The following is a 72,089-nucleotide window of genomic DNA, read 5'->3' on the forward strand; positions in this document are numbered from 1 at the left end:
GTAGGAGAGTGACAGGTCCCAGGCACACCGGCACTACAAAGCAGGCTCAAGGCCAGTGTTGGCAACTTAGTAACACCCTGACTCAAAGTAAGATGTGAAAGGGGTTGTGGGAAGAAGCCCAGAACATAGCTCACTGGTAGAGTACTTTCTATTCAACTCGAAGCCTTAGGTTGTCTTTAGTCACACACACACACACACACACACACACACACACACACACACACACGTGCGCATGTGCACACACATATCCACCCACCACTATTCATCTGACTTGCTTTGAAACAGTAGCAAGCAAGTCTGACACGACAGCCATCTGAGCCATGCCTGACTATTACGTCTTGCCTTTTCCAACTGCTAGAGTCATCTCAGCCACTATATAAAAACTCTCTTATAGCTTCTTGGAGAACACAAGGGTGGAGAGACACACGTTCCACCATTACATCTCCTAGTCCTAGGCAAAGGCAAATATCCATCGGAGTGAGCCTAACCATCCACACAGAGTAGAAATGAATTATTACGAGTTGAGATCACCTATAACTCAAAAATTAAATAAATACCAGCAAGAAAATATTTTTTCACCACTGTGCCTTGGAATCTATTGATATACAACAAATAAGCCATCAACCCTGACAACAGCTAATACCTTAGATTATATGCTAGACAACCAGTAAATGCTGGCTGCTGACTCAACTCAGTAATATTCTGGTCATTAGAACAAAGATTCTCATAGAATGTCAGAAATGATAGATCTTACAGCAAAACTAATTTTAGTCCTTTCATTTTATTCAAAATGGAGATATAACCAATACCATGCTCTCAGTTCAGTGGACAAAAATTCATAAGGGGAGTCAGATAGAAGGGAAGTATGCCACTCTCGGGGACAGTAAAACTGACTTTGATGACCATGAGAACCGTGAACAACACCCATAAAGGTCTCACTTTGTAATACCTCTACAATGCAATTAAGTTTCAAAATGAATTTAGAAGGGGACATTTCACTGAGGCAGTCACTAAAACAAATCTGTTATGATTCCACTTTTATGAGAAACAGAGTAGTCAAAAGTCTTAGCAGCAGACAGTAAAATGGAACTGTCCTGGGCTTGTGGGGGAGGGGAGACCTGAGCACTTGTTGATGGTATTAGGTTGCTTTACATGATGAAGAACTTTGGAGATGAAAAGTGGTGATGACTGCAAAGAAGAAGAAGAAGAAGAAGAAGAAGAAGAAGAAGAAGAAGAAGAAGAAGAAGAAGAAGAAGAAGAAGAAGAAAAGGTATTTAACAGCAGGACCTGCATCCTTAAAATGGTAAAGATGCAAATTCATTTGCATTTTAACACAACTTAAAACATAAGCCAACACCCATTTTTCTGTTGCTTGTGTCTGCTAGATCTCATGCCATTGGCAATTTTTTTTTTAATGTAAGCTCATCTTCAAGGATGAGTATCTGTTGGGTGTTTTATTTTGTATGGCCTATAAAATTATCGAATGTGGCAATTGTAGCCCCACTTTAAACTTGGAAGGTAGAAGGTTGCAGTGGATTTCGACCAACCTTTAAAGCTCAAAAGCCTAGTGAAGTGTGAAGTTTCATTCAAACTGAGCCCCTTGGTAGTAATCTAACATAAGTAGTCCTATTATTCCCCTCTCCCTACCACACTGTAAATCCCTAATTTATGCTAAGCTCAAACCGGAATCAGTTTCCTCAATAACAAGTCTCCTTCCTGTTCTCCACTCAGCCCTCCCATTCTCCCCCATCTTAGACTTTCTCATCACTTAATATTTTTCATGATACTGTAATCTGGCCTTAATAGCAGCTTGACTTCATGGCTTGCTGTTCTGATTCTTGGGGCCCCTGATTCATAATGACATGCTGAAATTCCATTTTAGAATTTAAGGTAAAATTTAAGGTAAAAAAAATCTTATGATTTTTAAATGGGAATAGAGAATGCATGCAGAATTGAAAAGGGTTGTGGGTTCCATTGCAAGGTTGACAAGAATGTAGGGCTAATTTTTCTAAAGAATAGTATTAATAATAGCAGCCTTCAAGATAATATTAGGCCTAAACCTCTATCAAAAGGATTATGAAAGACAATGATGATCTCATAATATTTTGACTTCTACTGGTAATGACCATATAAGTTCTATAAAACTAAAGATAGTCACTGCTCAAAAGAGACTCTTGGGGAAAAATTGAATGATAATGGGGTGCACATTTTAAAAATATTAATTAAAATATAATTACATCATTTCACCCTTCCTTTTCCTTCTTCCAATCCCTCCCATCTACCCTCTTACTCTCTCTTAATTTCATAGCCATTTTTTCTTTATTATTGTTAAACACTCAACATACACACATGCACACATACACACAAATACTTACATCTATGCATTATTATAGAAATACAGCATGCTGAATCTTTTTTTAATGTTGTTTATATGTATATGACTTCAAGGGTGACCACTTGATATTAAATAACCAACTAGGGGCATCATTCCTGGAAAAGAACAGTTGCCCTTCTCAGCAGTCATTGGCTACCCATAGCTCTTTGTCTAAGGGTGAAGCCTGGTGACCACCCCGCCCCGTTCCATGTTAGCATGTCTATGGATATAGTCATCGTTCAAGTCTTGCTTCAGCAGCCATACTGCCCGTGTATCATGGGTGTAACCTCTGTTCTTCTGCAGTGTTCCCTGAGCCTTGGGTATAAGAGCTGTGTTGTAGGTGTCCCCATTGGCGCTGGGCAACCCATGATGAGCTGTTCTCTGCATTTTGACCCACTCATTTGTATCTTCTGTCACAGTTTCATGCATTGAGATCCTCTTCTTTCTACATGTTAAAACAGGGTCTTCCTGGACCCAGTTTTACATCATCAGTGTTAAAATACAAGGAGTCTTCCTAAGTGGCATATCAGAGTTGAGCATTTTGTCTAGTGTATAAGATCTTTTATCTCTTGGCCCTTAGCCAGCCCCTACCTTTGTACTGTCCCTCCTGCTGGCAGGGTGAGCAAAAGGCTGCTCTTGATTGTCTCTGAAGCCCAGCTAGCCCTCAGCTTATTAAACTATATGATTTTTATGTTGTCAAGTGCCATCTGTTCTTGTACTACACATTTGGTGGCTGCCTTCCCATAAGCTACTTTCAGTAAAATTGTGTAGTTACCAGAGTGGATCTTGAATGGGAATTTACTCCAGACTTGCTGTCTTGGCTTTCCCCTGGATGCTCACAGCCCAGCTCTGCCCTCTATAACTTGAGGGAGAATGAGTATCATTTCTCTCTTGATTAGCATACGGAATGTCTCTAAATCCAAGTGCAAATTGGTGGCCTCGGAAGCGACAACATGCAATTAGAACATGCAATTATATAGTTGCAGTTTTGCATATTCCAACCGAGCAATTTAAAATGTCAAATAGCGAGTAGTTTCTTTGTGCTCCATAAAAGACTCCTCCTGAGTCCCCCAGACAACTCATTTACAGAATTGCTAGTAAATCAACATAATTTGTTTTCCCCAAGACTTTGTTCTGCCAGGGAAACCACCTTCAAAAATGCTGAAGCTGTTCCAATTATATCAAATTATTGCATCTCACAATAAGAAACTTCCCTATAATTGGGCGTGCAAATGAGAGAAAGTAACACATATATAATTTAGACATAGAAGATTATCCTTGAGAGGCAGCCCTGACTGTTGCTCCCAAGTTATTTTAACTTCATCAGTGTTCCCCTTGCTTGGTAAAATCTGTGGATTTGACAATTCAGCAGATATTAGGCTTCCCAGGGGCACACATCTTGCTTGACTAAATTCAAATATTTAGTACATAGCGCATGTCAAATATTTGCAGACTTTGAGTGGGAAGACACGGCTCTTGTGGAGTCTGTGATTGCAAAATAGGAAATGCTTAGTCTTGGGTTTTCTGGAAGCAGTTTTCAGGCAGATGTGGATTCAAATCAATAACGCTTCATTTCACACACCTAGCACTACCAAGGAATGTTTTATCAGAGCCCAAGGCAGGGCCTATCGCAATGTGCTTTTCTGTAAAGAGCTACCACAAGGCTGCAGAAGTCTCATCTTTGTGCTTTTGGTGTACAAATTTGGATAAATGTTTGGACCAAGAATGCCTACAGCATCTGCCATTTCCCATGGTGAAGAAAAAGGAAAGTAAAGCAAGAAACCTGGGCAAGCACAAAGCTTTCTAATAACTCTTTGATCTCTTAATTCACTTCCCATATGCCCCACTCCCTCAAGCACAGTATGACAGGATGGAGCTCTGTGCAGTACGCATTCTCTGCAATACTTTGAATGCACTTATGGAGAATGCTTGTGTGTGGGTTGCTGGCAGGAATACAGCTGTAAGTAAGGTGAGAGCTCATGGGTAAATCCAGTTTTAAGGTGTGAGTCTGTATGACTCTTACCATCTATTATGTATAAATGGGTATAGAAGACACTTAAATATTTATCTCATGTGCAAGTTGTTATTAAAACTTAGCTTGCTGGGACGGGGTGGTGCACACCTTTGATCTCAGCACTAGGGGGCCAGAGGCAGATGGATCTCTGAGTTCGAGGCCAGCCTGGTCTACAGTATGAGTTCTAGAAAGCCAGGGCTACACAGAGAAACCCTGTCTCGAAAAACAAAAAACAAACCAAACAAACAAAAACTCCCTAAATTTAGCTCATTACACAGAATTCTTAAGGCAACTGTAGGAAGGTTGTGTGATAAGGCAAGATGGCTGCTACTCCTCTCCCTATGCTGCTTGCTTCTTTCAAAATGATAACCCAGGCACGCCATGATGTTGGCGACCCAATGGGTGCAGGTCTCATATGCTACATAGTGCAGAAGCCAAGAGAACAGCATGTAGATTCAGAGAGATCTGGGCTCAAATCTTGCCTCAATCCTTCAAATGTAATTTTTGGCAAGTGAATTGCTTTCTTTAAGATTCAATTTCCCCATCTGTAAAATGAAGATGATTGCATATCTCTGTAAGTAATTGATGGATGACAAAATGAGGCAGTCACAGTTTGCCTGGTCCTCAGCAAGTGCCTAACAAACTGTGGTGCTGATTAAAACTTAGTATCTCATCATATTAATGGGTGGAATGTAGATTTTTTTAAAGTTTAAAACCCTCTGTCTTTAGAACTTGAGCCATGCTTCCCCCCTACCCCCCGTTGCTACCTAAAATTCCATCACAGCCTGTCTCATCTCCTTATTCAAATGTCATCTTGTTTTTTGAGTTCTACACCTCCCTATCATTCGGCTTTATCCCCGGAGTGAACCCATCCCTCCAATCAGCTTGACTAGAACTCTGTCCTTGAATTTCTGTCTTCTTTGATTCATTCTCCCATCCACTGACTCCATCCAGCATCTTTGACTGAGGAAGCCCACTTGCCAGTCACATTTGGGAGCTAAGAATGCTATTACACATATGAACCACCACAACAACCAGCATGACACAATAACCCTATAGGTACAATCGTGGCACTCATATCTTGGTGGTAGCCAACAGCTCTCTAATTAGTCATAAGACTTACTTGACAGCAGGGAAACCATGACTGGTACCAGAAACCTAACCAACTAAACAGGGCACTGAAGTCATGGGTGTTGGAGGAAAACTACAACTGTCACTGTATTTAAACATCATAACCACCAACTACATTCTAAATATTTGTCCTTATATGGACAGACAAGTGTAATTCTTCAGCCTTCATCAAGGAAACTTCTTTGCTACAGAAGGTCATTAAAGAAAACCATAGCCAATCAAAATGTAAAATTAGGGGACCCAGTTCCAATGGAAACAACTACAAAACAGATGCAGTCCCCAAGGCTTGGGGAACTCTGCTGAAGAGGGAGTGGAGATATTTTAAGAACCAGAGGATAAGGAATATTTCTGTGTGAGACTGTGTATCCCATAAGGTCCAAAGCTACACCCATAAACTCTCATCACAGCATGACTGCCTATACATAAACTGAGCAAGGACAACAGCAATGCAAATACGAAAGTATATGGGGAAAACAACACCAAGCCCCAACCTTACGCAAAGAACTATAGGCAACTAAGGCATGTTGAAAGGTTGAAAGTGGGAGAAACAGTTTTTCCCCGGGGAAGAACACACCAATTGATTATCTAACAACAATCGGTCAGCCCTGAAAACATACATTAAGTAATATTATATAGACTGAGCAGATTAGATTAAGGGGAGTGTGTGTGTGTGTGTGTGTGTGTGTGTGTGTGTGTGTGTGTGTGTGTGTGTTATGTGCAATAATAATTAATAAAAAAAAAGAGGTCATGAAATTGAAAGGGAACAAGGAAGAGCATATGGAAGAGTTCAGGGAAATGACGTAATGATGTAATTATATTATATTGTCAAAAATAAAAAAGACTATCTCTTGCAGAAACTCTAACCCAGTTCTCACTGTGACCCTCCATGAAGATAAAAAGGCACCAGTCAGCAGTCTCTGGACACTTCTTTACTGTCACAAAAACAGGATCATTAAGCTCCCACGCTTATCTTCCCATCCAGGCTGTGCATAATTAATTTTGCCCCATGGGGCTATGCCTCCAGCTCATCTCTTTGATAATGTCTACTTGTCTCGTTTTTTACACAGTGTAATTTTAAGCAGAAATGCAATCTAGAAGCAATGAGTTTGGGACCAATTAGAAGCATATTAAGAACACACAATGGTTTGCAGATCATGATTCTGATCCTAATGTTTAAAACTTCTTAAAAAGCACTATGTGCCAATATTCAACATAGACTTCTATAGCTAATATATGTATGCTATGAACTAAGACAGTTAAAATTCCAACTCTATTAAACACTGTTCTGAAATACGGAAAACGTCCTGAAATATCTGCTGTCATTGTTGTTAACTGTATTTGCTAGAACTGCTTTTGGATTCCAATGGGACACACAGAAAGTGAACTCCACTGTTTGCCAATCTACCCTTACTCTGTTGGTGTCATTGAGGGCATTACCAACCTGACCTAAGGACATTTGACATTATCATCATATCCTCCATCTGCCTTTCCAACAGGGAGGGTTCCCTTTCCTTCCATCACATTACCTAGCCTCTTGGTACTTTCTCCCTAGTGTACAGTTCTTTTATTCTTACCCTTCTGTCCGTTCCTCCTTCACTTCTTGCAGACATTAACCATTATGTTTCTCAGAGTACCAGCAAGCCATCTTATCTCCTAGTTGAGACGCTCCCACTGGCTTCTATGGTTTTGATGACTAACTATAATTCAACTGGGAGATGGGTGCTCCCAGTTATACATGTAACAAATGACTCCAGTTCCGCATTTTTTTCAGACTAAGCATGCGATAGCTCCTTCCAGCTAACACTTGTTTGCTGTGCTTTTGCCTTCTTAGCTTACAACTGTCATGCCCTCCACATTCAACCACTCACACCCTTTAGTCTAGGGGAGCTCTTCTCCCCTAACATCTGACCTCAGCCCATCAAGTCTGGACTGTCAGTATCCTTTTCCTCTGTGACCTTACAAGGTCACTCTGAGGGAGAAGTGATCGACATGAGGGCACCAGAGTCCATGTCAGTAGTTCCTGCTCCCCATATTATGTGACCCACAAGGAGACTGTGCTACCTATCTACTAAATCTGAGCAGAGGGTCTAGGTCCACACGGTACATAGTCCTTGGTTGGTTGGTTCATCCATCTCTGTAGCAACCCCTTCCTCCACCTGGACTTGTTAACTCCGTTGATCTCCTTGTGGAGCTCCTGACCAATCTAGGTCACTGTATTCCCAAAATCTTCCATAAGACTCCTTGTGTGTCTCAGCATCTGTTTGAATCTCCAACTGGATGGAGTCTTTCAGAGGACCTCTATGGCTCCCTTCCTGTGCCCTCTCTTCAACTGCTTCTGGTGTATATTCTATTTGCCCTTCTGAATGAGAATTAAGCATCCTTCCAGGGGTCTTCATTGTTATTTAGTTTATTTAAGGCTGAGTATTGTAGTTTGGCTATTCTTTATTATTTGGCTAATATCCACTTATAAGTGAGTTTATACCATGCATGTCTTTTGGGATCTGGGTCACCTCACTCAGGATGATCTTCTCTAGTTCCATCCATTTGCCTGCAAATTTCATGTTTTCCTTGGTTTTAATATCTGGGTAGTATTTCATAGTGTAAAAGTACCACAGTTTTTTTATTCATTCTTCAGTTAATGGACATCTGGGTTCCTTCCAGATTCTGGCTATTACAAATAAAGCTGCTATGAGCATAGTTGAGCAAATGTCCTTGTTCTGTGGTTGAGACTCTTTTGGGTATGTCCTAAGGAGTGGTATGGCTGGGTCTTGAGATTCCCAACCATCTGAGAAAGCACTAAATTGATTTCCAAAATAGTTGTACAAGTTTGCACTCCTACCAGCAATGGAGGAGTGCTCTTCTTTCCCCACATCCTCACCACCATGTGCTGTCACTTGAAATTTTATCTTAGCCAATTAGATAGGTATAAGATGGAATCTCATAGTCACTTTGATTTTCATTTTCCCTGATTACTAGGGACATGAAACATTTCTTTAAGTGTTTCTCGGCCATTCAATATTCCTCTGTTAAGAATTCTGTTTAGATATGTACCCCCATTTGTGGGCTGTCATTTTGTTCTTTTGACAGTGCTCTTTGCCTTACAGAATCTTCTAAGCTTCATGATGTTCAATTTATTAATTGTTGATATCAGAACATGAGATATTGGTGTTCTGTTTAGGAAGTTGTCCCCTGTGCCAATGAGCTTAAGGCTCTTCCCTACTTTTTCTTCTAACAGATTTAGTATGTCTGTTTTATGTTGAGATCTTTAATCCACTTGGACTTTAGTTCTGTGCAGGGTGCTAAATAAGTGTCTATTTGTGTTTTCCTAGAAGGAGACACCCAGTTATACCAGAATCATTTGTTGAAGATGCTATCTTTTTCTATTGTACGGTTTTGGTTTCTTTGTCAAAAGTCAAGTCCATAGTTGCATGGGTTTATTTCTGGGTTTTCCACTCAATTCCATTGATCAACTTGTCTGTTTATATGACAGTACCTTGCTGGTTTTTTTTTTATTATAGTTGCTCTATAGTACAGCTTGAGATCAGGAATGGAGATACCTCCAAAAGATCTTTTATTATAGGATTGTCTTAGCTATTGGAGTTGTTTGCTTTCCAAGATAAGTTTAGAATTGTTCTTTCAAGGTCTGTAAAACTTGTGTTTGCATTTTGATGGGAATTGCATTGAATCTGTAGAGTGCTTTTTGGTAAAATGGACATTTTTGCTGTTAATTCTACCAATCAATGAACATGGGAGATCTTTCCATGTTCTCACATCTTCTTCAATTTCTTTCTTCAGAGACTTGAAGTTTTTTTTTCATACATGTCTTTCCCTTGCTTGGTTATAGTTACACCAAGATACTTTATGTTTTTTTCTTATGTTTTTGTGGCTATTGTGAAAGGTGTTTTTTTCCTGAATTTCTTTCTCAGCCTGTTTGCCTATTGTCTGAAGGAGGGCTACTGACTTTTTTGAGTTGATTTTGTATGCACCCACTTTGCTGAAAGTGTTCATCAGCTATGAGAGTTCCTTAGTAGAATCATGGGGTCACTTATGTATACTATCATATCATCTGCAAATAGTGATACTTGGACATCTTCCTTTCCAATTTGTCTCCCTTTGATCTCCTTCAGTTGTTTTATTGCTCTAGCTAGGACTTCAAGTACTATATTGAAGAGATATGGAGAAAGTGGACAGACAGCCTTGTTGTATCCTTGTTTTCAGTGGAATTGATTTAAGTTTCTCTCCATTTAGTTTGATGCTGGCTATTGGCTTGCTGTATATTGCTTTACTATGTTTAGCTACATGCCTTGCACCCTCCATCTCTCTGAGACTTTTTAAAATGAGCAGGTGTTGGGTTTTTTCAAATATTTTTTCAGCATCTAAGGAGATGATCATGTAGGGTTTTTTGGCATGTTTATATGATGGATTACATTGATGGATTTGCATATATTGAACCACCACTGCATGCTGGGTGAATGATATTTTTCATGTATTCTTTGATATAGTTTACAAGTACTTTATTGAGTACTTTTGCATCAATGTTCATAAGGAAAATTGGTCTGAAATTCTCTATCTTTGTTCGGTCTTTGTGTAGTTTACATACTCAGGTGACTGTGGTCTCATAGAATGAGTTTGATAATATTCCTTCTTTTTCTGTTGTATGGAATAGTTTGAAGAAAATTGGTATTAGCTCTTCTTTGAAGGTCTTGTAGAGTTCTGTGTGGAATCCATCCGGCTCTGGGCTTTCTTTGATTGGGAGACTTTTGATGACTGTTTCTATTTCCACAGGAGATATATGATTATTTAATCTGTAGAACTGGATTTGTGGCTTGGAACTGATTGAACTTGGTTTTGTCGTGGAATATCTTGTTTTCTCCATCTATGGTGATTGAAAGTTTTGCTGGGTATAGTAGTCTGGGTTTGGTATCTATGATCTCCTAGTGTCTGCATGATATCAATCCAGACCCTTCTGGCTTTCATACTTTCTGTTGAGAAGTCAGGTGTAATTCTGATAGGTTTGCCTTTATATGTTACTTAGCCTTTTTTCTTGCAGCTTTTAATATTCTTTTTTCATTCAGTACATTTTATGTTTTGATTATTATGTGGCAGGAGGATTTTCTTTTCTGATCCAATCTACTTGGAGTTCTGTAGGCTTCTTGTATGTTTATGGTCATTTCTTTCTTTAGGTTGGGAAAATTTTCTTCTATGATTCTACTGAAAACGTTTTCTGGGCCATGGAGCTTGGGGCCTTCTCTTTATTCTACTCCTATTTTTCTTTTTTCACTTTTATTGAATGTCTATGATTTACACATCATGCACCAAAATCCCTCTCCTCCCTCCAGTAAAATAAAATAAGCAGACAAACAAAAAACCTTGTCACAGAAGTTGTAGTGTATCATGCAGTATAGCCTTTTGTCCACATATGTTTACTTTCAAATGTTCATTGCTATGAGTCATGGGTCTGGTTGGAGGCCTACCCTATCATTATCATATCCTCACTGGGACTGCTGTCAGATATTCCATTGTTGCTGTGTGTCAAGGAGATTCTTAATCTTTGAATCTGCATGTTCGGGTCCTTTATATGTTCCAGCAGGTCAAAGATACAGTTGGGGTGAGGTTCACTCTGAGCCCTGGATCAGGGCCCACTCTCTTGTCCTCAGGGCAGGGCCCATTCTCTTGTTCCATATTATCACGGCAGGGCCAGTTGTTATCATGGCAGGGCCAGCTCTCCTGCTCCCATGTCCTCAGGGCAGGGCCAGCTCACCTACTCCTGTGTCTTCAAGGCAGGGCCTGCTCTCCTGCTCCCGTGTCATCAGGGCAGGGCTAGATCACCAGCGCCTGTGTCCTCAGGACAGAGCCTCTAATCCTATTATTATTAGGTTTGGTCTTTTTATAGTGTCCCAAATTTTTTGCATGTTTTGTGTCAGGAACTTCTTGTTTTAATGTTTTCTTTACTGATGTATCGATAACTTCAACCATATCTTCTACACGTGAGATTCTCTCTTCCATCTTATATTTTGTTGAATTTGCTTGTGCCTGCAATTCCTGTTCTCGTCCCTAGGTTTTTCAGCTCCAAGATTACCTCAGATTGTGTTGCCTTTGTTGCTTCTAATTCCCTCTTTAGGTCTTGAATAGCTTTATTCATTTCTTTCTCCTATTTGATTGATTTTTCCTATAATTCTTTATAAGATCTATTCATTTCTTTCATTTGCTTGAATGTATTTTCCTGAATTTATTTCAAGGTTTCATTTTCCTCCTTTAAGGCTTCTATTATTTTCATCACCTCATGTTTAAAATCTTCTTGCGCTTCATGGGTGTTCATAGCTCCAGAGCTTGCTGTGGTAGGTTTCCAGTAGTCATATGGCTCCGAGTTTTGTTGCTTATCTTCTTGCACTGGCCTCTAGACATCTGGTTGACTCTGGGGTTAAAAGGCCTGGAGATTCTTTTAGTGGGGACACTGTCTCTGTGTATTCCACATTGGCCAGGCAGTTTGAGAGCTGGCAGAGAGCTCCAAACTGAAGGCTATTTGCTAGAGCTCCCCTGATGCCTTCTTAGGATGGTGGACAATGGGTGTTAGAACCTGCACTCAGCTCTGCTCTACTGGATTCCTTGTCTGTGTCGCAGTGGTTCAGGCAAGAGAGGAGCAAGCTGAGATAGCATCAAGCTGAAAGCTGCTCAGGTGCCCTCAGGCCTCCTTGGTATGTGTCTTATAGCCAAAGCCAAACTCACCTTTGTTGGTTCACTTTCTTGGACCCAGATGAGCCAGATGGGTAAGCAGTGGGCAGGCGTAGAGAGGTCCAAGCCCAAAACTGTTCAGGTGACCTACAGGCCTTCTAGGGTTGGCAGCTAATTTGGTTTGTGGCCCACACCTGACTTACCTTTGCTTGTTAGTTCTCTGTGCCCCCAATGGGCCAGGCCTGTAAGTAGCCAGAGGATATAGAGAGAACCAAGCCTAAAGCTGCTTAGGTGTCCCACAGGCCTCTTCAGCATAGCATCTAATGTGGGTTGTGGCCCATGCCCAACTCCACTCTTCCAATTTGGTTTTCTTGAGACGATCCTCTATTCTCCAGGGGGCCCACTGTCCACTTGAGTATTCAGAGGAGGGGAAGGTACTCGAAGCTTGTAACTCCCAAACTGGGGACATCTGGCAGAGATTGGGGGAGAGCTGGTTCTGATCTTCCACAACTTCTTCCATTTAATGGGTTTCATAGCCTCAGTTCCTCTGCTCCCTAGACATAGTACACACTGGGTGCCACCATGTTGGAATCCCCCAATAATTTTTTTTCACATAACATTCACAATGACAACTTGAAACAAGTTCTCACAAAAAAGGAGCAATCTCCATTATATATCTATTTATGTGCCCGGAAGCAAAAGTCCCCAGGTCTCTACCTTGCTTAAAATCATGATGTATTTCAATTAAATCATGTGCCAAAGATCCAAAATCCTTAACATTGCCTGCATAATCTGATGCCACACACTGCCTTCTGCCCACTTTCCAGTGTGAGTTCTCTCTCACTTCCTCTCTACAACTCATACACATGGGTCATTCTTCAGCCACTCACGTGTACCATGCTCATTCCTACCTCACTATCTTCACATATGCAGCCTCTTCTACTGATAATGCATTTCACACAGTCCTCCTTACTGCTCTCATTCTGACCATCTTAGCTTAAACATATCTTTAGAAATGTACTTGAACTTGGTAGCAGGTGTGCCCACCGTGTCCTAAGTCTCCCCAAGTTCCCAACCTGTCTTGTTGTGGGATGGGGCTTTTTGGCAAGCATTGCTCCACTGGCTACTAGTGATGACATCATTCTCATCTGAAATTTAACTGAGAGGGATCACTACAGTTTCTTTCTCTCTCTTTTAAATGTATCTATAAGCATAATAGTTCATGAAGGTATAGCTATAAGACTATAATAAATAAACCCGTGAGCATTATCTACTAAAACCTTATGTTATCTCAGCCAACAGGATGTGAGATGTTCCCTATTGTCTGATCTGATATTGAAATGTGCTTAGGAATTTTAAGTATTAAAATGACATTAGAATATTTGTACTATAACTTTCCCAGCATCTAGCTTGACATATAATAAGCACTCCAAAATGTTTTAAAACAAGAATATAAATGAATAAATTCAAGAGTGTAAAGATTGTCGATGGTATAATTTGCAAGAGATATAGAACGTAGAAAACAAAACAGTAAAATTCTTCACTAAACTTCACCTTCCTGACACACAAAAAAATGACAGTCATTTATGGCCATATGTATTATGAACCTAGGCACATTGCTTCTCCAAGGGAGGAAAGGATACATAGCAGGACTTTTCCGGGTCAATATGAACATCTTTCACAGATAGGGCACCAATAATAGACCAAAGAAATGAATAAATCCAAGTCTAGATTGGTGAACCAATGAACTTAAACATGATTACCTACAGAATCATGGGAAACTTACAGGTGGCTACACTATGAAAGAAGAGTACCCCCAATAACTATTAACTGTTTCTATGGCCTTTGTGGGACAAGGTCTTTGTGAATGTCTCTTAAGACATTTCCTCAACCTCATCAAACCTTCACAAGAAAATACTTATGAACTCAGTCTAGAAAGGTCTTATGTAGGTAATCACAGTTGCTCTAATTTCAAGTCAACACTGGCTATTCTTGGTCCACAGTGCAACATTCTGTATATGGATGAAAGATTAGAAGAATAGATATTCAAATTCCCAAAGTGATTCCATTTATAGCAGATAGAGAACAAAAGCATCATAGATAAGAAATCCCAGGAGTGTTCTCCCGTAGACCTGGCTGGGTTAGCATGATGCTGAGAGAGATTTCAAAGATGAGAAAATAGACACACAATACCTTTCTGGCTAAGTTATACATCCAAATTTGTAAGACTAGGAATCAAAGAATATTGCTTAGAATAAATTTTGACTGGCAGATTCTTTACAGTTTATAACTACTTATCTTTCAGGATAGGAAGTGAAATAAAAGCAACTATGATTACCTACACAAGACTTCCAGGATATTGGGCTCACTAACATCCCCTTATGGGGGGGGGTGTAGCTTAGAATGTGGCACAAGAAGCAAGTGTGCAAAGCTTTTCCTTTCCTAGAGAATATTAAAATGAGATTCACTGTAGGAATGGGCATTACAGTGGACAAGGGCTTTTGTAATCCAAGCCTGTCAATCAAGATACAGAGTAAACCAAACCATACTTCTTACTAACTAGACCCTCCTTTCAATAGACATCCTCCCTCAAAAAAGAACCAGTAACCTGGGGAATGCAAGGAAGGTTCAGGTACACTTTTGTTCATATGGCATGTTGTCACATTTGACAGTGTATTTTCTGACCTGTACTATTCCTTTGTCTTTTAGTGATATTTCCATGCTATTTTGTAAGCTTTTATTTCATTATTAAACAAGAGACCTAGAATTTGGAAACATCCGGCTCAGACAATGACCACCAGTAACTTCTTCACTTACTGGACATATGTTTCTCTTAATAAAAATAATTTTAAGATGAAAACAAAGAGAAACCGTTCAGAAATGGGAATGATATAAATAATTTGGCATAACAGAATTTCATTTCTATAAAAGTTATGTTTTTCTCTTGATTTGGTTTTGAGAGGTATTGTGATCAGTTGGTTTGTTTCTTTTGGCAATCCATTCATGCTGAAAAATGTCCTTGTGACTCTGGTCTGATCTGTTTCTAGCTTATTACTACCAAGATGGCCATTTTCCAGGAGAACCCTGAAGATGTGTCAGCCAGAGTGACATAGAGGAGGTAAGGCACCAAACACACAGTAACAGAAGCAGCTTCTTACATACAGATCCCAGGATGAAAGGGATGCATACTACTCAGGGTCATTATGCAAAACAACTAATAAACCATGATGTCAGGGAGGGAAACAACAGGGAAGGAAACATGCAAGATAACATCAGAAGGTCCAGGGCTATGCAAGTAGATAGTCTAAGGGGACTAGTAATTGCTGGGTATAAAGCAAGTAGCCATGTTGCTGCAAGGACACACTGCAACAGAGATGCTCACTACAGCACACCTGTGCAGTCTGGAGAGGGGATGTGTGAAGGTAGGGGTGAGGTGAGTCCAACAGAATAAATCTCACTGCTCCCTGAGGACGTGGTCTCTCAGAAGTACCTGTGTGAGGTCAATACCCACATTGGCAACACTGACAAAGTGGTAGGAGACCAGCGATGAAAGAAAATGTTACTAGCCTTTCTTCTGGTGTGAAGAAGTTCCATTTCAGAGCCACAGCAGATGTTCACACAACTTATAATTGAGAATATTCTACCAAAGTGTTTTTTCTAGGTACAGGGAGATGGCTCAGTGAGTAAAGAACTTGACAGACAAATGTGAAGTCCTGAGTTGAGATCCTTGGAACACAGGTACAGTAGCATATATGTCTATAATCCCTGTATACCAATGATGAGATGGGCAGTGGGAACAGGAGAATCCTGGAAAGCTCCAGAACCATATTGCCTTGCCTGATGTTCAGTTAAACTATGAAAGAGAGGCCTTGTCTCAAACAGGGTGGAATAAAAAGACTGACACTTAAGGTTGACCTCTGATCTTTGCTTATGCTTGGTGGCACACATAAACTCAGATGAAACACACACACATACACACACACACACACACACACACACACACACACACACATACACACATACTCCAATGGTGATTTCTCAAAGCACTATCTTAGTTTGTTTAAGGTTGTGTAACTAATTCTTTATTTTTTAATATAATGTCTTCTAAGTGTGAGGGATGCACAAGAACATCTGCACTTATATGGCACCATCTTCTCACAAGGCCACATCTGCTAAATTAAGATGCCAAAATAGCATGTAATGTCCTAGGCAGAACCTGGAAAACATGCTTAATGGAATCTGTGAAGAAAACGTATAAATTACAAGCCACATTTTACTGAAAGGACACCACAGCAAACACACCTATACACATCTTGAAAGAAATGGGAGAGCTATCCACCATTGATGCTTATAAGCAAACATGTGTGCAGCTCTCCTGCCTCAGAACCAAGGAGGCCAATACAGAATAGGACACATTCTGTGCATATAAAACACTTGTAATTAAAAGGGGAAAAGCAGTCCAGGCTATGCTATAACATCAGAGAAAGATTGGGGTGCACACATGAAATCTGGCTTGGGAATGAGGGAATCAGGCTTGGGACTGGAGCACCCATTAACTCCTTGGACAATAGATTTCTACTCATTGAGTGTTTGTTTCCTTGAATGTCTAGTAAAATCTTTCACCTAACCAAGTGTTTTAAAAAATGTGCTGCTGAGCCAGGTATGGTGACACATGCTTTTAATCCCAGCATTTGGGAGACAGAAGCAGGTGGATCTCTTCGAGTCCAAAGCCAGCCTGTTTTACAAAGCAAGTTCCAGAACAGTCAAGGGCTATTATGGAGAAACCTTGCCACAGAAAAAAATGTGCCCCCTAGAGCTTGAGAAATCTTTCCCATCACTTATTCTATTTCTACAATTTCATCCATAAGGGCTCTACCCATCCAAGTAAAGATGCAGTTTCAAAATGAAACTTCACCTGAACAAAGAGTTTCCACATAACTATAATCTAATTCCTTTTCTTCAACAAGGGTGACTTAGTGCTTTCTTCTTTAGACCAATATCCAGCATGCTGACTCATCTACCTCATCAGACAGGTCAACAGATTCAATTAAATTATTCTCATCCCTCAAAAGAGAATGCCTAACCAGTAGTCAGTTTGGGCCTTTGATCTCAATCTGTCGATCTCCAAATCTTCCTTCAAGTAAACTCCCTGGGATGACAGAGGAAACCACCATGGATGTTATAAAAAAGGTCCCACCTGCATGCTCATCTGCCATATGTTCTTTCTGTTCCCTTCCTAGCTGTGTCCACCCATGCTCTCTGCTCTAGAAGCCCGTGTGCACCCATGCTCTCTACTCTAGAAGCCTGAGTGCACCCATGCTCTCTACTCTAGAAGCCCGTGTGCACCCATACTCTGTACTCTAGAATCCCGGGTGCACCCATGCTCTCTACTCTAGAAGCCCGGGTGCACCCATGCTCTCTACTCTAGAAGCCCATCTTTCTGGACTGCATCTGCTCTCTGCATTCTGCTTTTGGTAACAGTTTGTGGATAGAGTGCCAGCAGGAGATGAGGATTCCTGGAGAAAGGTGAGATTGTAGTAATTATTTTCAGGCTTCCTCTCTGTAGGAATCTCCTACAGGGACCCCAATCTCCTTGTGGGTCCCATAATATGGGGAGTAGGGGCTACCTCTGACATGGACACAGAGGAAGAGGATACAGACAGTCTAGATGAGACTTGATAGACTGGGGTCAGATGATAAGGGAGGAGGGCCCCCTCTCTCTGAGGACTAGGGGAGGGAGGAATAAGAGATGTAGGGTAGACTGTAGGGAAGAAATGAGGGAGAGGCTACAATCAAGATGTACAGTAAATTACCAAAAGCAAACAAACAAACAAAAACTCACGCATCTAGAAACCCCTTTGGTTATGCTGATATGAACACACTATCTATTCCAAGCTGAAACCATGGCTGATAAGCCATGATGATAATTAGGTCATCTTTCTTCTAGTTGATGAAATCAAGGTGTCTCTTAAAGGTCTGCTTGGGAGCACAATATGTAGCAATACCCAGCTTTTATAGGAACTCCTCAGGAAGACTTGGTAAGTTATAAACGAAATATCCACAAATTCTGTAAGTTACATAGACATCTTAGGTTACCTCTGAGCTAGCTATATGTGTCAGTTAGAATAGCAGTCTTGCAAGCATTTCTTCAGTTCCCATGCCTCTGAACTTCACTGGTCACTGTGAAGTCTCTCTCCTCTCCATGGGATGCTTAGGTTTCATTCTTGAAAGAAGCCCAAAAACTACCCGACAGGCCATCATGAGTTCATTCTCAGAGGACTGACTTCCAGCAACATCATCTCTCCAAGTGAACCTAACACACACCCTGCATTATACTCTCGGGGATCCTTGATCAACTTCTATCCTACCGTTCATACTGGATTTGGTTGTTTGTTGTTTGCCAATTGATTTATTTCCCAGCTGCTATACCTAGAAAAGACTCTAGTACAAGTGAAACATTATTTTATCCTCTTCCTTTTGTGAGGGGTGAAGGTTAAGGTTTTCATGGTATCTGTCAGGCCACAGCTTACTACAAGATCATAAAATTCTCAGTGTATTTTCCCATTTTTTTAATTTAACTTGTTATTGATTCATTGTGAATTTGAATTCACATCATGTGCCCCACTCCCTCTTATTTCTCTGTCCTCTCCCATCTGTCCACCACCATTGTAACCTCTCCCACAAAAGGAAGAGAATCTCATTATAGAAGCTGTGGTGTGTCACAATGTTTCCCACAGTACACCTTTTTATTGACACTTTTCTTTACTTGAAAATGTTCATTGCAATGAGTCATTGGTTTGGTCCAAGGCTTCTGGCTTCTGCTACACAATCCTCACTGGGATTCCTCTTGGATATCCTGTTGTTGCCCTGTGTCATGGAGAGCCTGCAGCTTTGGGTCTGTAGGACCAGTCCCTTTTCATTCTCCAGCAGCTCATAGATAGACGTTGAAGTGGGCCAACTTAAAAGCCCTGGATCTGTGCCTGGGTGATAGCTAAACTAGTCATCCCACCAGCTCTCCTACACTCACAACACCAGGGCCAGCTCTCCAGTACTGCCCCAGCTAGTTCAGCCAATGCTAGAGGCAGCAAGGGGCAGGGCCAGCTCTCCAGCATTGCCCCAGCTAGCTCACCTAAGCTAGAGGCAGCCAGGGGCAAAGCCAGCTCTCCAGCTCATATGCCCTCTAGCTCTATTGTGCTGCTCAAACAAGGGGCAGGCATCACTCCCTAGAGTGCTGAGCAGGCAAGAGACCTTGACCTGGCTCATTCACAACCCCCAAAGCAGGGCCATCACTACTGTGCTACCCAGGTGAGGTGCAGGGCCCACTGGTGAGGGATAGGGCCAGATCTCTAGCACTCATGACCTCAGTGCCAGCTCTTCCACTGTTCCTTTAAAAAAAAAAAAGCTGAAACAGTTGGCCCAGAATGGTAGTAAAGAAGTGTTTTTAAAAGAATGGAGTAAAAATTAACTCCCTGGTTTGGAAGAGAGTTTAAGAATAAGGTCATTGAAGTACAATAGTTGGACCAAATTATTAAACATATAAAGTTTTACAGGCCCATGTTTGCAATAAAGGCTGAGTCAGTCACTTTTGGGTAACCGTGAGTAAATCCCTGCAATAGTTTAAATGAAAGAAGCTAATTTTGTCTTCTGAGCTCCTACCCTAATCACCCACTAAGTCTCCTCTTAGCATGTGAGGCCCAGTCCTGCTAAGTTTTCCCAATTTTATCATACAAATGAGTTCCTGGGATGTAAGAGCTGCACAGTCAGGTTCCAACGCAATGGTGACTCTTTTTCTCAGGTATCAATTTTCAGTTGTGTCTGATATTCTTTGATGAGGATTGTTTGTACCTAGCCTAAGAGCTTATTCCTGTTTGACCAATAAGAAGCCATCCCACCTTGGCAGGGTAAATGGGATAGGCTTGTCTAAAGTTCCTAAGAGGCTCTAGGAAAGAGACAGAATCTGGGGAAGGAGACCAGAGGAGAAAGGAGAAGGCCCACTTCATGGGTTAAGTGGAGGAAACGCACATGGCCGCCATGGGTGGAGATTGGGCCCAGATGGTGATTAATAGCAAGTATTTGGGATTATGGATGGGAGGTAGCTCGAAAGAAATTATTAGAAGCAGACAGCATGAGATTGGAGCAGGGTATAAGATATCTGCCCCAATATGGAGGTAGTTTAAGGGATTAACATCTGCCCTGCCACAGGTTACCTAAGATTATTTTAAAATATAGTAGGTGTCTGTGTCTTGATTGAGTGCTAGAGGGTTAGAAAATACCACTGTAATAATATTTCAGGGCTAATAATAAACACTGATAAATTAATTAACCACAACACTGTTGTTCAGTTTTTTGATCATTATGACAGAGTACTTAGCATATGCAACTCAAAGGTAAGAACACTTTATATTGGCTGTCTATCTTCACGTCTCAATCCATCAAGCATGGAAGGTATGGTAGAGCTGTTCACACCAGGATAGTAGTCGTGGAGGTAGAGTGAAAGGGCACCATACTGTCTCTGGCTTTTCCATGTATATCACTTTATCCTATCTGGGCCTGTACCCTTTGGGATAGGATGGAGTTCCTCAAATTTTATGTGAGTTTTCTCCGTCAGTCTTCTCAGGAAATGTCCCAACTACCTAAACATCTTAAAATGTTTTATTGTGTACTTCCCATTTCATTATTATAGGGATAAAAGAAGACCTGGTGGAAAGAGGTCTTCCCCCCCTGGAGGTTTACCCCCAGTTTTACTAGTCTTGAAATAATACTTCATTTAGGTACCGTGAATCTCAAATACGTAAGGTATATGAGGTGCTTCATATCTCACTTGCCATATAATAAACATTCAAGTCACACTGCTCTGAGTAAGGCTTAAACACATGCATGAAGGGATAGCTAGTAGATAGAAAAACACCTCACTACAGGGACAGGTTCACTCCTGAGTTCTACATGTCTATCTTCTTGGTAGTGAATGGCACTTTTCTTTCATGGTGAAGAGAGCCAATGCCATCTGCTATGGCTATCTTTACACTTAGACTTATTTTTTAAATATTTTTATACATTTGGTGGGGTACTCCTTTTTCCCTACTCAAGGGAAATTATATTCCCATTTATTTCCAAGAATAACTCTCGCCCTGTCCCAGAAAAACAAAAAGCCTAAAGAATGCATTTTATCAATTATGGTGTGTTATTTCCATCCCTAGGTTTAATTTTTAATATCTTCCCCTCTGATAAATCTGGAGTAATAATAATAACACAGCATTTAAAGAGAATCAATAGTTGCTATTTTCAGGCAACAGGCTAATTTTTACTAATTTCTATCAATAAATCTCAGTATAATCCTATAAACCTGGTACAATTAACCTCATTTTTATATATTAGACAAAGATGGGTTAAAAATGAAATACGTTATTGGTTGCTGGTTGATTAGAAAGAAGTATAGCATCACTGGGATATAGATAAGAAGTAGAAGGTTAGGACCTAGAATGCATATGATACAGAGTTTGAATTCCACTTCCTCTACACATATACACACATACACACACACACACACACACACACAGAGAGAGAGAGAGAGAGAGAGAGAGAGAGAGAGAGAGAGAGAGAGAGAGAGAGAAAAGGAGCTATCAGGCTAATATTTAATCCCAAGTCAATCTTATTCAAAACCAATTTTCAACCATCATGCTTCTAAACATATCTCAATGAAAAGAAATGAGAATAAATTAGCAATAATGTCACATAAAATAAAATAAGAAGACCTATAAAATTTAAATGGTGTATAATACAACCTATAAGGGAATATTGTAGAAAGATGTCCTCCAGCATAACAGCCATTTTCATCTTAATAAATACAACCCTGATTACTGAAAAGACATGAAGATGGAGCCTGTTGATATTCTCTCACAGGGTTCTGCCTCAAGAGGAGACAGCTGAGATCCCAGCCACACCCTCCCTTCTGCACATTCTTCTGTCCCTCCTACCTGTATATAATTCTTCCACAGATGCATGTGGTCTCAAACAAAAGATACCCAGGAGCTGTAAAATTAGGTTAAGGAGGAATTTCAGTTTTGCACTATTGGGGCTATCACCATCCATGTTGGCATGAGATATTTTTGATGATGTGGCTTTTGGAATGGTGCTCATGCTATTATAAGTAGCCCTTTATCAGGTAAGTAAGCCAAATCAGCTCATTGCTTCAGAAAGCTAGGCTGGGGTAAAATGCTACTTTGGTCTGTTGGTGCTCTACCTGGGATGCGCAGATGCTTGTTCACACTTCCCCAGACGTGTTTTCCTGCTCTACCTTACCAGAATAACTTAACTATAAAATATCCCTCAGGCAAAGTTTTACGCCATCAGGTTAAATTAACATTGGAGTTAATTGAATAGCACTATCTCAAAAGTTACTAAAGCATGTAAACTATTTAGTGTTTATATTATTGTGCTCATAGCAAAAAGAAACTCCTTCAAGCAGGAAAAAGAGCAAAACAGAAAATCAACAGCAAAAACACAAATAAAAGTGTTAAGTCACCAGTATAATGGGAAGAATATTTAACCAATTAGGAACCAATATTATGTCACTGAAGATAAGAAGAAGCAAATTCCGATTTAGACCTACTCAGTGGTCTAGATATGTACAAAATTCAAATTATCCACCGTAAATGTAGGGAAACATCCCACAGGCACAAGTTAGATTATTATGCTAACATGCTATACAAGATGAACTCTCATAATAAAATAAAGCACATAGTATAGCTCGGTGTGCCCAAACCAACAGCCAAGCAGTAATATCCACTATCACAGACATAACAAATTTCTTGTTATAATCTGAAAACTCAATGAGATTTACAACCAGACTCTTCATTTCTATTACATGCATTTTGGTGAAGAAATAGTGAAGGTTTTTAAAAAAAGGTTTACTGGTAAGAAAATAGTTGAGCCTTTAGAAAGACTTACTGGTAAAGCAGATTTGCAAGAAAGCAAATGGGAAGAGAGCATAACCTGTTATATCAAATACCAAAATGTGCCTTAATATTAACTTGCAGTAACTGAAACCACGGCATTTGCATAGTAACAAATATCATAAGACAAATAGAGAACATATACATGAACTTAATATCCAAAATAAATGACATTTCAAGTAATTTGCAAAAACAGTACATTTAACAGAGTTTGAGGACTGGCATTAAATGTTCAGCTGAACTCATGAGTGAAACTATCCTGGGTTTTCCTTTAATGGGAAACTTATTGCTGAATTTCCTCCTACCTATCATTAAACTATTTAGATTTTCTCCTTTTTGTAGTTGAACTTTGTTGCTTGTATCTAATAATTTATTCATTCATCTAAACTATCCAATTTGTTGGTGTGTGATTTTCATAACAGTTTCTATCATCTTTTGTGTTTCTATTATATTGATTGTCCTGTCTGTTTTCTCCATCTGGATTTTATTTTTGCTTGTGTTCACAGTCTGAACAATAATTTGATGGGTTTGTTTCTTTAAAAAACAAACAAAACAAAACAAAAAAAACGAACTCATGTCACATACCTAGTGCTGTAGTGCTGATTCCCTGATCTTTTTTATTGGCTCTTGGTCTTTGCCCTTCTACCAATTTTGGGCTTAGTTTGCTTTTGATTTTCCTGGAAATTTCATGCCCAAAACTACTTCATTTAAGATCTTTGAATTTTATGCTTACTGGCTTATGTTCAAGGATGCTATCGTGGGAAAGATGAAGAATGGCACAGGGTGAGGTATTGGGGAAGAGAGACAGGGTTTCCATCTCTTCCTTGACAGAGCAACTCTCAGAGACAGCATGTACTTGACTCTCCTGGAGCTGCTTTCATGACTTCAGATGCCAGCATTTATTGCCTTAAGTGTCCCTCTGTCCCATAGGTTCTAGCACACAGTGTTCCCATTTTCACCTGTCCCAAAGAACCTATTTCTCTTTTTAATGTCTTCATTGACTCCTTGGTTATCAAGGAGCACTTTGCTGCTATTAATTTATAATTTGTCCCTCTGATATCACCACCTTTAATTCACTTACAATCTCTTATCCTATCGTTTTCCTCTTGACTTCTTGTGCTTAGATCTATATTTTCTTTAGCATCTTTGAAAAAGAAAATATTTCTCATGGAACTTCTCTTTCTAGGGTTATTATCTTTTCTTGGCATGGATTATCACTCTACCGTTGGATGCTCGCTTCATCCTTTAATATTTCATCTTTGCACACATGTGCATCCAAAACATCTCATACACAATTTTGATTGTGCAACAGACATTTGCTCAATTAAGAGATTAATAGGTTCACAGTAATTATATAATTTAACACACTTTAACACTCACTTTTGTTATGTTATACATGCAGAGAACATTAAAAGAAGGGATTTATAAAATCCATATTACATCATGAATTCTTTTCTAATAATTGATACAAATAAGCATTCCACTGATAGAAAAGTCAAAGTAAATGACAATTAATATTTTTATAGAAATAAAGACAGTGTGATCCTACTTTCACATTAGGAAATTTTAGACTCTGGCTAGGGAAGCTGGTAGGCTAACTGCTGGTCTTCATCGCTCTCTACTAAATCCAGTACCACAGTCTCACCTCCAACTTTGTAGAAGACCACCTGCTGTGGCCTCCCCGGCCTCTCTGGCCCCATCTCCAGCACATCATACAGATCTTCTTCTCTAACCTTTCTCCATGCTCACCCGCTCACCTACTCACCCCGTTATCCCAGCCCTTAACTCCTCCAGGCATTTCCTGTGTACCCATGAGCCAGAACTGCCAGAGAAGCAAGTAGGCCAGCAATGCAGGTAGACAAGCTACATATCGCCACTCTCCTGCCTCTCCTCCAAATCCAATTCCATAGTTTCATTCCCAGGTTTGTAACAGACTACCTGCTGTGGCCTGTCATCACTCTCTGTCCCCAGTCCCAGGGAACTGAGCAGATCTTGGTGGAACACCCTGCTCTCCTTCCTTCTGTGGCACCATTGAGCTCCTTGCCTCAGTCCATACCCATCCCTAAATATCAGTTCCCAATACGTAGAAACATAATTTCCCTGGAACCTCCAGTGATTACACAAGGCTTGACGTGTGTAATTCCATACCAAGCACCACACAGCCACCACACCCTCCTATCAACCAGAAAGGGCAACAGAAACCAAGGAATAAAATATCCACCCAAAGAATAGGGTGAAAGCAGGAGAAAAGGAGGAATGGGAAGATGCACAGGATGGGATAGCAATTGATGTGTAATATGAATGATTTTATTTTTCAATTAAAAAAAAATATCCACCCAAAAAAGAAAAGACCAGGTAACAGCTCCTGGAGTTACAATCATCCCAAATTCAGATGCATAGACACTCACTAATGAATGAAAACTGGATCAAGACAGAAATGAGGAAAGAAATTAAAGACGTTCAAGAACTGATTGAAAATGAATATACACCATAACCAAATTTATCAAACACAATGAAGGTGGGTCCAGCAGGCAAACTCATGGCACCAAGTATGTACCTAAAACCTGGAGAGATTTTCTCCATACTAGTAACTTAGCAGCATATCTGAAAGGTCTAGAACAAAACGAAGAAATCAAACCCTAAAGGGTATTCAAATGGGAAAGGAGGAAGTCAAATTATCCCTATTTGCAGATGATATGATAGTCTACATAAGTGACCCTCAAAATTCCACCAGAGAACTCCTACAGCTGATAAACACCTTCAGCAAATTGGCTGGATACAAAATTAACTCAAAAAAGTCTGTAGCCTTCCTATACACAAATGACAAGCTTGCAGAGGAAGAAATTAGGAAAACTACACCCTTCTCATTAGCCACAAGTAATATAAAGTACTTAGGAGTTACTCTTACTAAACAAGTGAAGGACCTGTTTGAAAAAAATTTCAAATCCCTAAAGAAAGAGATTGAAGATGACATGAGAAGATGGAAGGATCTACCTTGCTCATGGATAGGGAGAATTAACATAATAAAAATGGCCATCCTACCAAAAGCAATCTACAGATTCAATGCAATCCCTATCAAAATACCTACACAATTTTTTAAAGACATTGAAAGTTCAATTCTGAACTTCATATGGAAAAACAAAAAACCCAGAATAGCTAAAACAATCCTGTACAATAAAAGGTTCTCTGGAGGAATCTCCATACCGGATCTCAAATTGTACTATAAAGCAATAGTAATTAAAACTGCATGGTACTGGCACAGCAACAGGCTGGTTGATCAGTGGAATCGAATCGAAGACCCAGATATGAATCCACACACATATGGTCATTTGATTTTTGACAAAGAAGCCATATCCATTCGATGGAAAAGGGATAGCATCTTCAACAAATGGTGCTGGTCTAACTGGATGTCTATGTGTAAAAAAATGCACCTGGACCCCTATCTGTCACCTTGTACAAAACTCAAATCTAAGTGGATTAAAGACCTCAACATAAAACCAGAGACACTAAATCACTTAGAAGAAAAAGTGGGGAAGAGCCTGGAACATATTGGCACAGGAGACAACTTCCTGAACAGAACACCAACAGCCCAGGCATTAATGTCAACAATTAATAAATGGGACCTCATGAGGCTGAAAAGCTTCTGTAAGGCAGATGACACCGTAAAGAGTACAAAGCGACAGTCTACAGACTGGGAAAAGATCTTCACTAACCCCACATCTGACAAAGGTCTAATATCCAAAATATATAAAGAACTCAAGAAATTAAATACCACCAAACCAAATAACCCAATCGAGAAATGGGGCATGGAACTAAACAGAGAATTCTCAACAGAGGAATATCAAATGGCTGAGAAACACTTAAAGAAATGCTCAACCTCCTTAATCATCAGGGAAATGCAAATCAAAACAACGCTGAGATTCCATCTTACACCCATCAGAATGGCTAAGATCAAAAATTCAAGCGACACCACATGCTGGCGAGGATGTGGGGAGAGAGGAACACTCCTTCATTGCTGGTGGGAATGCAAACTAGTACAACCACTTTGGAAATCTATCTGGTGCTATCTCAGAAAAATGGGAATAGGGCTTCCTCAGGACCCAGCTATTCCACTCCTTGGAATATACCCAGAAGATGCTCCAGCACACAGCAAGAAAAATTGCTCAACCATGTTCATAGCAGCCCTATTCATAATAGCCAGAACATGGAAACAGCCTAAGTGTCCCTCAGTAGAAGAATGGATAAAGAAACTGTGGTACATATACACTATGGAATACTATTCAGCTATTAAAAACAAGGAATTCCCAAAATTTGTGGATAAATGGATTGAGCTAGAAATGATCATAATGAGTGAGTTAACTCAGAAGCAGAAAGACTCAAATGGTATATACTCACTTATATCTGCATATTAGCCCAACGGGCATGTCCCACGAAAGCCTTCACTTACCAGGAAACAGAGACAGAGGAGAGGACATTCTAGTGGGACTCTAGATGTGAGATTCATGAGAGAAAGGCAAAGTAGAAGGACCCAGAGGGTCCTAGGAGCCTACAAGTAGAACATTATGATAGGCAGATTTGGGCACAGGGGTCCCACTCAAACTAGGCACCAGACAAGGACAATACAGGCGGTAAACCTTAAACCCCTACCCAGATCTAGACAATGGACAGAACACTCTCCACAGTAAAGTGGAGAGTGGGATATTACGTTCTCACACACTCTGGTGCCACACCTCTGACCATGTCCCCTGGATGGGGAGACCTGATGGCACTCAGAGGAAGGACAGCAGGTTACCAAGAAGAGACTTGATACCCTATGATCATATAGAGGGGGAGGTAATCCCCCTCAGGAACTGTCATAGGGGAGGGGAATAAGGGGAAAATGGGAGGGAGGGAAGAATGGGAGGATACAAGGGACGGGATAACCATTGAGATGTAACAAGAATAAATTAATAATAAAAAAAAAATAAAATAAAAAAAATAAAATAAAATAAAAAAAAAAAAAGAAAAAAAAAAAAAAAAAAAAAAGGAGGCTCAAGGGAAGTGGGGAGGACAATAGGGAGCATAAAAACAACATATTATGAAAGATGCCTAAATGAAATCCATTATTTTGAATACTAACTTTAAAAAATTAATTGAAAACAAACCTTTAATATAAGAAAACAAAAATATAAAATCCTTACAAATTTATTTTCACATTAAAAACTTACCATTGCTCTTTCAAAAAAAAAAAAAAAAAAAAAAAAAAAGAAGTAGATGAGAAGAAATAATCAAACTCAGGCCTTAAATCTATACACTAGAAACAATCAAACAAAACAGTCAGCGAAAGTAAGAGTTGTTTCTTTGAAAAATCAATAAGATTGACAAAACCTTATTTAAATTAACTGAAAGGTGGAGAGAGAACCAAATTAACCAAATCGGAAATGAAAAAGGGGACGTAGCAGCAAATACCAAGGAAATACAGAGATTTATAATGACATACTTTAAAAGCCTGCATTCCACCAAATTGGAAAATCTAAAAGGAACAGAACATTTTCTTAATACATACCACTTAGCAAAGTTAAATCAAGATTGCATAAGCAATTTAAACAGACCTAATAGCTCTTGTGAAATAAGTCACTAAAAGTATAATAACCAAAAAAAAGAAAGAAAAACAAAAAGCACAGGACAAGATGGTTTTAGCACAGAATTTTAACAGACTTTCAAAGAAGAATTAAAGAGTTAATGCCAATACTCCTCAAATTATTCCACAATATAGAAACTGAAGGAAGATTGCCCAATTTCTTTTATGAGATCACAGTTACCCTGACACCCAAACCATAGAAAGTCCCAACAAAGAAAGAGAATTGCATACCAATTTAACTTACAAACATAGATGCACATATACTTGATAAAATACTTACAAACCCAATCTAAGAACACACCAAAAATATCATCCAACATGATCAAGTAGGCTTCATTCCAGACATGCAGGGGTCGCTCAACATATATAAATTCATAAATGTAATCCACCATATAAACAAACTGAAAGAAAAAATAGGATCATCTCGTTAGATTCAGAAAAGGCCTTTGTCAAAATCCTGGAAACATTACAGATACAAGAAGCTTCTGTTTACATGAAGTTTAAACTCGCAGTTTACACCAATTTCATAGCCAACAACAATTTAAATGTAGAGAAACTCAAAGCAATTCCACTAAAATCAGGAACAAAGCTGGTCCTCCCCTCTCTGCATACCTATTCTATAGAGAACTTGAAATTTTAGTGACCCAAGAACATTTACCAGGACACTCCTACAGCTCACTTCACAAAGTAGCTGAGTACAAAATATACATGCTAAAATTAGTAGCCCTCATATATACAAATGAAAAACAGACTGAGAAATAAGTTGGGGAAACAACACCTTTCACAATAGCCTCAAATAACATAAAATATCTTACAATAACTCTGACCAAGCAAGTGAATGACTTCTTGATGAAAACTTTAAGACACTGAAAAAGATAACAGTAGATGGAAAGATCTCCAGTGCTCATAGATCAGTAGGATGAGCACAGCAAAAATAGCCATCCTTCCAAAACCATTCTCCAGATTCAATGAAATCCTATCAAAACTCCAACACAATTCTTCACAGATCTTGAAGGGATAATTTTCTGCTTCATATGGAAACACACACACACACACACACACACACACACACACACACACAATCAAAACAGCAAAAAATCTTGAATAATAAAGTAACTGCTAGAAGTATCACCACTCCAGATCTTAAATTGTATTACAGAACTATAATAATAAAACAGCATGACATTGGCACAAAATTAGACTCACTAATCAATGTAGTTGAATTTAAGTCCCAGATATACATATGGACATCTTATAAATCTGCATATCTATAGATACATTATATATATATATATATATATTCAAGAAATACACAGTAAAGGAAAAAAGACCACATATTCAAAAATAGTGTTGGCTATAGTACATGGGTGCATATAGAAGATGCTTAACATCCTTCACAGCACTCAACCCCAAATAGATCAAAAACCTCAACATAAAACCAAAGAACAAGACAAAGAAGAAGACTTTCTGAGCATAATGCTGTTAGCACAGGCACTAAAATCGACAATAAACGGGACCTCATGAAACTGAGAAGCTTCTGCAGGGCAAAGGACTCCATCATTCAAGAAAAGTGGCAGCTTGCAGAATGGGAAAAGATTTTTTACTAACTACATATTCAATAGAGGACTAATATCCAAAATATATAAATAACACAGAAGCTATAAGTCAATAAAACAAATAAGTCAATTAAAAGGGGGTTCAACTCTTCCACTGCCGGTGGGAGTGCAAACTTGTACAGACACTTTGGAAACCAATGTGATGCTTCCTCAGAAAACTGGGACTCAATCTACTAGAATGGCCCTAGCAAGGACTCCTAGTAATGGAGGATACAGTCTAAACCAGCTGTCTTCTATAACCAACTAACTTCAGTGGTGGGACTGAGGTATCAACCAAACTGAAAAGCATTGAATCTAGAATCTACCCTGCCCACAAGATGTACTAGGGAAATGTAGGTGCAGCACTTGGGAGTGGCCAACCAATGACTGCTCTAATTTGAAGTCCATGCCCTAAGAGGAGACCCATGCCTGACAGCGTCTGCATGACCAGTAACTGGAGGCTGGGTAGCCCAGGGACCTAGGATAGAAAAAGAAAATCGCCAGGATGGTGAAGCATGGCTCTAATCTCAGCACTAGGAAGAAAGAGGCAGGCAGTTCTCTATGAGTTCGAGGCCAGTCTGGTCTACAGAGTGAGTTCCAGGACAGCCAGGGATACACAGAGAAAGCCTTTCTCAAAAACAACAAAAACAAAAACAAAACAAAAGAGAAATTAAAACAAATCCATAAGTCAATAAAATGTTTCCTAATGATATTCTACAACACTTATAGATCAGACCACCAATCATCATTAGAGATGCTGGCAGCTGATCGGAGCAGATGCAGATAACCAATTAGGTGAAGAGCCCAGACTGAAGATGTCCATTGTGTCTCTCCCCTTGGAGCTCAGGAAGCCAAAAGGGCAGAGGACTAGGAAACCACGGCTCCCAGAATCGACTAAGCAGGGCTCATAGCGGCTCAACAGAGACTGCATGGGTCTGATCTAGGTCCTCTACATATATGGCATGGCTGTTAGCTTGGTGGTTTTGTGGAATCATTAGGAGTGGGAGTGGGGCTGTCTCTGACTCTTTCATCTGCTCTCAGGATGCTTTTCTTCTTAATAGGTTGCCTCACCCAGCCTTGATAAGAGGGTTTGTGCCTAGTCTTTTCTTTTCATTAATTAATTTATTTAACCACTTTTCAGCCTGATTTCAGACCCCTCTCTCTACTCCTCCCACTCCCACACTCACACATCCCTTCCCCACACTCTACTCTTCTCCCCAGAGAAGGGGAGGCCCCCCATGGGTACCCACCTACCCTGTGTGTCTAGTCTTGTTGCATCTTGTTACATCATTTTTGGTTGATATCCGTGGAAGGTCTGCTCTTTTCTAAAAGAAGCATAGGAAGAGTAGATCTGGGATGTGGGGCAGGAACTGGGGGAGCGGGTGGAAGGACAACTGCAGTCAGGATGCGTCATGTGATAAAAAAATAAATAAAATCAATTATTAATTTAATTAAAATTAAAAATGGGGTTCAGATCTAAAAAGAAAATTCTCAAAGGAGGAAATTCAAATGGCTGAGAAACACTTAAGGAAATGTCTAACATCCTCGGTCATCAGGAAAATGCAAATCAATACTATTTTGAAATTTATCTTATATCTGTCAGAATGGCTAAGATCCATAAAACAAGTGACAGCTCTTGCTGGCAAGGGTATAGAGCAAGGAACCCACTCCTCCACTGCTGTTGGAAGTGCCAACTTGTACAGTCACTATGGAAATCAATGTGGCAGTTGCTTGGTAAGATAGAAATCAATCTACCTGATTATCCAGCTATAGCACTCTTGGGCATATACCCAAAGAATGCCTCATCCTAACAGAGGAGCACTTGCTCAACCATATTCATTAATGCCTTATTCATAATAGCCAGAAATTGGAATCAACCTAGTTGTCCCTCTAGAAGAATGGGTGAAGAAAATGTGGTACATTTATACAATGGAGCATTACTCAGCTATATTAACCACCTGCCTTTAAAAAAAAATGAAATCTGTAGATAAATGGGTGGAACTAAAAAAAATACTCATCTTGACTGAGGTGATTCAGAACCAGAAAAACAATATGATATGTTGGCACAGCCATATGTAATGGAACCGTGAAAGTCATAAACCAGCACAGCTGCTTGACAAAGGGCCAGCAAAGCTGAGCGGAGTGATGCAATCACTGCTGTGCGGTCTCTCACTTTTTGGCCTTGATTCCACATGTTGTATGTTTCAGGGGCTTTTATTATTTATACAACTTGGGGATATGGGATTGGTAGAAATTTGCTTATGAATCATGTATGCCCTCTCCAAGGAGTACTGCTTCCAAGCTTCCCCAGGAACATCCTGGCTATACCACCACTCCTGCTTTTAGGGAGATATCCTTCTCTGGCCTTACTTGAAGGGCTTCCTTATGCCTTGGAGATTGTGACTCAAGCATGCCAAAGACCTCCTCATGAGGCTCTGCCTCCAAGATGCTCTTGGCACATCTGCCCCTGCATTTACTCAGGAACAAGTTAATCAGAACAAAGTAAACTTTGAAAAGGTAAACAGTATTCAGTGGGTTAGAGAAGTTGACAGAAGATTAAATTAAAATCCTCTTCCTTATGTTGATGGACAAAGAATGGTGTGGATAAATGCTAAAAAAAATAAAATATTAAATACCCCCCTTTCTTTAAAAAAGTGAACTCATACTAGACCACTATAGTGTTGTACAACCAAGGGGAAATATACCAAGATTAGACATATAAATAAATTCTACAAATATATAATATATAAACATTATATTATTCAATACATTGAATAATAACTGCAGCAATTTGGGCCTGAAGATTTTTCTTGAGTCTAATGACAATTTGTACTCCTACCATTAAGTGTTGATAATACACTTGCTGGGACATGCCAATCTGCCTAATCTGGCTTGGAAGTTCTCTTTCTGTCTAGTGCCCTTGAAACCACAAGAATTACCAATATAAGAATAGGTTGTTGTGTTTTGGCAGCATGTGCCCTTGAACCTACAGGTTGCTAAAGGTCGGGTTGTGGGATTGGTGGGGGAAAGTGATTGTAAGGGATACCTCTGTTTTGTCATTATTCATCAATGATGGCTAAACTTATAGCCAAGAAGAAGTGAAAACACATGTCTGGGCACACAAATGATCTGCTCTATGTTTTGGAACAACATACATCCCTGCCTACTGAGTTCTGCATAAATAAAGAAGCTCTCTGACTGCCAGTCAGTCAAGATGCAAGACTCCTCCCAGTTCCCGTGCCTGACTCATTCCTCCATCACATGAGATATATTATGTGAGGAAAATTCTATTTTTAATAAAGTGAGAATAAATAAATGAGAGGTACGATTATTTCAAAATCTTAAGCATAGAACCAGAATAAAAGTGTTTACCAGGGAATAAAGCAATGGTTCTCAATCTCCTTGATGCTGCGGCCCTTTAATACAATTCCTCATGCTGTGGTAATCCCAACCATAAAATTATTTCCTCACTACCTCATAACTGTAATTTTGCTACTGTTATGAATTGTAATGTAAATTAAAATTTGTGTTTTCTGATGGTCTTAGGCAACCCCTGTGAAAGGGTCATTTGATCCTTAAAGAGACAGCAACCCACAGGTTGATAATCATTGGATCAAAGGCTGAGAAGAAGACAAAGAGTGAAAGGATACAAGTTAGGCAATGCAAACTTTCCATCTACACAGGAGGGATATGGTCAGAAGAGCTACTGTACAGCAAAGTGATTGCAGTCGATTAAAATACATAGTATTCCTAACATCACATTATGAATCAACTTTGAAAACTTTATCCTAAGTGAAATAAAACAGATGCAAAAGCACAAATACATGATCCACCTAATGTGAGTTACTTAGGATGCTAAACAGTATCAAGACAGAGGATAGAATAAAGACCAATAGCAAAGCAGGGAAATGCAAATCAAAACAACTTTGAGATTCTGTCTTATACCTGACAGTGTGACTAAGATCAAAACCACAACTGACAGCTCATGCTAACAAGAACGTGGAACAAGGGGACCACTCCTCCACTGCTGGTGGCAGTGCAAACTTATACAGCCACTTTGAAAATCAATATGCCAGGAGTGCAGGTTAGTAGCTTTCCAACTGAAAAGAGGACAGAGACAGTTTTCTACCTGAAGAGTCATCCAAAACTCTCTATAACATTGGAGCATCTTCTTCAGCCTTCTGGCCCAATATATCTAACAGACATATTTGTGAGGCAGGAACTATTAAGGACTTGCTTATTACTCTGTCTTGGCAGAGTTTGGCCATTGACTCTGCCTGCATCCAAGCTTGCCCTTTTTTAGGCAGAATTCTGTATGTGGTAGAAATGAGGATCTTTTGCCCAGTGGCTTGTTTGCCACATTTCAAGCCATCTCAATTAGGAGGTTCTTTGATGCACATCATCCTCTTTGAGGTAGGCTTGGTGTTGCCAGGAGTTAACCTGTCTCATTGTCAATGAATCTTTAAAGTAAAAAAACAAAAACAAAAACAAAAAAACAAAAACAAAAAAACTACTAACCTACATTCCCAGCATACTTAGATAATCAAGTTTATTCCTTCTCAAGTCTCTGAGGGAGTTGAAGACCAGGTAGCTTAGTTTTACAATGAAGCTTAATTGTTTAGGGGTTAAGATGTTTTTAGGTCTAGATAGGTATTCTAATTTGGTAATGGCAATATGTGATGGAGACTGATTTACATTCAGAAATTTAGATGTACCAAGATAGGAAAGATGTCTTCTTCAAGGTTGTCAAACACAAATAGCCAAAAAACACCAAGAATGTAACATTTATATAATCCCTGATTGTGTCATGGTTCTGTAGGTAATCTATTGTATATATGTGCAATAATATAAATGTATATGTTAAAAAATAAAATAATAAAAAAGAAAAAAATCTCACAAAAAAAGAAAGAAAATCAATATGGCAGTTTCTCAGAAAATTGGGAATCAATATACCTCAAGACCCAGCTATACCACTCTTGGGCATATAGCCAAATGACTCCTCATTCTACCACAAGGATACTTGCCCAAGTATGTTCATATCACTTTATTCATAATAACCAGAATGTGGAAATAACCTAGATGTCCCAAGCAGATGGCGTGGGATTGGGGCCAGGTATGGGATACCTGCCCAATATGGGAGGTAGTTTAGTGTATTAATATCTTCCCTGCTCCAGGTTAACTAAGGCTATTTTAAAATATAACAGGTCTCCATTGATTGGTAGTAGGTTGGAAATACCACCGCTATCATAATTATAGGGCTAATAGTAAACATTATTAGGCCATACTTCTAAAATAACTGCAACAGAAGACGCCTCCAAATCTAGCTTCCGTGGAACCAGGCAGTGCCATCCCAGCTTTCCAGGAAGGGAAGCGACCAGCAGCCCTACCTGGCTGCAATGTCTATGACCGATAACAATGACTGGCATGACACAATAACCCTAAAGGTGCAATAGTGGCATTCAGATCTTGCTGGTAACCACCGGTCTCTAAGTGAACTAATGCTTATTTGAAGGAGGAAAATCATGCCTGTTCCTGGAAACCAAGCCCACTGCCCCAGATAGTGAAGTCATGGATCTTAGAAGAGAACTTACTGCTGCCATTTCACTGAACCAGCATAATTCCTAACTGAATTCTAAGTAGTCACACTTCTAGCCACAGGTAAGTGTAGTTCTGACCTCTTAACATCTCTTTGTAACAGGAAAATCGCAAATTGTCAAAATACAGAAAACAAGTGGTCATGGGTTGTTCGGGTCTAGCTGATAAATCTACAGCACAACTTCTTCACCTAAGGCTTAGGGGACATTGCAGAAGGCTTAGGGGACATTGCAGAAGGCTTAGGGGACATTGCAGAAGAACAGGAAGAAAGATTTTGATAGAACCAGAAAAGCTGCTGTAAAAGCATGTCTTCTAGAAACAATAGAGAAATTTTACCCATGATGTCTCATCAATGCAGCTGACCAAATAAGACCTGGGCAAGGATGACACCAATAGATATAGTAATATGAAAGGGGCAATCTTACAGGGCCTCAACCCTAAACACAGACCTACAGTGGGCTGTATCCATATATTTGAGCAGTTTGTATTTCTGTGTATATGTATGCGTGTATGTGAAACAATAATAACAAAAAACAGAAGCCATGATTTAGAGGGAGCTGAGGTGGGAGGGGTTTCCTAGGGAGGAGCCAGCAAAAGTAAAGGAAAGGAGAAAATGATGAAATTAATATTAAGTTAAATACATCTATAAACTCTTTTTAAAAATATAGCACTTCCTTGTTTTTAATAGCTGAGTAGTATTCCATAGTGTAGATGTACCACAATTTCTTTATCCATTCTTCTACTGAGGGACACTCAGGTTGTTTCCATGTTCTGGCTATTATGAATAAGGCAGCTATGAACATGGTTGAGCATATATCCCTGTTGTATGGTAGTGCATCTTCTGGGTATATTCCAAGGAGTGGAGTAGCTGGGTCTTGAGGAAGCCCTATTCCCATTTTTCTGAGAAAGCGCCAGATAACTTTCCAAAGTGGTTGTACTAGTTTGCATTCCCACCAGCAATGAAGGAGTGTTCCTCTTTCTCCACATCCTCGCCAGCATGTGGTGTCAGTTGAGTTATTGATCTTAGCCATTCTGATGGGTGTAAGATGGAATCTCAGTGTCGTTTTGATTTGCATTTCTCTGATGACTAAGGAGGTCGAGCAGGACATTCTCCACCGTTAAGTGGAGAAGGAGATCTGACTTTTACACAAACTCTGGTGCCCCATATTTGACCATGTCCCTTGGATGGAGATGCCTGGTGGCACTCAGAGGAAGGATAATAGGTCACCAAGAAGAGACTCGATACCCTATGAACATATACAGGGGGAGGAGGTCCTCCTCAGTCACAGACATAGGGGAGGGGAGTAGGGGGGGAAGCGGGAGGAAGGGAGGAATGGGAGGATACAAGGGATGGGCTAACAACTGAGATGTAATATGAATAAATTAATGAAATAAATAAATAAATAAATAAATAAATAAATAAACAAGTTAAAAAATAAAATAAAATAAAATAAATAAAAATATAGCACTTCATCTCTTCCTGTGTCACACACCCTTCCACGCTGGAGAACTTGAATGTATTGAGTATTGACTAGTCATAAGAGAAATGAGAATTGTGCTTGCTGTCTTGTGGACTAGCATCTCAACTTGAGAAATTCACTGGAAACACTGGGATAATCCTAAGATTTCTCCCTGTAGGCAATCCATGTCCTCCCTTTCTCATGGCATTAATCCCAGTTGCACTCCATAATAAATCTGCTATGTGTCAATACCTATGTCAGCGTCCATCAAGGTATTAATGGGGAACCCAATCTGTAGTATCAGGGCAATGTTCTGGGGCCTTTGGCACCATCTTCTCAAAGCAGCATCTGTGTCCTGTGCATCCACAGCTAATGAGCACCTCCCACCATCCTGCACTGACAGATGTAGACTCCCTAGCAAGTGCTTAAGCCCTACTGAGGGAAAGCAGACTACCACACAGACTTTTATGTAGTTCTGATTTGCTGTCAGTATAAGAAGCTTCATCACAAGCAATGAAGCTATTAAGGAAAGCCTTTATCCCTTCTTCCCGTTGTACTGAGCACTTTCATCATACTGAGTAACAGTTGCCCATTGCATGAGGGTGAGAGTGAGATGGTAGCAAATACAATCTTGCTGTAAGGATACAAAAAGCCTTCGAGGTGAGTGTTCTACTACAATAACTAAGAGTGAAGCCTCCCCTACCAGCTATTGATACCATTGTCTAACTGCTTTGCATTTAAGTAGCTTCAGGGAGCAAAGGGGTTTTAAAAGCCCAGAGAAATGGAAATACTCCTATTTTCCTGCCAATAACACCCAAGTATTCATTTAAAAAATCAGTTGTGAAAGACAGGAAGTTGGACTGGAATTGTCCTGTTTCTGAACAGGCTAGCTAGGAGTGACTGCTTAAATCCCTTTTCAGGAAATCTGTGTTTCAATGACATTGGATTTGTGTACTTATATAGAACCAGGGGTGATTTCTATCAATGCTTTGTTGAAGTCACATATCAATTAAAAACCTAAAGGAGGCCTCTTACCAGGCTTAAGCTTGAGTCTGAGTCATCTGTGAATACTTTCCTCAGAAACAGGATTTGTACTTTTCTTTTTCTTTTTTAAAATATATTTTATTAATTTATTCATATTATATCTAAATTGTTATCCCATCCCTTGTATCCTCTCATTCCTCCCTCCCTCCTATTTTCCCCTTACTCCCCTCCCCTATGACTGTGACTGAGGGGGAACCTCCTCCCCCTGTACATGCTCATAGGGTTTCAAGTCTCTTCTTGGTAGCCTGCTATCCTTCCTCTGAGTGCCGCCAGGCCTCCCCATCCAGGGGACGTGGTCAAATATGGGGTACCAGAGTTTGTGTGAAAGTCAGACTCCACTCTCCACTCAACTGTGAAGAATGTCCTATCCATTGGCTAGATCTGGGTGGGGTTCAAAGTTTACTGCACGTATTGTCGTTGGCTGGTGCCATAGTTTGAGCCGGACCCCTGGGCCCAGCTCCGCCCATCATAATGTTCTTGTAGGTTTCTAGGACCTTCTGGATCCTTCTATTTTCCCATGCTTCTCTCACCTAGAGTACTTTTCTTTTTCATTGAGAACAGAAGTGATCTCAGACTAAGTTTGATTTTATTCACCAACTTGTTTCTCAAAATGGAAGATAAAGTCTGAGTTAACAGGATGTGTTACTATCTACATAAAAGCTACCAACAAATAGAGAATTCAGATTCCAGAAAAGTTTTGTTTGATGTGTTGAGATAAGTATTTTTCATTAGAATTTGTCTAAAGAAACAATACCAGCCCTGTTAAGATAATTTATCATTAATGGCAGCACATTTATTTATTCTATCACTTGAGAAAAGTACTTAATATTTAAAATGTCATTATCAAAATGTCACTATCAAATAATGGCCAAAATAATTTTATACCTTCATACAAACTAAACACATTTATGGAGGTAGAGAAATAATCAATAATGTGTGTTTTCAAAAAACTATTATTACTAAATTCCAACTTTTATTGTCTCAGCTTCTGAAATCTTGGTTAAGTTTTTAAATACCGAATTACATAAAAAAGATACTATGTATCTGTATTGGTATGGTGTCATTTGCCGAGTGAACTTTAGAATCTATAACTTAAAGATTATCAATGAATGGGAAATTCTTGATACCCAGTTGTCCAATTTTCATTTACAAAAAGAACGTGGAAGGCTAGCTTGATGTCATCTGGGAAACACTGGAGCTCATCCACGCCCACAGTGTAGCAGAAACTTTACAGACCAGTACAGATCTTTCACTTGGCACAGGCTCTCATCTGTAGAGCAGTTACTATCGCCTATTCCTACCATCTTAGGTGGTATCATCATCTATCCTTAAGTTAAATAGAGAATAATCCACCATGTAAGGGTACCACCGTTACACTATCCATCCATCCATCGGGTGATCAACATCGAGGCTGTTTCAAATTTCTGATTCTTGTGAACAGAGCAGCAATGAACATAGTGAGCAAGCACCTCTGTAGTAAAATGTGGAGTCTTAGGGGTACGTGTCCACGAATGGCAAAGCTGGGTCATGTGGTGGGCCTATTTTCATCATTTTGAGGAATTCCCACACATATTCCGTAGTGGCTGGGGTCAGCCCACCAGTGAGCTCCATTTTCCTTGCATCCCAGCCAACATTCTGGCTGGAGTAAGGTAAAGTCTCAAAGCAGCTCTAATTTACATTTCCCTGATGGCTAAAGATGTTAAATGTTTTTTTTTTAAATATCTCTCAGCCATTTGATTTTCATCTTTTGAGAACTATCACTTTAGATTTATACCCCATTTTTAAATGGTTTTTTTTTCTTGATGGTCAGTGTTTCTAGTTCTTTGTATATTCCAAATACTAATCCTCTGTCAGATACATAATTAATAGATATTTTTTCCATTCTGGATGCTGCCTCTTTGTTCTAATGATGCTGTGTCTTTTGCTGTACAGAAGGTGTTTTAGTTTCCTGGCATCCCATTTATTAATTGTTAGGCTTAGTGCCTGAGCTATGGGGGTCCTATTCAGAAAACCCTTTCCTGTACCAATGAGTTCAAGTGTGTTCCTTACTTTCTCTTCTATTAGATTCAGAGTATCAGGTTTTATGTTGAGGCTCTTTATCTATTTGGTGTTGAGTTTTTTGCAGGGTTATTGATATGTGTGGATCTATTTTCATTCTTCTACATGCAACTATCTAGTTTAACCAGCACCATTTGTTGAAGGTATTGTCTTTTGTATAGTGTGGGGTGTTTTTTGGTTTTGTTTGTTTGTTTGTTTGTTTGTTTGTTTTTGTTTTTTGTTTTTTTTGTTTTTTGTTTTTTTTGGTTCTCTGTCAAAAATCAGATGTCGGTACATGTGTGAGACTTTGTCTAGGTCTTCAGTTGTATTCCATTGATCAACACATCTGTTTTTTATGAAAATATACCTTAATTTTATTATTGTAGCTCTGTAGCACAACTTGAAATCTAGGATGATGATACCTCTAGCAGTTTTATTTATTTTTATTTGTATTCTTTTATTTTTCAGGATTTTAAAAACTATCCTAGGTGCTTCACATTTTCATATAAAGTTGAAAATTATTTTTAATTTCTGTGAAGAATTATGTTGGAATTTTGATGAGGACTGAGTTGATTCTGTAGATAGCCACTTTCACAATATCAAATTACCAGAAGATCTTTCTGTTTTCTGATGTCTCTTAATATTTTATCATCTTCTTGAAGTTTTCACCACCGAACTATTTCACTTGTTTGATTAGAGTTATTCCAAGATGTTTTTTGAGGCTACTGTGAAAGGTATTATTTCCTTGATTTCCCTCTCAGTAGGTTTGTCACTTGTATAGGAAGGCTTATTCTTTTTTATGTAAATTTTATATCCTGTTACCTTTCAGATGTTAAGAAAAATACAATTATGAAATATTCAGGTAAGTGGATAGAGCTAGAAACAGTCATCCCGAGGGAGGTAACTGAGACCCAGAAACACAAACACTTGCATGTTTTCTCTGATATGTGAGTGTTAGATTTAGGCTTTAGATTTGTGAGTTTCATTTAGAATGCTCACAGAGATTAGGCAGCTAGTAAGGGACCAGGGTAGGCAGAATGGACTCTCTCAATGAGGGAGAAATAGTATATAGTTTCATAAGAGAATAAAAATGAAATTAGAACAGAAGAATTATAAGGAGTGAGGAACAAAAAAGCACAGTAAAGAAAGAAATATGGAGTGGGACGACTAACACAAAAGGACTTTTGAAAAGCTGTTTTAAAGCATACTATAATAGAAACTTCCATATATATGCATGTATATATGTATATATGTATACACATACAAACAAACACACACATATATATGTATATACATATATATGGAATTTAAATGGAGTTACTATATGATGGGAAAGACAATACTCCAACTAGACATTATATCCTAGCAAATAAAAGCCCAGTATCAGGAAAGGTTTACATCTCTTTGAATCATTATCTAATGGGGTCAGGGAGATGCCCCACACCGCCAAAAGAAGCACTACAGGCCATCATCAACACTACTGTTTACTCTCTACAACTTGATGGTAAGACTCTATTCCTGAAGACAGCACATGTTTATGGCATAGAACATTGAGAAATATAGTACTCAACTGGAAGTTTTACTCTTAGTAGCTAGTGTTCATGGCCCCAGAATGTGCTGTGAACACCAACAGAGAAGGAAAATAATCAGTCTTACCCAGCTTCAAAGCCTACAAGTTGTAATAGTGAACTGCTTGTAAGATACGCTCCCTTGTGTAGCTATATCATGAATGTTGGGGTAGCAACTTAGCTTTTTTTTTTTTCTTTTGGTTTACTGGATTTAAGGCCTACTCCATGAGATGCAAGACATACATGATAAGGCCAAGAACGTGACACTACATAGGCAATGGGCCCTTGAGAAGAACTTCCACTATTATTCTACCAATTTATCTATCAATAAGAATTACTCCTGGAGACGGATTGCTGTTCCCAGACATCAGTGCATCGCTGAATTGTCATCAACGAACCTTCTTCTTTGCGTTATCTTCGGTAGTTAACACAGAGATCCACACCTGGATAATGGCATATCTTTGTTACACCCCTCCTATCAAAGCTCAGAGACCTATGGAAAAGAGAGAAGACGGAAAGATCGTTGCAGCCAGAGGTGGCCGACAAATTCCAGACAAAACAAGGCATATATGAACTCGCCGAGACTGTGAAAGGATGCACAAGCCCAAGCCAGACAAGAGTCCAGGATGAAAGAAATGAAATGGGGACAGTGTTGCTGGGAAAGGAGAAATCCGGCTTTCTGTAGTGCAAAGACACTGAGTACAACAACCACAGTCCAGGGCAGGCCCCACTCTCGGGAGTAGTTGCACAATACAAAACGGACTTCAATTTCTTAGTGTTTCTTTTTCCCGTTGCTTTTTGTTTTCTTTTCTTTTCTTTTCTTTTTTTTTAAGAAAGAAAAAGATCACAAAGTGGAGTAGGTTGCAAATGGGGAAGGATCTGGGAGGAGTCGGAGAATAGGAAAGAATATGAGAAAATTACACTGTATAAAAGTGTCAGAGAGTAAGTAACGACATTTAAAAGTGAATCTTGATTTTATAACTATTTGCAAATTTGCATTAACATATCACTAGGTCCCAATAACATATTATTTTATGTATAGCTGATTGATTTCTGAAATTTAATTTAAAAAATTAAGCCAGGAGGTGGTAGTATACACCTTCAATCCCAGCACAGGAAGGCAGAGGCAGGTGGATCTCTGAGTTTCAGGCCAGCCTTGTCTACAGAGCGAGTTCCAGAACATCCAGGACTACATGCAGAAACATTGTTTCAAAACATTATAGTGATAAATATGACCAATGAAGAACATGCTTTTTTGAACTCAGTGAGCTGTGAATTGGATGTGGATAGAAATATGTAGACAGTCCTTTTATTCTTGTAATCAGAGAATATGTTACTTTTTATAGCAATTGAAGGATATGTCTTCTTCCCATATTCCAAACTGATTTTAGTCCACACCACAGTCTGTATAACATTTCTCAGTTCCAGATTCTTTACAATTATCTACATTATTTTTAGTCTATATATATGTGTGTGTGTATATATATATATATATATATATATATATATATATATATATAATGTCTTTGTTACATCCTTCCTCTCAAAGTTCAGAGATCTATGAAAAAGAGATGATGGAAACGTTGGAACCAGAAGTGGCAGACAAGAGAGAGAAAGAGAGAGAGAGAGAGAGAGAGAGAGAGAGAGAGAGAGAGACCTTAAGCAATATTTTTAAAAAATCAGTTTATTGACCACTATTATAAAATATTGATTTATATAGAAACCTCTTTGTAATACTTTTTGTAAAATAAGGCATTATCCCTTAGTATGAAGAACTCAGCCAATGTAGAATTAAAATATTACAATACCCTCAATCTTTGTTTTATAGAGACTTGAATATAAATACAAAAACTGAAATTAACCTTTGGAGTTACTTCTGTGCCTCCACAACATACAAGCATATATGTGCTCAGAAGTAATACAGTCAAACCCTACATAGTGTTAGCTAATCTGTGGTCAGTTTTAGACTCTGGGCTCACATGGATTCAGTCTCTGCACCTGCTAATTTTTCAAGGTTATTAACCTTCATTTCTCCTAGGCATTTTGTCATTGTGACTCACAGAAATTTTTCAGAGCCACTAAAATCATAAAAGACCTGCAAATACTTTGAACTTTTTTCAAAATTATTAAATGAAAGAATACTTTTGGAAAGGCAACATTTAAAAAATGCAGTGCTCCAGAGTCTATGGTTTTTGTAAGGTCTTTACTTTGTCTGAGATGGTTTTAAAGTGAGGACGATTTGATCACTTCCCCTTGCCAGGATGGCATTACGAACACACAAAGGAAGAGAATACAGGCTATCTGGGTGAGACCTGATAGGCTGTGGCCAGAGAATTGGGAAGAAGGCCCCTCCCGTCAGAGGTCTAGGGGAGGGGAATAGGGCAGAAGAGGAAGGAAGGGTGGGAATGGGAAGATAAGAGCGAAGGAATAACAATCAGGATGTAATGTGTGAATAAATTAGAGTAAATTACACACATATATATGTATGTATATATAATGAGGAGTAGTAGAATTAAATAATTTGAGCCTACTGTGTGTGCATTCCTCTGCATTAAACAATACAATAATGTGCTGCCTTATAGCTGAGCACTTTTTAATATCAAACTGATGTTCTCAATAACACATGCTGCTATGTGTTCTGAAACTTGTTATCACTACAATATTTCAGTATTTTTTCCTACCTCTTTCTGTGATAAGCCTGTGCTCTGTCTTTTCAAAATAAGACCCTGGGCTGGTGCATCAAGCAGCCACTGATGGAAAACGTAAGTCTAGGCACTGTCTCCTCATGTTCTTCATTCTGATGACTGTTCTCAGGGACAGCAGATGATGTGCAGAATAATGACTACCTCAGTAAAGAAAGTGTATTGTAGTCAAGGTACCAAGAACCAATGATCAACATCATGGACCATTTACCAGTACACATTAGACCAAGTTTTTTTTTTACCTGTATTTCATTCCTATACACATTTGAATGAATAATATGTATTATATATGTATTTGTATGCATGCATGTTTGTGTGTGTGTGTGTGTGTGCATTAGATGCCCTTAATAAAAGTATCTCTGCATATTGATGATATAGATTTTTAAACAGAAAATTCAGCATTTCTTTTTCAAGATATTTACTACTTAAGTGTCCTAAAATAATGAGATACACATTTCTCAGATAGTTTATGGTGTTTTAATATTGTTTTATAACAAAAATACATGAGTCAGATTTATTTTATGAGTATATAACTCAATTTCTCTGAATTCATTTCATCTGAAAAACTTAAGATGATTTCTAGCTACTGGTTGTATTATATGAGCAAGTTTAAATGATAAACTGTAGGCAAATCTAATAAGGTAGAATGAATTCTTAATCAATATTAATTTCCCTTTTCCTTCTGCCTAAGAAATTTGACATTTCATTATCTTGCATAGAAGAATGCCAGTACTAAATTTAGATAATCCAGTTCCATTGATTCCTAATAGAAAGCATTAGCATGGAAAAGGAAAAATCAAGGCTTACCAGATTTCTCACAATAGTTCAAAGCCATGAGCACATCAAAAAGAAATAATCTATAAGGTCCTTTCTTAAGCCACAAATGATAGTTTAATTTGTTAAATCCCCTTCAATAAACAATATGCCTACCATCAGAAATGGCTAGCCAAGCTCATAAAGCCTAAAAGAAATAGAACAGCCTCCTGAGTGCATCATGTATTCCTTTACATGTGGAGGAAGAAAATAATTTAAAAATACTACTGAAAAATAAATCCCCCTTTGATAAAGTTTGTATCAATGCTGATATAAAAACTTGGTTTGATGAAAGTCCATGCCCCCCCCCCCACGCCAAGATATGGGAAGCATGTGATTTCTATTCCTGTAGGCTTCTAACTTTTTCAAACCTACTTTGTTTGGGACTCTTTAATGCTTATACCATCCTTCCAACCCATCTACTCTAAATAGGAGAGAAAAGAAGTTAATGGGAATAGGAGAAGTAGACCATTTTAGACTCAGTTCTTTGGAGCAATTCTACTTTTAGTTGTCAGGGTTCCAGGAGGCTCATTAAACAACAAAGCAGCAATTCAGCAAAGGTGACTATAATCACATATATGTGTGTGTGTGTGTGTGTGTGTGTGTGTGTGTGTGTGTGTATCTCCATCCATGTGCTTTTAATACTGAGGACAGGAAACATGACTCTACCACAAGTGAGGCAGAAGAAAATGATGTGGAATTGGCTTGTTATTAAATATGTAGCTAACAGTGCAGGAAAATAAATCAAATCTTCATCAGACAACCGAGCAGACAGAATAGGAAAAAATGTCTCATCAAGCCTCTGAAACCTATTTTTTTCTCCCAATTATCTCATCAAGAAAAGAACTCTCACAGGAGTGCCCATCAGCTTTCATTGTATCTTACTACAAATGCAGTCAAGGTGACAACCAAGATTATCTATGACAACCCACTCTTTGTCAGTGTGACATAGAACCATATCTCCTTCTATGTTGGGATTGAGTGTGGGAGCACTCAAAATCCCCTCTACTAGCAATTTTGAAAAATAAAACTGATTGGTGTGTCTATCTATTTTTGCCCTACATTGTTGAAAATTGTAAGTAATTTCTGAGATTCTACTGTACTCAGGATACTATACCTACTATCCATCCTTTCTTCTTTCCTGCTGCCTCAAATCCTTCTCAGAGGAAATGTAACAGTGACAAGTCTCCTCCCTTTGTCATTTGTCTAAAAATCCTTATCTCTCCCCTACTTTGCGGGACAATTTCACTGCTCCATGCTCTAGGTCAGGGAGGGTTGGGTTTCTTTCCAACAATTATTGGACTGTGTGTTCTCCTTTGCATAATTTCTGATGAGACTTTACATTTAATTTGCATCCTTTCTTCTTGATAGATAAGATTCCCATCTCCATGGCCCAGTCCACTAAAAATTTTCTCTTTCTTTGACGTTCTGTAATTTGAGCCTGATAGAGCTAGGAATCCTTTTTTTTTTTTTTTTTAGTATTTATGCTGTTTATTATCCTCTAAGCCTTCTGGTGTGTGGCTTGGAGCAACACCTTCTAATCCTTCTCTAGCTGCCAAGCTACACTATTGTGCTATATTACTCATTCTAGTCTTAATTGCTAGGGTTCCCACCCTGTATTTGTGATGCCTTCTGTGATTATCCCATAATGTTTGGATACTCTGTTATTTTTTAAATTATCTTTAAGATTTAGAACTGGAGAATGAAGCAAAACAATATGTGTGCTGACAACGGTTCTCAACCTTCCTAACTTCTGACCCTTCAATTCAGTCCCTTCTGTGTGGCGACTCCCCAAAAAATCCATACGTTTTGTAACTTCATAGCTATAATTTTTCTACCATTGTGAATTGTAATGTAAATATCTTATATTCAGGATATCTGATATGCGATTCTCAAAGGGGTCGAAATGCACAGGTTAAGAACCACTGTTTTAAGAAATTGGCCAAGACAAAAACCCAAAGTTCACCCATTCTTGTGTCCTTCTTGATCATTGTATCTGTTTCTTCCTGAATGACATTGAGGTAAACAAAGTAAGAATGGAATAAGGACATTCTATGAAAATGACTTTAAAGCTTTACCCTCTATAGTTCACCTCTGTTGGCTTTGCCGTTATCCTGGACCAAGTCATAAATTATCCTACCTCAAGGGTCATCACCTTTGCTCTTCTCTCCTGAAGTAATCATCTCTGAGAGCATATACCCTTGTGTGTTATTTGTATATTAATTTCTTTTCTCCAACATACACTGTCTATAAGGACCAAGAAGACAAAGGTCATTCTGTCCTATGCGGCACTAAATGATTCAAAGTGTGTGAAATATGAAAACACATTAATAATGCGGGAATGATCAGCTTGTCTGACTTGCTAAGAATTCCTGCTCCTATTACAGAATTATAGACTGGGTCACAGAACAAAGTCTATAATCCAACCTGAGTGAAGACAGGGAATGAAGATGTGGGAAATGGTAAGAATGCATAGAAAGAGAACCAAGTCACAGCTGTGTGGTAGACCACAACATCTCTCATAATAACAAGGCATTGAAATTACAAAAGCATTCATCAAACAATCCATGGTTCCTGTCTTAGTCACTGTTCCATTGCTATAAAGAGAACCATGACCACTGTAACTCTTATAAAGGAAAGAACTTAATTGGAGCTTGTTTATAGATTCAAAGGTTTAGTCCATTATCATCACGGTGGGAAGCATGGTGGCACACTGGCAGGCATGTTACTAGAGACACATCTGAGAGTTCTATGTCTACATCAGCAGGCAGTAGGAAGAGAGAAACTCTGATCCTGCCTTGGGTTTTTAAAATCTCAAAGCTCACCCCAGTCATACTTCCTCCAAAGAAGCCACACCTACTCCAACAAGGTCACATCTACTCCAGCAGAGCCACACCTACTCTAATAAGGCCACACCTCCTAATCCTTCTCAAGTAATGCTACTCGCTGATGACCAAACATTCAAATATATGACCCTATGGGAGCCATTCTTATTCAAATCACCACAGTTGGAGAATCAAAGCTAAATGGGAATACCATAGATGGAGGAAGATTTATTGAAGGTGAGGCAGAGTCTAGCAATAATTGACCAGCCAGTGACATTGGACATATTCCTTAAGGGTCATGCATTATCTAGAGTTAACAAGACAAGAGCATAAGTTCCCACTTTATTTTGCTAACATTAGGAAGTAGTGTCATCATACAGAAAAACCAACTTCCTCAATATGACAACTAGAAATATTCAGATCTGACTAAAGAATAGCTCATTTTCCATGTCTTCAAGTAGAATTACATTGCTGAGGCAGGAAAGATGAAATCTTTGAATGAAATAATCATTCAATAGAAGCAACTATCTAGGGACATTATGTAAAAGTTGTCATTAAAACTAAAACTGGAAAAAAATTTAATTTCTCAATTGAATTACTTACCAGTTAGATCTGTATACCTATTAAAATAATTAAAATAAAATTAGTTACCAAATTAAATCTTACTAGCTAATCCAGTAAGATTTGTGTATATGATACTGCTTTTGATTTGGCTAAGTTAATGAGACAGACACTAAATCTTTCCATTCTTCCTTCTTAAATATACAGAAAATTTCTTTCTCTCCATCTCATTGCATATTCATGAGATCACTTATGTGAACTCCACTAAGGGACTTTAAAGAATGATTATCCAAATAGAAGGTATTGTGCATATTTCTACCTAATGAATAATAACTTTTCATAAATTAAAGAATGAAACCACAAGGTCACCCTGATACCAAGTGTCAGGGTCAAATTTTGCCCATTTTTTTCCTAAGTCATAAACTTGAAATCCTCATTTGCTAAATATTCTCATAGGAGAATATTATTTTTATAGCTACAATGTTAAAAAGCAATAAATCAGTGCTCACTTTGGCAGCACGTATATTAACAAGCAATAACCAGCTTTATCAACATTAATTTAGAACCTTAGAATACTACATATTGAGTTGTTTTATTCTCTCAGTTGAGAAATTCAAAGTCCACAAAAATAAAAATTTGGCTTTTTATGCCTACAAAGAACTACAGGACTAGATGTTAACCCTACATGAATAGATTCCCTCTGTCTCGCTCTCTTGAAGCTATCTTTCCTCTTGCCTTAAGCTTATAACAGATAACAATATCATTCTGAAAAATCTTCTCTGTGTTTTCATAGATGATGATCAAAGCAAATTGGGTCTTAGAACATTTAAAATAAACTGAATAGGAATAAAGTAGAAAGAGTATAAATTCTTCTGTAGACATATTCATATTCTGTTCCTGTGACCAAAAGAAACTTCAGGAAGAAAGACCTTATTTTACTTTCTAATTCCAGGGGAATAGAGTCCATAACAGAAGAATAGAATAGAACAGAGGACCTGCCAATAAACAGACAAAACTGTAGCTTTCTAATTTTGACAAAACAGGCAAAAAACATAAGTGGAAATAGAATAGCTTATTCCACAAACTATGCAGGCAAAACCCAATGTCATGCTGCGGAAGAATAAAACCTAATTCTTACCTTTCACCTTGCACAAAAAATAATCTATTTAAAATGTAGCCAAGACCATAATTTAAAACCTAAAATGATTGTATGAAATCACAAGGAATCCCCCTCAAGACATTAGGATAGGTTGAAACTTTCTGAACAGAACATCAGTAGCATGTTCTAGACCTAAGAACATCAGAGTCTAGACCTAAGTATCAGCCTTTGGGGCTTCATGAAACTTAAAATGTTTTGTGTTGCAATGCAGTAAATTTTTTAAAGTAAATGTTCTAAAGGTCACTTCCGCCAAGATACATTTACAAAGAAATAGAGTTAGTTTTTAAACTCTAGAAACATTATGTTCTATAAGAATGAAGAAAAGATAAGATAGTCACCACTCGTACAGCCATCTCAGTTTTGACAAATAGCCCCCAGAATACACATTGGGAAAAAAAGTGGTATCTTCAAGAAATGGTGCTTGTCAAACTGGATAGCTACATGTAAAATAACAAAAATAGACCCTTATTGCTAAACCTTAACAAACTCCAAATGGATCAAGGACCTCAGCATAAGACCTGAGATCCTGAATCGGACAAAAGAGAAAATAGAGAATAAGCTAAAACTCTTTAGTACAGTGACTTTTTGAACAGGGCCACAGTAGCACAGGCACTAAAACCAACAACTACTAGAATTTATACATGTGACATCATGAAAGGAAAAGGCTTCTATATAGTAAGAGACACCACCTTTTGATGAAAGAGGCATTCTACAGAATGCATTTGAAAACTCTTTATCTCTGTCAGAAGGCCACTATCTAGAACATACATACAAAAATTTAAAAACCAAAACCACTCAATTGGAAAAAAAATAGTGTCTGGAACTAAACAGAGTTCTCAAAAGATGAAAATCTAATGCCTGAGAAACATTTTCAGTGTTTAACATTCTTAGTTATCAGAAAAATGCAAATTAAATCTACATTGAAATTTCATCTTACTAGAGCCAAAGACGCCAAGAGAAAAGAATGATAACAAATTCTAGCATGGATGTGAAAAGGGGGACAACAATTATTAACTGCTTGTGGGTGCTGCAGGATGCAATGATTAGCTTAAACAGAAAGGGGGAAGATGTAGAAAACTTTTAGTGCAAAACCATGGCTGCCATGGCAAGGGATCATATTGAAAGTCCTAGGTCTATGTGATTCTACTAGAGTGCAAACATGTCATAAACTTTTAATCCCAAATAACAAAGCTGAAAAGGGATGCACCATTATTTAAAAGTGATGTCTAACTAAGGGACAGACAATCAAATCAAATCAAATCAGGAGAAGATTTGAAAAAACAAGCCAGATAGAGGAGGTTCCCAACTCTCGCCAGAAAGGACAGGAAACAAGCAGAGAGATTCAGTAAGAAGTCGAGAGAAGCCAGGTTGAATCATTCAGCTTGGAGAGATGTTAGAGCCTGAGTTGAACCAGCCAGCCAGAATTCAGAAAGAACTAGAAAAGAGCTAATTCAGCAGTATTTCAGAGCTGAAAACATTCTCGCCCTAGATAAGATTGTACAGAGGCTAGAAGCTTCCAGGACGAGGCCTAGGTCAGCAGACAGAGGCAGTGGGCCTCCCAGACAACAATTACATCAAGTAAATAGAAGCTACTTTGACATCTGTCGCCCAATGTGGTTGGAAGGAAAAGTCCACATGAGTGGAGAAGAAGGAAGCCCACCAGCATTGCAGAAAGCTGAGGAAATCTGACAGAAGTGTTGCAGAGGACAAGAGACATCTAACAGAAAGCCACAGGGGAGAAATTGGCCTGGGTTCATCTCCAGAGGAAACACCGGTTCTTTGAGTTTGGCCAAACACCCAAAGAGACTCCATGGCAGGAGCTTTGATCCCAGACCAAAGGACCAAAGAATGATACAGGAGCCTCTAAGACAACTAATCACAGCAAGCCACTCAAAAAAGACAATTTTAATTACATAGACAGGTTTTTTCTGTATTTAAAAAATGGTAAACTACATTTCAGATACCTTGAGAGAAAGGGTAGGAGTTGAGGGGATAGAAATGTTATTTGAAAAAGCCAGGCAGTGCTCATTACAATTTTGACCACTGGAGTAAAACCTTCCCCACTTTCAATTGCCATCTTTTACATTTTTCCTCTAGCAGTATCTATGTACTTCCTACATCTCTCAACCCTCATCAGAGAAGCTCATTTTTGCAGTAGATGGTGACTATCAGAGATACAACTGGTCAGGGGGCAGAAGGTAAGAGTTTGAAGAATCTTCAAAATCCACATCATACTTATTCTCCATCATCACTGTGGAAAAGAAATCAGAAAGATTCTAAGATACAGAGGCAGTGGATGGCTACCAGGAAAGAGTGTTCTCAGATGTAGCAAAGAAGCTGCACATTATAACCCACAATGGCTGCGGCACTGTGCCCAAGATGCTGACATCACACACAATACATGCAAAAGCTCAACCAAGCAAAATTATAGCATGGAGAAGAAAAATGAAACAACATCTTACCCCAAATTGAGGAACTATGGGTAGTTGATATCCTCTGGAGAGGGAGATTCAGCTTTCCTTAAGGATGTGGTCCCTAGTCAGTTAAATACACTCCAGTGGAAAGCTGCACATGTGAGAGCTTATTAGCAGCACCAACTGCACTTGGTGAGCTTAAAAAGAGGGGGGCATGGATCTGGGAGTGGTTTGGGGGTGAATATTATCAGAATACATTGCCTGAAATTTTCAAAGAACTAATAAAAAGTCAAGTCAGCAAATAGCCATTAAACAGTTTTTGTCTGTTTATGCACAAGACAGAAAAATTTCAAAACTACTGCCCATCAGTACAAGGGCATCTAGGCGCCTAGGGCAAGCTTCACTAGCTATGTAAAAAAAAAACAATATTTGCCACCAGACAAATTCCACGGTGATTAAAAGATGCAGATAACACTTTTATCATTAAAGAAAAATATTCTGCAAAATCTAGGTTTGCAGAATTGCCATATGTGCCCACACTGAAAGATAGAAGGAAAAAAATAACTTAGAAACACTTAAAATGTTTTCTTGGGTTGGGTAATAGTGATAGTGCAAACCTCATAAGCGCATCAGGCCCTGGGGCTGGCTGCCTCCACCTGGATGTGGGCTCAGGCTACCTGGTGCTTCCTAACCGATTTCAGATTCTGGTGTCTAGTCCCGTAGTTTACATGTAGAAGATAGTCTATAAAATTACTGAAGCTGTTCATGTTTTCTGTTTCCCTAAAGATTATGTTTCTCAAGCTAGATCCTTCTCCTTCCTCTCTACTACTGTTTTCACAATCATTTGTCATGTTATATTTGTTTCACAGTATTGTTAAGTATCATCTCGGAAATCTAGCAATATAGTTTTGGTAGCTAACAGCAAAATACATAATAAGCTATTGTTAGCTGTGTTTGTAACCGTATGTGATAAAGAGTATCCAACCAGGAATTGTAGGGTCAGAATCCCAAGACTTTCTCTCTCTTCTCTCCTTAGTGTTTACTAATACTATCTTAGAGTTCCTTACTTTCTACTTCTTGGCATAAACTATCAATTCAAACAGCAATAAACTTTACCTAAGATATATATGCCATGTTTCCACATACAATGCCATGGTTACTTCTTAGAGTCAAGACATCTAATGAGTAGCTACTGCCTGACTGATGCCACTATACCCAAGGCATGAAGGTGAGGCTGTTTTGTAATGTGGCAATTAACACTAGTAACTGGAACCAAGCGTTCTGTCATTATGAAAAATACAGTACATTTGTAGGGATAGGAAGCAATTTTGAAACTATGCCCTTCTCCCTGCCCTAGGCCTGCTGTCTTCTTCCCAGTGCCTTCTATGGTCAGCCCTAAAATAAAAATAACAGGCAACAGAGAATTTTGATTTTACACAATCACAGACCCAGTATCATCAAACAAAGCATACACACATGAGTTTGGAACTGAGGACCAATAGCATACCCCTTGCCCATTTGATAACAAGGCTGCTTACATCAAAGTAGCATCTCTATTCGGCTTGGTGAAAGAACTCATTCACTTCTGAAAACAGACACAGGCTTTTGGTTATAATAGTTGAAAAAGATCACCCTGGTCATCCACTAAAAAACAATGACCCAAATGCCAGACATGAATAAGTACCACCTTGATTATATGAAGCATTTTAACCAACAAAGCACAAATATAAATGAGGTGTAGCTCTCTAAGACCTGAAATAACAACAAATCAATCCAAATAAGTCATTTTCATTTGACATAAACACTTTGCCTTTCTTCTTTCTTCTAAATTAAATCTCAATTTCTTAATAAGAAAAGCCTACAGAGGAACTGGTTGATATATTTTCCAAGCTTTTGTCCCATCTGCCTCTTCAACACTTCTGCTAGAAAGACATTACTATTTGAAGACTTTGTAGGAAACAACACAAAACTACCAACTATAAATTCCACAAGCAACCAGTTAAACTCTGATAGTGTGGTGTAAGACAAGTGATTATGCAGTGTGATGACCATGCCAGAAGCAACACTTAAACGTCCTGAGAACTTGACAGCTGACAAATCCATTGCTACTGATAAGGAGATGGGTTGCTGAGGCCTCTAGGCATGACCACTATCCTTGAATGAACCCCACAGAGACCCATTCTTAAATAAGGAAGGCGAATGTGAAGCAGGAACCTGCAGCAAGGTCACTTCAGTTGCCCACAACCTACCATCAGAGAGGGACTTGGCAGGCAGACATTTGCAGAAGGACTCTCCTAACCGAAACTTCAAAAGTATTCAGAGTGATGCTTGTTTGTACGCTCAAAGCAATTGCAGAAAGCTAACTAATTCTTTAAAAGGAAATCAATAAAGAGATTAAGTAGTTTAAAGAAGTTACATGAGGTAATAATGAATTAAGCCTTCAGAATTAGAGAAAGAAATGAAAGCTGAAAGTAAAATATTATGAAAAGAAGTCACTCATAAACTGGAGCTAACATAAGCATAACTTTTGTTCATTACTCAAGCCCGAAACCAGAATAGCTAAGAAAAAGTAAACTTTAAAAAGAGGAATAACTTGTTTGTAAACTAATAAATTTAAATCCAATCCATAAAGTAAATAAAAATGAAAAAAAAGTAGAGGGGAATGTTAAGCTATAAGTAAAAGAAACAATATGAATAACAGAACGAAAACAGAAGTTACTTATAATAAGGGAATAAAATACATTAGTGTTCTGAGCCCTGTGAATAAAAGGGGGAAAGGCCAAAATAAGGAGTAACTGTGATATCAAAAGAGGTCAAAGGAATAGGGGAATATCACCTAAATTCTACATCAATTGTTTTGAAATACTAGGAAATGAATTTCATGTAGAAGAGAAGAAGCCAAAACTGTTCCCAGAGTAGAAAAATCTGACAAGGAACAATAATAAAAATACTGAAGAAGTGTTTTTTTTAATCTACCACTTAAAAATGCCTCAGTGAATTTTTATGGGTGGGATTTGTAAATGTCTTGTTTGGTTTTTTTGTTTTTTTGTTTGTTTGTTTGTGTTTGGTTATTGTTGTTTGCTGTTCTAGACATAAGGTAGAGTTATCTGAGAGGAGGGAACCACAATTCAGAAAATGATTCCATAAGGTGGAACTGTAGGAAAACTTATGGAGCAATTTTTCAATTAGTGATTAAAGGGGGAGGGTCCAGGTGACTTCGGTGGTGCCACCCTGAGCTCCTGACTGCTATAAGGAATAAGGCTGAGTAAGCCACAAGGAGCAAACCAGTAAGTAACACTTCTCCATGGGCTCTGGTTCAGCTTCCGCCTCCAGGCTCCTGCTGTGTTTAAGTTCCTGTCCTAACTTCCATTCGTGATGTACTGTGACAGGGACATGGAAACCAAAACAAACCATTTTCTCTCCAAATTACCTTTGGTCATAGTTTTTAATCACAGCAATAGAAACCCTAACAAAGATGGTAAGCATGTTAAAATAGAGAATTCTTTATATATTTAAATGTTCATTATAATAGTTTTAGATGTCTGTGATGAAAATTGATATTTCGAGAGTTAATATTTGTAATATCAGTATTCTGTGAGAGTGGATTATGTGTGTACACATGTATGTGCATTTATGTGTGCATGTATGTGCGCATGTAGAGGCCAGAAGTTAATATCAAGTGTCTTCCTAAGTTATTCTCCATCTTATTTTTAATAATATTTTTGTTTATGCTTTGAGTCTTCTGTATAATTATTTTGATGATCTTTTTTTCCAACATAATATTTTTGATTGTTTGGGAATTTTACTACATGCACCCCAGTCACACTCACTTCCTATTCCTCCCAGGTCCATTCTGCTCCCTTTGTGCCCCCTCCCTAAAAAAATAAATACACCAAGTACAACTCATGTTGCCCATATACTCATTGGAGCGTAGTCAAACTCCCATTGGCCAGGCCTTTAAAAGTAACTGAGTCCTTTCCCATCCCACCACCAGAAGCCATCAGCTGTGAAGAACTACACTTCAGCATCTTTATCACAAATTTTAAGGACTCTCTTCAGTGACTTTCTGTCCAAACGGTTTCTTTTTGGGGCAGAGGAGGCAGTGTTGCAGAAACCTCCAACATCTGTCACCCACAATTATGATTCCAGGGTGGTTGATCCCACCACAGCCGAGCAGCAGAAGCTTCCTTGCCAATAACAGCCAGCAGTGGCGTGGATCATGGACTTCCACATGGTTTCCGTCAGCAGCAGGAACCATTTGGTCTCCAGAGGGACGTCATTCAGATCAGAGGTCAGCATGGCTTTCAATGGTCACATGAACCGTGGACATCAGCATGGCCCCCAGCAGCATCACAGACCAGGGACACCAAGAGGGCCTCAGGCATCGGCACAGACCATGGACATCAACATGGTCTCCAGTGGTAACATGAAGCAGAGATACCCACACGGTCCCCAACACCAGCACAGACCATGGACATCAACGTGATCTCCAGTGGGAACATGAAGGCGAGATACCCACAAGGTCTCCATCAGCAGGACAAATCACAGACATTTACATGGCCTCTAGCATGAGCTCAGACCACGGACATCAGCAGGGCCTCTGGCAGCAGCATGAACCACAGACACCTACATGGCCCCCATATTTTGACTATTTTTATACCCCTCCCCCAACTTCTCCCAGATTCCATCTCCTTACCCACCCAACTTCATGTTCTTTTTCTTTCTTTTTCTCTAAGTCTATGGAATCCAGATTGTGTTGGCTACTGTCTTAGTCAGTGCTCTATTGATGTAAAGAGACACCACGATCATGGCGACTCTTGTAAAGGAAAACATTTCATTTTTGCTGGCTTACACTTCAGAGGTTTAGTCCAGCATCATCATGGTAGGAAGCTTGGTGGCACACAGGCAGACATGGCGCTAGAGAAGTAACTAATCTATCTCTAGATCCACAGGCAGCAGGAACAGAGAGTGTCAAGCGCATAGCTTGAGATTCTGACAACCTAAAGCCCGCCCCCAGTGACTCACCTCCTCCAATAAGGCCATACCTACTCTAACAAGGCCACACCTCCTACTAGTGCCACTCCCAATGGTCCTACGGGGGCGGTTCTCATTCACACTGCCACAGTGTCTAATCCTGGGCATGGGACCTGACCTGGATATGCTTTACTTTTTAAAAAATACAACCAATCACTGATCTTCAATTTGGCTAGACTGGCTGGCCAATGAGTTCAAGGAATTCACCCATCTTCACTCACCTGGTGCTCACTCGAGTTACAGACACAGGCTGCAATAGCAGATTTTTATGTGGCCACTAAGGAGTCAAACTCAGTTCTTCATGCTTGCAGAGTAAGCACTTCTTCTCCTGAGTTTCTTCCCAGGCCCAAGTTTATTGCCAATATTGGTTAACATCTGTATGTTCCCCTCATAAATGTACATAAAACTTGGAGGTATTGGAGAATTAAACCCAGCAGTGTATAGAGATAATGCATGCGGTAACCAAGTGTTCTAATGGAGGAAAGGAAGCAGTAGGAATGCTATCAGTACAATACATGCTCAAGTTCAAGAAGACATTGTAAGTTGAGTAATTTCCTCAAATAAAAATGTGACGCCAAAACACAAACAGAAAAAAACTCCTAGAATGTCACAAAGACTACCTACTAAGACCAGTACTGACATCCTAAATACTCCAAGATTTCTTGTAAAATCAACAAACTTTGAATATAAACTTTAAAGAGTCGTACTACATGCTAAAAACAAGACAGAAAAATGCAACTTGAAGCATTTATCAAGTCACTGTCAAGTCTATAGGGAAATTATATAGACATTGATGTTAGTAAAGCAAGTCATTAGAATTTTAAAAACCAGACTATTCTTAGATTTCTACAAAGCACTAACCATAAAGAAATTATAACAGTGTTTTTATATTTTCAACAGAAACTTTGATGCAAAGCTTCTTTTTGCTAGATGCACACACTCAATTTCTGGGAGAATCCTGTGAGTCCAGCTTCCGAAACAAAAAAGAATTTGGCAAACAAGCACACATGTACAAAGAAAACAGATATATGTACAATGTCAGGTACATGTACATTTGAACCACATGCCCTTCACATATTCATACACACACACATACACAGAAATATACAGGCAGATGGGGGCATATATTTTCACATCTTCTTAATTTTCCCAAGTCTTTCTTAGCTATATGGAAATGCCTTATAAAGAAAATGCTGAACAGCATGAAGCATAGTACTGTCTTTCAGTTTAACTTTATTATCTCATATAATCCAGTGAAAATTAGGGAAAATGTTGGTTTATTTAAACAAACATATGCCCTATAATCTTATTTTCCTAAACTATTTCTTCCTATACTGTCGTTGTGTGTGTTTTAAAAATCGGTCTAAAATAAGGTTTACCAAATATTAGTATTATTTATAAGTGAGTGAACTCTGGAGTGCTTTCACTGACTTTTTCTTTATTACTTGAATATCTAGTAAAGTTTATATTTTTCTTTACAAAACAAGGTTTAGTCATACAAATTAAGAAATACAAAGAAAGGGGAATAAACACAGTCTACTATAACGAGTTTCCATTTGATGTGCTTAATATGCCTGTTGGATGAGTCACAGCAAACACTCTAATGACTATTTCTTTTTGCAACTTAACTTTGCCACAGTAGAACGAAGCTGAGTCAGTCATTTTCAACACTTATAGGTGCACTTATCTGGCTCTTATTCAATAATACAAGTTAGAGTGGGATAAGGCTGCTCCGTCTCCAGGAAATTTGTCCTGTGGCTTCTCTTGGGCTCTCTTGATTTGGAAATAAGTGAATCCCTAAGTGTTATGCTTCATCTATTTCTCATTATATAAGCCAGCCATTCTCTTGTATCTGTAAAAACTGTGCAGGAATTTCACCTACATGTCTTGACATTCCAACAGTGTCTTCTTGAGACCGTCCAGCAGGCTACATCCCACTGGACCCTGGCTAAGCATCAGTGGTACCATAAGATGGACTTCTTGGTGCTTGTTTTTAACAGGAAGCCAGGTATTTTGCTTTTTTTATTTGTATGTGTGTTAGTTTCTTTTTTGTTCTTCAAGAACCAAAGGGTTTCTCTGTATAAACTTGACTGTCCTAAAACTAGCTCTGTAGACCAGGCTGGCCTTGAACTCATAGAGACCCATCTGCTGGGGCTAGCATAATTTAATATCATGAATATTGTTATGCTGCTAAAATTTAATCTAGAAATACATCCTATCAAAATTTCAATGAAATTCTTGAAAGAATTAGAAAAATAAATCCAAAGTTTTATATGGAAACACAATAGGCTTCAAATAGCTAAATGTTAAGCAGGAAAAAAAACTGTTGGCAATATCACAAAGCCTGACCTCAGATTGTATTCCAGAGCCATACTAACAAAAAGAGCATGGTAGAAAAGCAGATATATATATACAATGGAACAGAACAGATTACCAAGAAATAAATCCACATAGACATGATCATGTAATCTTTGACAAAGGTGTCAAACAGACACTGGACAAAAAGATTGCTCATTCAATGGGTGGTGCTGACAAAACTAGATTTCCACATGAAAAATAAAATTAGATTCCTTTCACCTTCACCAGAATCAATTCACAGTGGACTGAATATCTCACTTTAAAACTTGAAGTGCTGAAACATCAACAGAGTCAACTAACCAGGGCCCAGAGTGGCTTGCTGAAATTGAAGCATCACCCAAGGACCAGGCATGGATTGTTTCTAAGCCCCCTACAAAGATGTAGCTGATGGGAAGTTCAGGCTTCATGTAAGTCCCCTAGAGATGCGAGTTGGGGCTAGACTCTATTGCCTGCTTTTTGATCACTTCCCACTGGCAGGTCTGCCTTACCATGTAACAGGGGAAGACGGCCCACTCAGGAAGATGGCCCACTCAGGAAGATGGCCCACTCAGTTCTGACATAACTTGATGAACTGGAGGGGATTGGGAGTGGGGCTCCCCTTTTCTGAGGAATAGGGGAGGAGGAATGGGAGAGGGAGGCAGGGTGGAACTTGGAAGTGAGGAGGGATGGGACTATTCCCAGAATGTAAAGTGAATGAGAGAGAGAGAGAGAGAGAGAGAGAGAGAGAGAGAGAGAGAGAGAGAGAGAGAGAGAGAGAGAGAGAGAAGCAAGACCTTCCTGGAAAAGACTGATGATAAACAACACCAAGAATGAGATTATATGTAATTAAAGAGTTTCTGTATAACAAAGAAAGCTATGGGCAGAGTGGCTAGACAGCCTTCAGAGTGGCAGCAGAGCTTCAGCAGCTATACTCCAAACAAGGCATTAATATTGCCAATATATGTAAAGAACTGTGAAAATTAGATACTCTGTGGTGGTTAGAATAGGAATAGTCCCCATAGACTCATATGTTTGAATGCTTGGCCCATAGGGAGTGGCGCTATTAGGAGGTGTAGCCCTGTAGGAGTAGATGTGGTCTTGCTGGAGGAAGTGTGCCACTGTGGGGAAGGCTTTGAGGTCTCTGAAAGTCAGGTCAGTTCACTCTCTGCTGCCTGAGGATCAAGATGTAGAACTCTCAGTTCTATCTCCAGAACTTTGTCTCCCTGTAGGCTGCCATGATTCCCGCCATGATGATAATAGACTAAACCACTGAACTGTAAACCAGCCCCAATTAAATGTTTTCCGTTATAAGAGTTGCCACGGTCATGGCGTCTATTTACGGCAATAGAAACCCTAGCTAAGACACACAAACCTCAAGTTAGTAAAAAATGGACAATCAAAATATGGGCTAATTAAATAAATGGATAGTTTATGAAAGAAGGACAAATGGCCAATCAATATTTTGTAAAATTCTCAATGTCCTTCCTCATTGAGATAATGCAAATTAAAAAGATTTCAAGATTCCATTCGATACCAGTCAGAATGACTATCATCAAGAAAACAAATGACAAATCCTGGTCAAAATGTGGAGAAAGAAGACTCTTTACTCATTCTGGGGGATGTGTAAATTAGTACAGCCACTTTGGCAACCAAAATGGAAGATTCTCAAAAACTTGAAAAAATAGAGCTGCCTGAGAACAGACAGACCACTGCTGAATGTGTACTCAAGGGCTAAAAGATACAGATATATCCATGGTTTGCTGCTCTAGACACGTTCTAGACATGAATACATAATAAAAATATGGTATCTACATGGGAAGGGATGTTTTATTGTTTATTCATTTATTCACTTTACATCCTGACCACAACTCCCACGCTCCTACCGTCTTCCCCCTTTACCCTTACTTCTCAGAAAAGTCGAGCCCCGCCACCAGCACATCAAGTCTAATTAGGACTGAGGCCAGACAAGGGGGAAGCAATCCAAAAGCAGGCAACAGAGTCCATGTCAGAAACATCCCCAGCTCCGCTTGCTAGGGGGCCCACATGAAAATCAAGCTGCCCATCAGTTACCTACATGTAGGGGGCCTGGGTCCAGACCACGCATGCTCTTTGGTTGGCACTTAAGTCTCTGTAAGCCTCCATGGGCCTAGGTTAATTGACTCTGTTGAACTTCTTGTGGGGCTTTTTTTCTCCTCTAGGCCCTTCTGTCCTTGCCCCCACAATTCCACAAAACTCCCTGAGCTCTGCCCCATGTTCTGCTATGAGTCTTGATCTGCTGCTAGGTGGAGCCTCTCTGAGAACAGTTACACTGTGCTTCTGTCTGGAAGCATAGCAGGACATCATTAATAGTGTCAGGGGTTGGCTCTCTCCCACGGCGTAGGACTCAGGTTGGGCCAGGTATTGGTTGGACATTCCCTCAGTCTCTACTCTCTTTTTGTCCCTGCACTTCTTGGTAGGCAGGATAGGTTTGGGGTTGAAGGTTGTGTAGGGCGGGGGGCGGGGGTTGGTGTTGCCCTTCCTCCACTAGGAGTCCTGTCTGGCTAGAAGGTGTCCACTTCAGTGTCTATGTCCCCTGCTACTAGGAGTCTCAGCTAGTGTGACTCCCCCAATTCCTTCCAAAAGTCTACCGTGTGTCAGGTCTCCAACTTGTCTCAGAGATGTCCCCTATATCGATTTCCCTTCTCCCTCCCAACCCTCTCCCTTCCAACCCTCACTATCTCCACATCGGATCCTCAACCTTTGTTTCCCTCCGCACACCAACTCCTACTCATTTCCCTTTTTTCATCCATTGTTTGCTGTCTGAATGAGATTCAAGCAACCTCTTTTGGGTCTTCCTTGTTACTTAGCTTCTTAGCATCTGTGGATTGTAGTATGGTTATCCTTACTATATGGCTAATATCTGCTTATAAGTGAGTACATAACCATGTGAGTCTTTCTGGATCTGGGTTACCTCACTCAGGATGATCATCTAGTTCCATCCATTTGTCTGCAAATTTCAAGGTTTCCTTGTTTTTAATAGATGAGTAGTATTCCATAGTGTAAATGTATTACAGTTTCTTTGTCCATTTTTTGACTGAGGGACGCCTGAGTTGTTTCCAGTTTCTGGCTATTACCAATAAAACTGCTCTAGACGTAGTTGATCAAATGTCCTTTTGGTATGGTGAAACATCTTTTGGATATATTCCTATATTGGAAGGAATTTTATTAGCTATGAAAAAAATGCAATAAAATTTTCAGAAAAAAATGAATGGATCTGGGAATTACATTAAGTGAGGTATTCAGGTACAGAAAGATAATAGCACATGTTTTCCTTAATATTCAGGTTCTAATGCTTAATCCCTTTATGGGACATGAAATTGGGAAGGAAATAACACTAGGGGAAAAGATATACTAAGGAACTATAAAGGCAGCTACTGAGGATGGGAAGGTGCACAGAGGTGGGCACAGAGAGGGTCAGCAACAACAAACTAAGTTTAAATGCCATAATGAAAACTGATATTAATGACTTATGTGCTGACTTCAAAAATAGGAACAAGTTAATTTTAAAATTCATCCCTTAAGTCAAATGGGAAGTAGATATTTTGCCCCACAAGAAACTATGAGCTATTTTCCCAAGAGTGTATCCCCAGTACCATGTGGAAATTGCAGTTGTCCTTGGTTTTGGAATGGTAAGCTTTTATTTTTTTCTCCTTTATTAATTTATTCTTGTTACATCTCAATGGTTATCCCATCCCTTGTATCCTCCCATTCTTCCCTCCCTCCCATTTTCCCCTTATTCCCCTCCCCTATGACTGTTCCTGAGGGGGATTACCTCCCCCTGTATATGTTCATAGGGTATCAAGTCTCTTCTTGGTAACCTGCTGTCCTTCCTCTGAGTGCCACCAGTTCTCCCCCTCTAGGGGACATGGTCAAAGGTGAGGCACCAGAGTATGTGAGAAAGTAATATCCCACTCTCCACTCTACTGTGGAGAGTGTTCTATCCGTTGTCTAGATCTGGGTAGGGGTTTAAGGTTTACCGCCTGTATTGTCCTTGGCTGGTGCCTTAGTTTGAGCGGGACCCCTATGCCCAAATCTGCCTATCATAATGTTCTACTTGTAGGCTTCTAGGACCCTCTGGATCCTTCTACTTTGCCATGGAATGGTAAGCTTTTAAAGTGAGCTATTCTAATGAGTGCATAGTAATACCCTTCATAGATGCCCCCTTAACATTTGGGGAGTAAACTTTGATCAAGAGAAGGTTATTTGCATGATCGTAAAGTCTGCCCCTGTCTTGTTACCACCTAAGATGTTTCCTAACAGTCTCCACCCTGTTCTCAAAGGTGGACTCCCACAGCTTGTGTCCTCTGCATTGGGTCTACAAATGTACCTCTCTGTCTCTCTGTGTGTCTCTCTGTGTGTTTCTCTCTCTCTCTCTCTCTCTCTCTCTCTCTCTCTCTCTCTCTCTCTCTCTTTCTCTCTCTCTCTCAATACTTTCCAGTGAGCAATGGTTTGGAAGAAGGTGGAAGCCATTGTATTTTATCTAACTTTTTGTCTCTGTCTCTGTCTCTGTGTCTCTCTGTGTCTCTATCTCTGTCTCAGTATTTTCCAGTGAGCAATGGTTTGGAATAAGGTGGAAGCCATTATATTTTATCTAACTTTTTATATTTTATCTAACATTGGAAGCTTTTTAGGCCAGCAGTGTGGGGATGGAAAAGGTTTGCTTCCTTCACCTTCCAGTCTTTAGCTTATGTAACGTGGGAAAGTATTCAATTGCTCTAATGTTTGGTGTGTTTCATACAAGCTTTCAAAAATCCTGTTGCGCTACAACCAAACCAAACTTTCCCTATATCTAGGCCAAATGAAATCACAGATTGATATTTGCCAGCCACTCCTATGTCAAGTTTGTATCCTATTTGTTCCCTTAGTTGTCTCACGTGGGAGTTTGGTAAATTTTTATAGAGTTCAGATTTGTTCCATTCGAATCTTTCCTGATTTCTGTCTGGTGGTTTTAATTTGGGTTAACATAGCCGCTGTAAATAATCCCAACACCTGCGATGAGTCACTCTAAGCTCCGTGCCAGCACTTCTCTGTAATGGCAAACTCCAAAAAGAGCCTGATGTCTACATTGTTCCAGGGTAGCTTATCATGCCTACTTGGTGTATTTAAGGCACATTTTTTAAAGGCAAGTCCATAAAAGTTTAAGAAAAACATTTCAACCAGGATTGCCCCTGCGGTTTATTTATACTGGCACATTCAATAAAGTCAAATTCCAAAGGAATCTGAATTATGAAATGTCAGTAAATTGACATGAGATATCATTGAAGATCTTTATCTTTTATTATTATAATGCCATCCCAAAACATCAGCTAATATGAATTTTTATTAGTTCCCTCTTACTGATTATTCTTAGATCGCATTTATATTAACAGACTCAAGCTCTGTGCCTTGTAGACTATTCTGCAGTAGATACTACTGTGTTCACTTTATATCACTGCACAAAGCACCGTACTAAATAATGATAATGCAAAGATTCCCGGCAGGTTAGATTCAGCTGCTATCCAGGCTCCACCCTATGTTCTGAGTGACCTTCCCTCTCCATAGTCTCAGCATCTGCCCACACATCTCCAAGGCAACACAGGTAGATCTAGACTCTACCTGCAGGAAACCATTCTACTGAAACTGTCTCAAACGGCCCTCTCTTCTACATTTCTGCTATGAATTTCTAGCAAGTCTCCAAGTTAGCTAAGTAGGACTCTTAGGTTGAGGACCACACCTCTCAGACGTCGCTGAGTCACATTCATTTTGGCTTTACTAATGTAGCCTGTGTTTTACTAGTGTATCTTTAAGAAGATCCTCATTGCTTCATAATTGCTCAGCCTTCTTCATTAGGTTTTCCTATGAAGACAGATGGCCAGGATGATCATAAAATCAGGATAATAAAAGGAAATGAGAATGCTATATCAGGGCATCTTCTACTCGAACGCTAATAAATTTCAGAATAAAGTGTTCCTTTTTCTCAATCATTGCCAGAGTACATCCCCTCTGTGAATCAAATTCTTCTAAAATCCTGCAGGGGAGTGAAGCCAAAAAATGAAAAAAAAAAAAAATGAAGAGGTTGTTAGTTGATTCTATTAACCGGAAAGTGTGTTTTAAAGATAAGTCATCCTCTCTCAGGGTTTGGCTTCCTTCAGGCAAGTCCTTTCATTTGGCAGTAGTCAGGAGACACAGTAGGAGAAAGGCTCATCCAAAGTACAGAGGAAAGAAACAACTGCATCTTGCCAAATGCTGAATTATTCTATATTTCCATAAATTACCTTGAACTTCACTCTGGGATACAGTTTGGCGCCCACCTCACCACCCCCTCCCCCCACATTACTTTTTAATCCTTTTGGATCTTACATTTAAGCTTTGTTTGGGAAAACTGAGGGCAGCGTTTGGTCTAAAGTTAATTTTGCCTTTGCTGGGAAAATTACTGAACAATTGTGTTTGGCTTTTAATGAATTCGGTTTTGAATTTTTGGCTTTGGTAATGAGGTTTTAGGTTAGTCTGCAATGTCATGAGCTCTTCATACATGGCATTCATCCCTCTTCCTCACTATCCTTCCCCATCCTCCCTTCTCCAGCTGCCTCCCTGTCTTCTCCCAGGTGGTCCTTCCTGAAGCTTATCCTCCAGCGCCCTATCTCCAATCTCCCCTTCACGACCCACTTTATAGCTCTTTAACCACAAATAGATAAAGACATATATCATTTTAAATCTGCATATGAAAGGAACCCCTGGTATTTGTCTGAGCCTGGCTTATTTCACTAAACATAACGATCCGTTTTCCAATGGCATCAATTTTTCTGCAAATGCTATGCTTTCACTGTACATGAAATTCATGTTCTTTGTCCATTCATCTCCTGGACATCTAGACTGATTCTGTTTCTTCTCTATAACGATTGCACTTATCAGAACGATGTGTGGTACAGTGACTTAAGAGTTCCTCTGGTTCAGGAGAGTCACACTGTTGTACTAATTTCAGTGTTTTGAGGGACTTCGTTTTCTCACACCCTCTCCAGAGCTTTTTTTTTTTCCTACAGTTGGTGAAAGCAGTGATGGACTCTCAAATGTATTTTAATTTGAATTTCTCTGATGACCAAAGTCACTGAAGACTTCTTCAAGCATTTATTGGCCATTTGTATTTCATCTTTGAAAAATGTTTATTCAGTCATGAGCACATTTATTGACTGGAAGATTTTTGTTTGGGGTATTTAATTTTTATAATTCTTTAAGAAGCTTGGGTATGCACTTCTTGTCTGTCACCATGCAGTGAGGAAGAGATATTTTTCCATCCCTGATTCTGTCTCTTGACTCTCATTTTGTTTCTTCCACTGTGCAGAAGCATTTTAATTTCACTGAAACACACTAGTCAGGTCTTAGGATCATCCCTGTGCTGTGAGGAGCACAGTTCAGAAAATCCTTGCCTGTGCCTATATATTGAAGTATCTGTTCATGTTTTTCTCTAACAGTTTCCAAGTTTCTAGCCTTACATTAAGGTCTTAGGTGCATTTTGAATCTTTGTGTGCAGGGGGAGTGATGTGGATCTAATTTTGCCTTTCTTTGTGCCACCATCCAGTTTTGTGCTACTTGTTAGATATGTCTTTTCTACAGTTTCCATTTTTCTACAATTTTTTTTTTCCAAAACCTAGGTAGCTATGACTGTCAGTTTCTTTGTGCACTCTCTATCTTTGTGATCCCCATGGCTGCTTGTGTGCTGGCACCATGTTATTGGTGATGCTGTGGCCTTGTAATAGAATTTGAAGAACCTGCAGCATTGCTCTTTTTCATAAGGATGGGTTCACTCTTCAGAGCCTTATTGAGTTTATGCTTCCAAAGCATTTTAGAATTGCTTTTCTAGTTCTGTGAACACCGTCCCTGGGACCTTTATTGAATTGCATCTGCACATTGCTTTTGCTTGGATGGCCCTTTTCATATCAATTCTGCTAATCTATGAGTATAGGAGGTCTTTACAGTTCTGATGTCTTCCTACCAGGCCAAATTTTTCACTGTAATGGTCTTTCACCTCCCTGGATAGGTTGAGTCCTGCACTCTTTGTTTATTTTGTGGTTATTGTGGGGATTTTCCCCCAGATATCTTTCTCAGTGAACTCATATACATTGAGTGTGTGTATATATATATATTATATATTATATATATATATATTATATATATAATCATACATATATATGATTATAAGTGTTTACATTTATAGCTTCAGATTTAATTTTATAACTAGACCACATGTGCCAAAGAATATGTCTATTTCTTTTAGATTTTTAAGTTTCTAAGAACATAAGCTTTTTAACTAGTCCCTAACAATTGTTTCCTTGAAATTTTATTAGTTACTCATTTTACATATCTAATTTCATTGATTTGTGTCTTTTCTTTTGGGTAGCTTGCTTGGGATAGGGGTGGGGTTGTTAATCTTAATTTTCTTTCAAAACTCCACTCTGCATTTGACAGATTCTGTGCATTGCTCTTTTAGTCTCCATTTCACTCATTTCTGCCCTGATCTTAGTTGTTGTTGTTGTTTGTTTGTTTGTTTTACCATTTACTGCCTTTGGATTTGGATCATTCTTATTTCTCAAGGATTACAAGAACTCACAGCTGTAAACTTTCTTCTTAAATGTATCCCCAAGATTCTGGTAAGTTGCTCTTTTGTTTTCTCTGTAACTTCCTAAAGGAATCATTCAGTGTATTGCTCAGTCTCCGTGCATTTGTGTGGTTTTGTTATACTATGATTTGGTAAGATAGGTTATTTTTGGTTTTTTTTTTCCTTACAAATATTTGAATGAAAGAACTAAAATATCTACGTTGACTGGAAGTGAACATTTCTCACTCTAAAAACTATCAATCTCTTGGTACAATAATAAATTACAAAATTTTAATAACATAAAATATCAGAAATTTATTCTCCCAGAGTTCTAGAGTCCAAAAATCTAAAATCAGCACAACTGAACCAAAGTCGCCCTGTCAGCATGCCTGTACTGCCGCAGGATAAGCTGGGAGAGAAGCCATTGCTGTCTCTTCCAGCCTATGATGTCACCTGGCATTCCCTGATTTATGGCTCTGTAACTATCTTCTTTTTTTCCTTAAGGCTTATTTATTTATCATGCATATGTATACAGTGCTCTGCCTACTTGTATACCTGCAGGCCAGAAGAGTAACTCTATCTTCAAAATCAGCATCTTCAGTCACTTTTTGCTTGTCATTATATTGCCACTGTATCCTGCTCTGGCCTCCTCTCCACTCCCCATGCCCTGTCATCTTCCTCGAAAGAATTCAGAAAAGACACACATTTGGGGGGTAGACAGAACTTATTAGAAAGTAAAATGGAGCGTCCTTGATGGTAAGAGTGGGTGATAGCCAAAGAGGATGTTGTTCCATCTACATTTTAGACAAACTTTATACTCTTTCTAAAATCCCTGGACTAGATAGTGTTTTCCTGCTTGGGTGATCCACAGGACCACTGAGACTGACCATTACAGGAAAGGCAGTGGCATCTCCCTCCCAGCCTCCTGAGACATGGTAATCTTATAAGGCTTTGGGCTTCAGGAAACAGGTATCAACTAATGGCCAATTCAGCATGTTATGTCTCTTCCTTGGACCAGCAATGAGACTCAGGCCATGTTCTTCCGACCGATAACTAGAGTATTGATTTTCATTCCTAGGTTTTACAAGCTCTTGAATATGAGAAAAGGGTCCAGCCCTAATGTCCTTCAAGCCTCTACCAACTCCAGTCTTCAACGTCAACATCTTTATGTCTTTCTCTGCCCTATCATAACTCTCTCACTGTCTTCCTCCCTACCTCTCTTATAAAGTGTGTGCGCGTAGCATTTAAAACTAACTAGATAATCTAAGATCATCTCTCCCCCTCAAGATTCCAAACACTTGTGTTTGCAAAGACACATTTCCCCATATCCCATAATATTTACAGTCCCAAGGCTTAGGGTCTGAAAATTCAGGGACAGGGGCAGCGTATTCAGCTAACCATACATTTTCTACAAAAGTTTAGGTAAATTAAGAATCTTCTGAAACAAAACAAAAAAAGCCTGGTGTGGTGGCGCACGCCTTTAATCCCAGCACTCAGGAGGCAGAGGCAGGTGGATCGCTGTGAGTTCGAGGCCAGCCTGGTCTACAAAAGCGAGTCCAGGACAGTCAAGGCTACACAGAGAAACCCTGTCTCAAAAACAAAACAAAACAAAACAAGAATCTTCTGGAGGGGGTTAAGTAATGGATGATTACTTGAATCGAATGACAGCTAGTGACACATCCATCAGACACACCAATGTTGTTTATTCCCATATTCCTAACATATGTCACAGGATTAAAAAAGGTGAATTTCCTTAAGTGTACCTTAAGTACCTCATCTTCTGTTAGCAATACTAAACTATATCACTATGTGAAGCTACACAGCCCCAGTCAAAGAAAATGTCATTTGTGAGTAATATTGTGATATAGAAGGATGCTTATAAAGTTTAGGACTATGGAAAACAGTGTAGATTGCTATAAAACAATGATATTTTGGGAAATTCAGGATGCCACATCTGCTCATAAGGATATAGATATGACTCAAGTCCCATTTCTCAGAAGATTCAGGGGAAGACATCAGAATTTGCAGCAAAAATGCCAACTACAAAAATTCCTCAACCAGTGCTTTTTTTCCCTCTAATTTTGCTCTAGTCCCTAATTGCTTCATCACTTTGTCATCTGTATTCTTTGCCACACATCCCCAAATCCTGCCTTCTGAAGACACTAAAAAATATCCTGCTTGCCTCCTCAAAAGATTCCTTACAGACGAGAACATTTCAAAAAAAAAAAATCCTCTTACAGACTCTTACAGATGACAACATTTCAAAACAATGAATTCCTGTTTCTGTTCCTTTAAAAGAATAACCTTATTATATTTTTATCATAATAACCAGTAAATATTTTGTAAAATGCCTGTTTTCTATTCAGGCTTTACGAGAATCAATGTGTTTTAAACAAAAGATTTTTTAAAACGGTGTTTTCTTGACATCTCATTTTAATATCTACATTGAAACATTCCCCCAAATAAGCCTGGCAGTTTGGTAAAAATAGCAGAATCTTGGAATCATTCATTAGATTCAACTCTACATCTGGCTTCTGAGGGTATAGAAAGATTAACAGGTCAGACAAACAGTTCAGTAGCCAGAAAGCTAGAAGCAAAAGGTTCTGCCCTCCTCAACTGTGCGTTTCATTCCCCTTGGCTCTCCGACATGCACTTTTCTCTAAGAATTAAGTTAGCTGAAAGACCAATACTGTGCCACACCAGGGAGAAAAGAAGAAAAACCAGGAACAATGCTGACAACAGAGACCAGCCAGTTGTCATCCAGCATGGACAAACTCTAAAACAGTAGGCGACAATGACTGCACCCAGCAGCCTCTTCTGCCCTGCCTCAGGACCAGCTGCTTTCCACCGCGATGCTCACAGGGTTCTCAGGAGTCCAGTAAGTTAAAAGGCCAGCATAAGACTTTTTTTCCCCTCCCTCCTAATCTTCTAAAACAGTGGTTCTCAACCTTCCTGATATTGCCTTTAAAACAATTCTTCATGTTATGGTGACCTTACCACCACCATTTTAAAAAACCTCATCACTACGTCATAACTGCAATTCTGCTACTGTTATGAATCAGAATGTAAGTATCTGATATGCAGGATATCTTACATGTGACCCCAAAGGGGTTATGATCCACTGGTTGAGATAACAATGGAATAGGTCATTTTTCGGCTATAAAGCCTACAGGTGGTGTATAACTAGTTTCTCATTACTACAATGGGACTAAAGAAAAGACTCAGGAAGGAGAGGAAGCTGAAGTGCTCGTGATAGGTTTCAAAATGATCCAGCAGGCCTGGCTGCTGTGTGTGTGAGTTTGTAATGTGCTCATATGCTTTAGTTCTGCTCTAAAGAAATACATAAATAAAAATAATCAGGCCAGCTCATTCCTTCCATCCTACTCGGGGCTTCAAAGAATCAGGAGCCATCAGTGATAGAAGTAAATGTGCCAACCTATTGCCAAAGTACATGTAGACTAGAAATAAAAAGGAGATGGGACTGTTAATGAAGTTATTAGACTCAGGGCCTGAGCCCAGGCACCCTGCTGTCAAGCCATGCTGGACCACGCATCCTCAACAGAGTAATAAA

Source organism: Acomys minous (genome assembly GCF_964271855.1).
Source record: "Acomys minous genome assembly, chromosome: 4".
NCBI lineage: Eukaryota > Metazoa > Chordata > Mammalia > Rodentia > Muridae > Acomys > Acomys minous.